The sequence below is a fragment of the Erythranthe guttata genome, chromosome 9, assembly GCF_056151865.1.
Source record: "Erythranthe guttata isolate IM_541 chromosome 9, IM_541, whole genome shotgun sequence".
Classification (NCBI taxonomy): Eukaryota; Viridiplantae; Streptophyta; class Magnoliopsida; order Lamiales; family Phrymaceae; genus Erythranthe; species Erythranthe guttata.
This window is the reverse complement of record NC_142541.1, coordinates 3,667,674-3,739,762: the sequence shown is the minus strand read 5'-3', so window position 1 is coordinate 3,739,762 and position 72,089 is coordinate 3,667,674. Positions and strand designations below refer to the sequence as shown.

Genomic DNA, 72,089 nt, shown 5'->3' with positions numbered 1-72,089 from the left:
CCTAAATAAACTATTCTAATTAATTAATAATTAAATATTAACTAAACTAATAATTAAATAATAAATTAAATAATATATCCCAACATTCGTAAGATCTATTCTTTAATATTTCTCTCTGCATAATAAAAACACTAGCACAAGACGACTATTTAAAGATAATAAACCCTAGAATCCTAATCTAACTAGAAAAGATAATATATATACTTAATATCTATCCTAAATACTAAACTCACGGCCATATATATATATATATATATATATATATATATATATATATATATATATATATATATATATATATATATATATCATAAATATACTAATCTAATTAATTAATAATAAAATACTAACTAACTAATAATTAAACGATATATTAAATAATATATCGTATCACAAACTCACCGACTGATTGCCCCAGCCACGATTTCGATTCCCACCGGCTGCATTTCTTTTGTTCCTAAAAAATTGAAGTGAAAAAGAATTAAGCTGATATCTTCATATGCGTTAATTCATTATTATTGCACGTAATTTACAATTCGAAATACCAGTACGTAATCGAGAGTCCGTGAAGCTATGACAGGATAAACGTATAAATTTGAATCTTCTAAGGACTACAAAAAGAAAGCTATCAACTTAAAATATATTACAAATTTGAAATAATTTCCTCAATTTTATTTAATATTAGTATTAGTATTAGAATTACCTTTTTAATGGTTAAAGACCTTCAAACAAAGTTGAAATGGTAGAAGGCATAATAAATAATAAAATATATAATAGAAATATATGTCCTAGTTAGGGATGAAATTAAAGTCCGGATTGAAATTTTCAATTTCTGTTGGTTTTCATCCAAAAAGTTTTAACTTTGGAACAGCTTTTTTGATTTGGAACAATTTTGTACCCCTCCGTTAATGTTCCGTCTCCATCGTTGAGGTAGAGGTTTGACTTAACCCTAATTCGATTTAAAACACCCGACTTAAAACACTAAGTCAATGATAACCCCAAATTTTTATTTAAAACCTCAAAAAATTCAAAATCCCCAAATTCAAAGTCAAAACCATCTTTCACTGCTTCCCCAAATCAAAATCAATCTTCTCCCATTAAGATACATCCTTAAACTCTACATACACATTACTACAGTTAAACCTCTATAAATTAATAGAGTTGGGACCATCAAAATTCTATTAATTTAGCGAAATATTAACTTATCGATAAATTAATAATTATTAATTTATACATTAATTAATAACTTATTAATTTATGAAATTATTTTTATTGTTATTTTCAATAATACATTTTTTTTTTTTTAAATTACGTGTATATTATTCATTGTACCATTAGTTCAATGCACTATAGAGCCCGTTTCACGAACGAAAGCTTTTAAAGCATATATGGTATTGAACAATTTTCTGTTGAGTTATGAGAAAACTATACCAGAAATTATAACCATGTTAAGAAAAGTGAGGGGCGAGATTGATGGTAATGTGAACTTCAACAAGAAACAAGTGACAATGAAATTATATTTTACTAAGCCTTCATAGATATGTAAAGTATGTATTGTGCCATGTATCTTAAGAATTATTTTTATGCATTATTAATTTATATATTATATGGGGCTTCTTAAAATTTTCGAAAGTGTATTATCTTATAAATTTAGCGAATTATTAATTTAGCACGTTGTCCCCGAGTCGGGACCGGGAAAATTTATTATTTAAGCGAGGTTATTAATTTATCGGGTATTAATTTATCGAGGTTCTACTGTACATTCAAATGTTCATTTCCTTTAATCTACTCAAACAAGTTGGGCTTCCTTCGAAATGTCGGATTACTTCAATAGGTCGGACCTTTATGAAATTCTTCAGGAATGCGATCAAATTATCGAGAAGGAACGAGAAGAGAGAGTGAAACGAGAGTTTTTTTCCCGCAATTGTAGAGAGAGAGTGATTCAGGTGATATGTTACGAGAGAGGGGCATGAATATTGGTTTTTCTCTAAGCGGAGAGAGAGAGAGAGAGAGGGAGAGAGAGAGAGAAGCTGTGTTTTTGTTTTTTAATGTTTTTCTTATTTAGTTTTTAACAAAAAATGTATCGTCGTTAATATTTTTGGCAGTTATTAACGTTGACAGAGTTACGGAGGGGTACAATATGTCCCAATTTGTAGTTCATGGGGCATTTTGGGTTGGACCCTATAGTCCAGGGGGGTTGACGATACTTACCCCTATTTTTTTTATCTTATAAGCCGTGTTAGAAAGTCAAAGTCTGTCGTTTGCTATTTCTCACCTAAAAAAATTTTAGTTTATTCCCTGGTTTCGACTTTATCATTTTGAGGGTTTATAATCGTAGGTGCCTAGTGCAAGAGTTTATCACATTAGTAGTTTTAATTTTATGATTTTATGAAAAATGAGTATTTTTTTTTGGAAATTTATGAAGGTTTCCGATTTTTTTTTACATGTTAAATTTATTTGGATTCTGAAATTTCAAAATTTTCATAATTTTTGGAATTGTGATGATTTTCTAGACTACAAAAGTTTTGGAATTAGTTTTGTACTTTCGAAAAGATTTGGAAAGTTTTCTACAAGATCAATTCCGATCATGTTTCAAACTTTCACCCTTAAGTGCTATAAGGACACCAATTTTCGATTATAGTGAATTGGTAGAGAAGGAATTATTTTCTCTGTTATCTTATACAACTTTTTCTAGAGCCAAATATATATAAGACTTGGTTGGAGAGAGAGATAAAAATATTTGAGGGGGATTTGAAGGTTTAGGGATTGATTTCTCAACGGCGGCGGAGGCGAAGAGGAATGTGACAACGAAGGCCGTGAAATGAATGAGGTGCGAGTCGTCAGCGAAGCCCATTCTAATTTTTATTTTTTCAATTCGTGCTCGCTGTCGCTGTTGATGTTGGGCTAGAATCGGATCTGTATTAACAAGATTTGGACTCGGATTAGGGGCAGAGAATTGATTATAGTTTGAAATCGCAGCCACATTGACAATGACATCGGAACTGGAGTGAACGCGGGTGAGGGCTATGGGGGGTTGCGCATTGCAGTCGACATTAAAAGGAAGAAGAGAAATGAGCATGCAATATTCATTGTTATTATAGAGGATTAGAGGTGAAAGTCGGATGGATCAGTTAGAAATTAGCCTTTTTAGAAAATTTCCCAAAAAATTCGAAAGTACAAAGTCTATTCCAATTCCAATTCCAAAACTTTTGGAATCTAAAAATTTATTCCAATTCCAAAAGGCCCGGAAATTTCGGAATTTCAAAAAAAAAACAAAAATCACATAAACTTTAAAAATTTCAAAACTTAGCTGATTTTTTCTTAATTTTTCAAGAATAAGAATATCCACATGGATAAAAGTCAAAACGATTTTTTCTATGCTACAATCCAAGTACAACTAATAACTATTAAATTTCAGTAAAACAATCCAATAAAATTTCTAACAACAATCCAATGGACTCAAAATCCTAAAACAAAATTTGAATCAAATTACTGTTTCAGAAAATAAAAAAAAACTTAAAATAAGTATTATATAATATATTATTTATAGGTGTATATTTCGGAAAAAAAAAATCGGAATCTTTCGGAATTAATGTCAGAAATTAAATCGGATCGGAAATCGGAAATTCCAAATTTATTTTATATAATTGCAATTCCAATCCAAAAAATCGGAAATCGGAATTTCGGAAGTCCGAATGAAAAAAGTTGCTCCAAATTAAAACGGAACTTTTCGGATCGGAACCGGCGATAATTGGAATTTCCCTTCCAACTTGCACCCTTATAGAGGATGTTTTTGACTTTGCATATTCAACAACACACTCCTAGCCGCACAATCCACGCGTGCAGCACACGAAAAGCTGTCAGTGATTTTATTGGGTTTGACTAACTTTCGTAGCGGTTTCATTGCTAATTTTTTTAACAAAAGGGTCTTTTCGACAATTCAAAATTATACGAGGTGGTCCTTCAAGAAAACCCTATAAAGACTCAATTTTAAAGAGTAGTTAAATATGAAAAAAAAAAAGAAAAAAAAAAAAAAAGAAGTGAAGTTTATGGTTTGTGAGGGTTTAAGAGCATCCAATTTAGATGCTCTTGTATCCGTGAACTTCCCTTGTGGACAAAGTCATGTGAGTACCTCGAAGTTGTAAATATGCCTTTACACTCCATAATTTATTTTAATGATTTTCATTCCGTTGTCATCTTTCCACTTCCCAGTTCATGTGAAAATACAAAGGGGCCTCGTTAAAATCTTACGTGCCAACTTTGATGAGAATGTAAATGGCCGGAACTTCCACTCGTATTCGCCTATTATTCCTAATTGTTCTATGCTTTTCTTACATCATATGCAACAATGGAGCGATCCCTTTAACAAGTAACTTATCCTTCGATTCTCCAAGTGTTCTTCCATGTTCAATTTTTTTTTTCTTTTTCTTTTTTTTTTTTAACTTTTTGGAATTGCAGGAAGTAGAAACCTGATGAAGGAACCTCAAAGTTATGAAGTTGCAAAAGTGGTACTTCTGTTGGTACTTGACCTAATTAATTATTGTCTTAATATCTTTGCAATAACTTGTCCTTGTCCTAAATAATTAGCTAAATGGGATAATGCAGGAAAAGATTGTGAAAAACTGGAAAACGGATAGTCGAAAATTCAGAAGAATGGAGATTGAGGTGAACGACTATCCGGGATCTGGGGCGAATAATCGGCACACACCAAGGTCACAAGCAGGAAGAAGTTGTACAATTGATTGCTAAACAATGTTAATTGATCTTTGTGTAATATTTGTTTGTTTGTTTGTTTTAAGCTTGTAAACATGGTTTTGCTTGATTAGAGTCTTTGGATTAAGTAGTTGTATGTTTAGGAAATTGGAATTGATTAATCATTAGTAGATATAGTGAACTAAGCACCGCCATTTATTGTAGCAGTCGACGAAGAAATTAAACATGTCGTGTTAATCATCGTTTTCAACGGTGGATAGGCGGCCGATGAGTGATGGAAAGAAACTTAGTGTATGTGTGAGAGTGTGTTTTGGAGTTGTTGAGATTGAGGGTTGTAAAATAAGATTCCATTTTGAATAGTGTCGAGTAGGTGGAATTATTGAGTCTGAAACCTCACATGTTGAGATTATCGTGAAATTTTCGAGACATGCATATAGTACTTCGTAGTTAGTACTGAGTACTTAGCAGGCCGGCCTTATAAACAGACATAACAGAAGCAAGAAATTTATGTAGCACGGAAACTTTTTTATGAATGTCGTTTATTGTCACCGCTGACTCGCATTGACTTTTTTTTTTTTTTTTTTGTTTTTCTCCGCAGTTGGCAGGTCAAAACCATAATATTGTTGTTGTTGACATTAATATTATTAGGCCCCGTTTGGTTGCCAAGATAAGCCATGATTAACTAAATAGTTAGACTTAATTTGATGTTTGGTATCCTCAATAAATTGTCAGGTCGACCAGCCAAAATTATATAATCATGGCTTATCTTGCCTTCTAATGAGTTTTTGTTGTTGGGCGTTTCAAGCTCCAATAAAATAATTGGGTCTCATTAGATTATTTAATCTTATCTTGGCTAATCTTATCTTGCAAACCAAACGGGGCCTTAATGTTTATTACAAACAGTAATAATACTGTCAACCACAATAATATTATTTTTTTCAGTTTTTTACTATGTTGAACGGTCAACATAATAATATTATTGTGTTGCACAATAACATTATTTTTTAACACAATAATATTGTTGTTAATATGACTGTGTTATACAGTAATATTAATATACACATATTTTAATATTATTGTATTAGAGAATAATATAGAAGTATTGTTGTATTAGACAGTAATATAGTTTATATTACTATTACACAATAATAGTATTGTTTGTACTTAGCAAAACATGTTGAAAAAAAAAAGATTGATTAAAAATAATGATAATTAGAAAAACTAATAAAAATTTTAACGCCAAAGACTAGCGGTTGCGGGAATAAAATTCGTACAAAAAAATATTGAAAAATAAAGTCAACGGCGGCAGGCTTAAATTGAGTTTAAGCTATGAAATTGGAGTTTATTAGAATCTTAGGTGATAATTTTATCTTTTATAGGACTTTGAACATTGTCTGTCATTTTATGTAAATGTTTTTTTTTATAGGACTTTGAATGAAATCATGTAACATTTTGTTTCACCTCTCCTTCATTATGGTTCAGTGAGTTTATAAATCTTTGAATACTCATTTTATTGTCAATTTTGTCATTTCCATAGCTTCATAAAAAAATGCTAATGTGAGTTTCTTATCTTGATCCATCTGTTATAGAACCTTCACAAGTGGTTTTATTACTGAACAAACTTCTTGTGTTCTGGTCCAAAATTTGTTATTCAATATGATATTTGACACATTTTCAAATTCACTCAGTCGTTTTGAAGTGTTATTATAGGTTTCCCACTCAACAGTCTACACATTATCTTCAACTCCATACAATGAACAAGACTTTCAATAGCAATAAATATTGTTGTAAATTTTGAAATTATTGGCATTAACAACTCTCTATCTTTTGGGTATAACTTCATAAGATTCACTATTTTGTCACTGTTGTAAATAAAACTTGCAATTTCCTTTGTCTTTTCTACGCATTTTTTATTTTTATTATTTTGGACATCTTACTTATATCTTTTAATATAAGATCGAAACTTCACAGTAACAACGTGTACAATATCTTGCTCCATATCTCATTAACTTTATTAATAAGAATAAAATAAACTACGTCCCTTATTTTATTAATGTAATCCATTAAAATATGATATATTCGATCAAAAGATAACATAAAATTGGTGATAGGATGCTTAGTTTTAGTACTCCACTCCAACGGTTCACACAGGATTGTACAACCATATTCTGACAATTTTGTTTTAAAGTGGATATATCGTTCGATTTCATAAAATTCTTCATCTACATAAGTTGACTGGCAAAAGGACCCTTAATTCCAGTCTCAGACTCAATAATAGTATTTATCATAGATTGATAATAAGGTCCACTATCAGCAGCATAAAACGGAATAGCATTAACTAATAACCACTCTGAAACGACCTTACCAACTTTCCCTTTTTGAGGAACGAACAAGTTTTGGAGACTTTTTTGTTTTGATGGGAACATGAAAGGATCAACATCACTTGAAGACTTCGTAGGTCTTTCTCTTACGTAGAAGCTACAGAATATTCCTCGTTATGCATTTGATGTTTGACCTCGGGATGAAGTGCCACCAGCATGCCGTACAATTAAATTATATTAATTAATTGACATATTGTATAACTATGTACTAGTATATAAAAGTTCATATACCATCATCTTTTTGCCTACTTGTCTCTTTATCCAGGCTAGCTTTTGGGTTTCTCTCTTCGCATTATGTAATTGCTTCTTCTCCATTTCTGATAAATGTTCTTTGTTTGTGTACTGGGAACCTTTTTCATCCTCATTTTTTATGCTACTTTCAGTATCAACGTCATGAATGTTCATATTTTCTTCCCGAATGGACGTTATAGATGTTTCCTTTCCTTTTTTCATTATTCCTCTAGCAGCTTTGGAATCATGGAGATGTTTTCGAAGCATTGCCAAAATTATTTTCTAAGTCTTTTTACATGCCACTATTTCTCTAGACACATGAGCGATGTGTTGTTTCAATTGTGTGCAAAAATTATTTCGTGTAATAACTACAGATGGAATCAAAAGATAGAAACAACACGTCGCTCATGTGTCTAAGGAAGTAGTGGCATGTATAAAGGCTCCGAAAATAATTTCGATTATGCTACGAAAACATCTCCATGATTCCAAAGATGCTAGAGCAATAATGAAAAAAGGAAAGGAAACATCTATAATGTCCATTCGGGAAGAAAATATGAACAGTCATGACGTTGATACTAAAAATAGCAGCGAAAATATGGATGAACAAGGTTCCCAATACACAAACAAAGAACATTTATCAGAAATGGAGAACAAGCAATTACAGAATGAGAAGAGAGAAACCCAAAATCTAGCATTGGATAAAGAGGCGCATAGGCAATATAATGATGGTATATGAACTTTTATATCCTAATACATAGTTATACTTATACAATGTGTTAATTAATTAGTAATATTTCATTGTAGGACGTGTTGGTGGTACTTCATCCCGAGGTCAAACATCAGATGCAAAACGAGGAATATTCTGTAACTTCTACTTAAGAGAAGGACCTTCGAAGTCTTCAAGTGGTGTTGATCCTTTCATGTTTCCATCAAAAAAAATAAAAAATAAACTCACAAACTTGTTCGATCCTCAAAAAATCAAAGTTGGTAAGGTTGTTTCAAAGTGATTTTAAGTTAATGCTATTATGTTTCATGTTGCTGACAGTGTACCTTATTATCAATCTATGATAAACACTATTGCTGGTTTATAGTTAATTTGCATTCGATATCAGGTTTTGGACCCATTATGCATGATTACAGGAAAAGTAAGTGCAGTTAGAACCTCACACTAAATTTGATATTGCTTAAATATGTGACTAAAACTAAGAAATTATAAACTACAAAAGTTGTAGCAACATATAGAATTATAAACCGCAAAACTATAAACATATCAAATTGTACCTTTTAAATTATAAACTACAAAAGTTGTAGCAACATATAGAATTATAAATCACAAAACTATAAACATATCAAATTGTACCTTTTCGGAAGAGAAGATCTGATAATAATGTCTATTTTTCTTCTTATTGCTCTCACTATCTATTTATTCGGTATTACAAGCTCTCATATTTATAACCAAAACAGAGTTATGGGCATTATTAATTATCTCCATAATGTATTTTGTTGTTTTCTCCATACTGCTATTAATATTTGATATACTTAATTGGGCCGACCCAATGGGCTTTAAATTATCTAATAACTAGGCCCAATATACGAAAGCCCAATCACTTACAATTGGGCCCAATACACGAAAGCCCAAGCACCTTCAAAGTAAGGCTTGGGCCCAACAGAGTAAGCCCAACCCAATCAACGACATATAAATAGATGTTTTATTCATTTGTAAAGGTACGTTTTCATAATTCACCAACAAGCTAGAGTTTAATTCTCTCTACCATTTCCGCAATCCGTATATCTGACTTGAGCGTCGGAGGGGTTTCCGCCGGATCAACCCCCGGCGTAGTTCACGTGTGTTCATTTCGCAGGGACCTCAGGATCATCAAGTTGTCAAGATACTGATCCGGTTTGCTCTCCCAGTTCATTTTCTACACTACCCTAGGTGATCTACATTTTAGCATCATCATTTTGGCGCCATCTGTGGGAACGATGCAAACCAGATCACGTAGCCAACAAGATCCTCCTGAGGAGTCTGCTCGGAGAGAAAATGACACAGCTAATAACCTCCCAGTCCGTGGAGGATCTGGCATGCCACCTCCTCCAGGTGCCGCGGAGCCACCTCCTCCACGTGCCGCGGAGCCACCTCATCCACGTGCTGCAGATCCACCTCGCGAGGTTCCGGTGATCCCTCCTCGGGACCCACCACTCGCCGATCCACCACTCCCTACTCCTCGAACGGTTCAAATGACCGAAGACGCGCTCCAACGCATGATAGCAGAAGCCTCAACTCGCGCCGCCACGGAGGCCGTAACTCAATATATCGCCACGATGGGAGCAAACGCTCCCAATGTGATACCAGCGCCAGCTCCACCTATAGTGCCACCTGTGGCCCCACCGCCAATTCAGAATCAAATAAGTGTCTCCTCCTCCACCTTGGACCCACGGTCCCGAGTGCAGCTATCTACTAATCACAGAGGGGCACAGCCCAGACAGCAGCGTCAGCGCTCACCCCCACGGGGGAATGCGTCACCATAGAGAGTCCCTCTCTTTAATGAGGGAGAAGGCGAAGTAAACAGCAGAATGTCTCGCCAAAATCTTTTCCCCCAACCAAATAATCCAATGGGTGAAAGAATGCCCGTCCAATAAGACGCAGTCCCTTCACCATAGATATCCTCAACGAGGTATTACCTCAAGGAGTAAAGATCTCGGGGTTACCTCAATTTGAAGGGACCACCGACCCACAGGAGCATATAGAGAAATTCAGCGCCATGGCGGATTTATATGGCCCAACGATGCTGCGATGTGCAAAATGTTCCGCACCACTCTCTCCAAGAGAGCAATGAATTGGTTCAACTCTGTACCCATAGCATCGATTGACACCTTCGCTCGGCTGTCAACACGGTTCACAAACCAATTCGCCATCAACAAGCAGTATGCCAAGACCCCAACCCACCATTTCTCTGTACTACAGAGAGATAACGATACGCTCCGCAACTACATCAAGTGTTTTGTAGAAGCCGTCCATAAAGTTCAAAGTGTAGGGCAAGACATGCTCTCCGGGATTATGCAACAGAACTTGAAGCGTGGTAGATTCAAAGAATCTATCGCCGGAAGGCCCCCAGGCAATCTAGAGGAGTTGCTGAATCGAGCCGAAAAATACGTCCGAATAGAGGAAGCCTCTACCCATGCTCTTCCTAAAAGGAAAAGAGAAGATGACCGTCAGGACAATAGGAGGCGGGACGATCGACGTCCACCACTTCCACCTCAAGGTCAACCATCTTCCTCCTACAATAGGTTCACTCCACTAAACACTCGCCTCACCGAAATCCTTCACGTGATAGAGCAAAAAGGTTTGGCAGAGCCTCCACGTCCTATGCAGCCAAATGCAAAGCGAGAAAAGTCGGATCGCTACTGTCGATTCCATAAGGATAGAGGACATACTACGGAGGAATGTGCACAACTCAAAGTGGCGATTGAGAGGCTGATCAAGCAAGGCCACTTAGGCGAATATATTGATAAGTCTCGAAATAAGCGCCGTGACGATCTCCCACGCCGAGATAACAATCGAGATCAACCGCAAAGACGAGAGGAGGGGGGTCATCGACGAGACCCAGATAACAATGATAACCAACCTACCCGGGGAATCATCTCCTTTATCTCCGGAGGACCGGCAGGTGGCGATTCACAAAATGCAAGACGCACCCTCGCTCGATCAGCACGTATGAATCAAGAACGTGCTTCTCCATCCGCACGTATCTATCAAATACGAAGACCTGATCATAGCATAGTCTTCAACTCCTCAGACCTTGAAGGCCCAGATGAAGATCATGTCGATGCGTTGGTAGTAACAACAACGGTAGCCAACTTCTTGGTTAAGAAGATATTAGTGGACGGTGGGAGCTCAGCTGACATTATGTATCTCCACGCCTTCAAGCAACTGGGCATAGACAATGCCAGGTTTAGTCCCATCTCCACGCCCCTGAAAGGATTCACAAGAGAGGGCATTTTGTCCATGGGAGAAGTGGAGATGCCCGTCTCTTTAGGGGAAGACCCTTGTCGAATCACCAAGCTAATCAAATTCCTCGTCGTCGACAAACCATCCCCCTACAACATCATCCTAGGGAGGCCAGCAATCCATACCTTCAAATCAGTACCTTGCTCCTACCATCAGAAGTGGAAATTACCTACTCCCTACGGAATGGGGGAAGTACTTGGAGATAGACGTCTCGCCCGAGAGTGCTATGCAAGGGCTCTACGAGAACCTTCCAAGAAGCCTAAACCGTCCGGAAGGGGAGACGACACCCAAAAATCCGACAAACGGAAGTGGGTCAACGCGATCATTGAGGATAATAAAGAAATCCTTATCAGTGTACCAGATGACAGCATCAAGCTAGCAGCCGTTGAAGAGCTTAAGCTCATAGAGCTCACTCCCGGAGATACTTCCAAGCTCATACGAATAGGATCCGATCTAGATCCAACCACGGAGCGGCAGCTAATCAACTTCCTGCGGCACAATGGAGATATGTTCGCATGGAAAGCCCAAGATTTGTCGGGCATTCCTCCTCAGGTAGCTCTGCATCGGCTCAACGTCGACAAAAGGTTGAAGCCAGTCAAACAAACGAAACGGACTTTGGTCCCGAACGCAACAAGCATATCAAAGCGGAAGTGGCAAAACTCCTTGAAGCGGGCCACATACGACCAGTTCAGTATCCTGAATGGCAGTCGAATGTAGTACTCGTTCCCAATGCGGGTGGCAAGTGGAGACTATGCATAGACTTTACTGACCTCAACAAAGCTTGTCCTAAGGACCCATTTCCTCTACCTAGAATCGATCAACTCATCGATTCGACTTCGGGGTGCGAGCTCCTCAGCTTCCTCGACGCATACCAAGGGTATAACCAGATCTTACTTGCGCCAAAAGATCAAGAGAGGGCTAGTTTCATCACTGACCAAGGCATCTACTGCTATCAAGTCATGCCCTTCGAGTTAAAAAATGCAGGAGCCACCTACCAACGTCTAGTGAACACAAGGTTCGCAGATCAGATCGGTAAAAATATGGAGGTGTACATCGATGACATGCTCGTCAAAAGTGTCAAGGTATCAGACCACTTAATCGATTTGGATCAGTGTTTCACCACCTTACGAAGATATAAGATGAAACTCAACCCCCTCAAATGTTCGTTCGGAGTTCGGGGAGGTAAATTTTTGGGATATATGATCTCACAGCGGGGAATCGAAGCTAATACTGCTAAAATCGAAGCAATCACCTCAATGGCTCCACCAACATCCATCAAGAAAGTCCAACAGCTTAATGGCTGTTTGGCATCTCTGAATAGGTTCATTTCTAGGTCAGCGGACAAGGCTCTCCCATTCTTCAAGATTTTAAGGAGAGGAAAAAAGTTCGAGTGGGATGAGGCATGTCAAAAAGCCTTCACTGAGCTAAAGTCATATCTCGCATCACCACCCTTGCTCACAAAACCTCAGCCCAGAGATACCCTTCTACTATACTTAGCTACCTCAGCTGATGCCGTCAGCGCAGTTCTCATCCGAGATGGAGAAGGGCCACCAACCCATATACTACATAAGTCGCGCCCTCCAAGGAGCCGAGCAACGCTATACCAACATGGAAAAACTCGCTCTCGCCCTTATCAACGCAGCTCCGAAGCTTCGACCTTACTTCCAGTCACATCAACTGGTGGTTCTCACATATTATCCTCTGAAGCAGATACTAAGAAGTCCCAAGACATCCGGGCGATTAGCAAAATGGGCGATAGAGCTAAGTGAATATGGGGTCGAATTCAAACCCCGCCCCGCTATCAAAGCGCAAGTATTAGCTGACTTTCTAGTCGAAATGACCTCAGTAGAAGAAAGCACCTCTCTACCTACTTGGTCTGTCAGCGTCGATGGATCTTCCACTGCCACAGGAGGTGGAGCGGGTATCGTCCTAACGAACCCTGACGGAGACGAGTTCGAATATGCTCAACGATTCGAATTCACAGCCTCAAACAACGTCGTTGAATACGAAGCACTGATAGCGGGAATCCGCCTCGCCCTAGCAGCCGGAGCGCGCAAGCTCCTAATCCAAAGCGACTCTCAGCTCGTCGTTAACCAAGTACTCGGAGTTTACGAGGCCAAAGTAGACACCATGGCCAAATACTTAGCTCTCACACACACACTCTATTATCCAGATTCGAGAGCTACGAAATTAAACAAGTGCACCGCTCCAATAACGTCCACGCTGACAAATTAGCTAGGCTTGGAAGTTCCACGGCTAGCATCGGCGGAAGGTGACGCTCCTCACCTCACCTCAGCCGGAGATAACTTCACCCACTGAAGTACAGTACACCGAGGAAGATGAACCATGCTGGTTCACTCCAATCCTGAAGTATCTCAAGAAGGGAGAACTTCCAACGAATCCCACCGAAGCACGAAAGTTAAAAATGAGAGACGCTCGCTTCATCATATTGGGAGAAGAATTGTACAAACGAGGGTTCTCATTCCCGTATCTCAAGTGCCTCGACCCGACCACAGCGAATTACGTACTTAGAGAAGTACACGAAGACATCTGCGGCAATCACTTGAGCGGGAGAACCTTAGCTCTCAAACTACTGAGGCAAGGCTACTATTGGCCAACGATGCATGAAGACGCGAAGAAATTAGTCCGGAAGTGTAAGCCCTGCCAAGAGCATGCCAATATCCCTCACCTACCAGCGGCATTAATGCAACCGATTGACAGCCCCATCTCTTTCGCCCAATGGGGAATGGATTTAGTTGGACCATTCCCGCCCGCCACAGGAGGACGCAAATACCTCATTGTAGCAGTGGACTACTTAACCAAATGGGTGGATGCTGAACCCTTAGCACGCATCCGAGAAGAAGAAGTCATCCAATTTCTATGGAAAAACATCGTGTGTCGCTTTGGAATCCCACGTTCCATTATCTCAGATACTGGAACCCAATTTTGCGGTGACAAAGTAAAAAGTTGGTGCCTCGGCTTCGACATCAAACAGTTCTTCACATCGGTAGCAAATCCACGAGCTAACGGCCAGACAGAGGTTACAAATCGCACCATCCTCCAACACCTTAAGACAAGGCTTGGAAGTGCCAAAGGAAAATGGGTGGAAGAATTTCCTAACGCCCTATGGGTTTATCGCACAACCCCACGCGCAGCAACCGGAGAGTCGCCTTTCAATCTAGCTTTCGGCACAGAGGCTAAAGCACCCGTTGAAATAGGTGAACCATCTTGGAGAATCACCAATTATGATCCAGCAGCTAATGAAGAAGCTATGCCAGGAAGCCTAGACCTTGTAGATGAGTTACGAGAGATAGCATACATCCGGCAACAGATGTACAAATCACGCATGGCCAAGGCATATAACTCAAAGGTCCGTCCTCGCTCCTTTCAAGTTGGAGATTTAGTCCTCCGGAAAGCTGAAGCCTCTCACCCCATTGGTAAACTAGATCCAAAGTGCGAAGGACCATATAAAATCACAAAAGTGGTCAACACTGGAGCATATCGCCTCGAGAACACTGACGGACACCCTATACCCAGAACATGGAATATAGGGAACCTCAAACGGTTCTACGCTTAAGGTATACATCTACCTTACTTCAGATCAGTTGAAGTCACCACCCATACCCCTTCTATATGAAAGTTACTTACAAATTGTCACCCTTGCAGGCTCCGCAACCTTCCACGTCACTTGTCTCGTAAATTCGCTTCTACATGCGTGAAAATTTTCTACTACATAACGAGGTACGTAAACATCCTACCTAAACTGGGGGGCTAGTAAATTTACTTACATCAACAATTCATAACCACATCTCACCATCTTATTATAGATTGAGAAACAATTACGAAGGGATGCATATTACTCAATCAATAGCCCAAAGAGCAAGGATACTCCACACCACATCGCCAAGGGTAGCTATACTTTCACTAAAATTCAACACACGGATGCTCTTATTTACTCTTACTAACATGAAAAAATAATTCCGCTAGCAGGCATGATCACATAGCAACTCGCAGCAACTCACGAGTTCATTTCATATCTCGAAGAGCGAGGAAGAAAAACAATCCCCGTAGTAGGGTACGTAAAAGTGTAGCACACATCACTACATCTTCAATTACTAAATATTCAATACAAGTGTTTAAACAAATTTTCCTTTTTCTCAATTATACTTGACAGACATAGAGACGCTAAAAGAATTCAATCTACCATCAACACAGTGAAACGAACGAGTACAAGGAAAACGTGGAAGAAGAATAAGTGCCACACAATCACTTAGAAGAGTTTTTATCGAGATAATTTATTTGCTTTAGCAGTAGTTAGTTACCTTCGCCTCACGTAGGCCTATCGCATTAGCTATTTATTTAAATTCGCCTCACATAGGCTTGTAACAATTCTCCTTTGCTATCATCGAATAAATCACAATTTTCGTTTTACTCTCTGTGCCTTTACATCGATACAAATTACTTCTTATCATGAGTATAATTCAATACCACCCTATAAACACTAAGAGAGATTTAGATAATCCATATAGCCTGGCCAGCTGGATTATCTAAGTCCCTTTATTTGTTTCACGAGGTGTTAATTTTAAAACGTGGCCACGGACAAATATATTTAAGACCCAAGCGATCCGAACAAAGGGCACGACCCTTAACAAAAACCTTGGGAGACTGATACCCTCCTCAAGTACGTCGCTTACAATGCTAAATGTAAATACATATAAGCAACGCATTAACTCTTGACAATGTCAAAATAAATAAATCGAAATATTAAATTTCAAAGTCAAACAAAGAAGAAATTCAAACGAAATAGTAGTGGACATACCCATCTACATCAGCGATAAAAACATAAACACATAGCAAATAATAAAAAAAAAGGGGAAATTTAACTATCCTAACAAATAAATTTAACTCCCCTACCACGAGTGGAAGACGCACCCACAGTGGGGTCATCCGCAACCATGTCATCCACGAGCTCTGTGCCCGTCCCATTAACATCTATCTCATCCTCCTCTTCATCGGATATGCCGGCTTCTATCCCACGAATCACTTTCTCGCTGATACCACCCGCATCACGAAGATATTTGATACAAGCACGCACTAATGGCTTATAAACCACAGTCAACGAATGCTCCTCAATCATAGCAGCACACTCATCACTACCTCGGAAGCTAACCTTGGTTTCCTCCACGATGGACTCCCTATAAGCCGCACCACCTGATGTCGTGAGAAACCTCTTCCCCGTCGCCTTCTCAACTTCGTATTTCTCTTTGAGCTGGTCGTAACATTCGTTCAACTTATGAACATCATCCTTATACGCCTTAGCATCACCTCCGATAACCTCGAGATCCTCTGTCCTCTGAGCAAGCTCCTCTGTCCTCCGGGCAAGCTCTTCCGACCGTTGAGCAAGATCGGACCGCACTACCTCCAACTGGCTTAGAAGTTCGTCCTCACGCGCCTGACTTCGAGCCCGCTGCTCTTCCTTCCTAGCTTCCATGTTCCTACCATGCTCCATGAGATATCTCCAAGTCGCTAGCAACTATATAAAAAATAAATAATAATAATATTTTTCGCAAGTCTAGAGGGAATAAAACATTAAATCTTGTTTTAAATAGACAAGTACTCACCCGACATATGTCCCCACCAGCTAACTCCAACATGTGAGAAGGACCCTTACCAGACATCCGAGCATGGTCATACTCCCGAACGAATCCCTCGGTACTCAACATCGGCAAATCATGGTCCGACACATCCCAATACGACTCCTTACCTTCGCGATTCACGCCATAGGTAAACAACTGTTTTCCTGCCCCACCATGAAAAGCATAGGTCTCCTCAGGGTCTACCCGTGGACGCTTAGGCATAGCCACATACTCGGTATCCACCCTCTTTCCCTTGCCACGATCTCTCGTAAGTGGACCCCCCTCCACTTCACCAGCACTGCTACGGTCATCTTCGATCACAAGAGAAATTTCTACATGGACCGCCTCATGAGGCAAACCACTCGAGGAACCCCCCAATGTAGCGGACACCTTCTTCGACGACTTCTTCGACGTCCCATTCGCTTTAGCTCGAAGTGCCGCAAAGGTGATACCCCCATCTACAAAACAAAACAACCACATAAGAGACATGAGATTTATACAAACAAAGAACTACACCAAAAATATATATATATATATATATATATATATATATATATATATATATATATATATATATATATATATATATATATATATATATATTTTAATATCAATGCACTCAAAGGATATATGGTGCTGACCCTTCGTCTTCGGTATCAAACCCCTCGGGTCAAATTCCACATCACACAACCCCGAATCTTCAATCCTTTTCGCCATATTCGCAGTTATCTTGAAACTCTCGCATGTCGGGTTCCAAACTATGGGGACGTCGAAAGTGGGAGCCTCACATAAAAAAAATGGGTCTTCCATTCCCCCACGGATAACTTCACACTCTTCACGAATTGATAGGGAACGCGAGGATGAAAACAAAAGAAAGGCAGCTTAGTAGGCCGATGTAACGTAAATAACGCCTTAAACAAACTCATAGTAACAGGCAGACCTACTCGAACCACCCTAAAGTGAAACGCCTGGAACATCAGAACAGCAGTGGGAGTTAGGTGACTATACCCTATCTTGAATTCCTCGCAAACCTTCAACAATGTTGGATGCGGTGTAATTTGAGATGTACACGTCAAGTACGCCAAAAATACCGTATGAAACCCATCGGGTGGCGAGTACAAACGGTCACCCTTCTGAGGCAACAACAACTCGACATTACTTGGCGCTCCAGATAAACGACGAATAGAGTGCAAATGTTCTTCCGTCAACACACTATCAAAATTAACTAAGTCCAAATTAATTGGCTTCTTTTTCTTTTGCCTCCTCGTATCAATCTCAACATCACCCGGTGGAATATCATCTTCCTCCTCCTCTTCATCCGTCGGCTCAACTTCACTACTACGCACCACGATCACTCGCCGAAGGTGCTTGAATCGAATCATCGCTGTCACTATCGAAATCCACGACGTGACGCCCATAACGACGTCTACTAAAACCATCTCCCACAACGGTAGAGCGAATATTAATATTAGACTCCAAATCATCACTCCAAGACTCAATGATTTCTCGCTGACCAAAACTCCTCCGATGCACATCAACTTCGTCGTCAACTACCAACTCCGAGACCCCGACCCGATAGCGCGAATCGCGTCAAAAACGGGGCCCGGACACGCTCTCACGCGCGCGAGTCGCGTCCGGAGACGCCCTACCACGCGCGCCACCCCCCCCCCCCCCCCAATTACTGCGCATTCACGCGCACTGGCCCCCACGTGTGACGCGCGCGCACGCGCGCTCTTATTGAGCAGCGCGCGCGCGTCTGCCAGCAGATCCCCCCCCATCGACGCGCGCGCACGCGCGCCCTTATTGGCCAGCGCGCGCGCGTCACCGCCCAGCCCCACACCTCCCTCCCGAGCGCGCGCGTCCACACACGCCCCAATACGACGCGCGCGTGGGAACACCGCTGACGCGCCCTGCCCACTGGCATCCCTTCACGTGTCCCTCTCCTCCCCTCGGGCTCCGTGCCAGCCGCCACCTCAGCAACTCGACTCGGCTCCCCGCGCTCCACGAGAGAATTCCTCTCACCAGGTTTGGGCCGGCTAGCGGCGCGGCTCAAGCCGACTTCCACCTCCGAGCCATCTACCACCCCCATCTGCACAGTATTTCGTGCAACGCCTACTGCGGATCCGATTTTCGCACCCGATACCACAAGTTTCTCGCGTTCCATGCTCACCGTACCAAAAGTTTTCTCGCCCCCTTCAACCGGATCTCGAAGTTTAATTCGCAAAGATTTCGACTTACCCGGATTCGACATGATAAAAAAAATTCCCCGAAGAAATAATCAAGAAACAAAAAATTTCTACTCTACCGCTACAAAATAAAAGAAGAGAGAACAGAAGAAGACATAAAGTTAAAGATACATACCCATATTTATTACGCAAGAGTTGAAGTTTAATTTTTTCCACCGCAAAAGGAGTTTATTTATCTGGCCCTGGTATATTATTTAAAACCCTTAAATATATACCTTGCTGCCAAATAAATACAATTATCCCTTATTTAAATTAAGGAGATTAATTCAACGCCAACGCAAAATCGTCAAGCCACGACACAATTAACTCTCGACACGAGCCGGATTCCCCTCAACGCAGCTCCCATCTCGACTCGAGAGTTGGGGGGCTTAATGATATACATAATTGGGCCGACCCAATGGGCTTTAAATTATCTAATAACTAGGCCCAATATACGAAAGCCCAATCACTTACAATTTGGCCCAATACACGAAAGCCCAAGCACCTTCAAAGTAAGGCTTGGGCCCAACAGAGTAAGCCCAACCCAATCAACGACATATAAATAGATGTTTTATTCATTTGTAAAGGTACGTTTTCATAATTCACCAACAAGCTAGAGTTTAATTCTCTCTACCATTTCTGCAATCCGTATATCTGACTTGAGCGTCGGAGGGTTTTCCGCCGGATCAACCCCCGGCATAGTTCACGTGTGTTCATTTCGCAGGGACCTCAGGATCATCAAGTTGTCAAGTTACTGATCCGTTTTGCTCTCCCAGTTCATTTTCTACACTACCCTAGGTGATCTACATTTTAGCATCATCAATATTGATGACAGAGAGATGTCTTCCTTTAACCAAATGCAATAATTCTTAAAATCTTTCTTTCTCGGAAGATAAGATTTAACTACACACTCCCAGCAGAAAAAAGATATTCAACAATTTCTTTTTTATTATTTTAATTTGATTATAGACTTGCATCCCCAAAAATATTATTTTTAAGCACTTTTAGTCCAAAAAAGCCCCTTTTTTTTCTTTCTAAAATGACCCCATAGTCCATCCCCAAAACAAAAGATCCATAGATAGACACTGTTATAGCTTGGTTAATAAATTAACATTGATGTCAAATTGTCATCACAGGTCCACCACCGGTCCACCAGGTTGTCCCCTTTTTTTTTTTCTTACTCAGTCCACTATGTACCATTGTACCTACACTATGTACCATTGTACCTACTGTAATCAGAAATTAAATGTTATATCTAATTATATATATTGACTGGATTTGAACTGTACATTCCCACATGCATATAAATAACACACACCCAAGGGGCGGGCCCATGTGTAGCCTTGGGGTGCTCCCGGCCCTGAATTTCTTTTTTTTTTAACAATTTTCTATTATTTTTCTTATTTTATTTTGGTATTTATCTATTAATTTATAAATTTTGCCCAAGATTTAAATTTTCTACATTTTAGCACATAAAAAATATTTTTTTCTTCTCTTAATTCACACACATATTTTCGCCCCCACCAAAAACTCCCTAGGTCTGTGGACACACCTATGTGTATGTGTGCTTAGTAGACATTTATTTAATCAAAACTATAATTCAAATCCACCTAGTGTAAATAACAAGGTGTAGTATCTAATTTCCTGTACTGTATTTAAGAATGAGGGAGTTTTAGCAGGAAAAAAAAAATTCCATAAAAATAGGTGAGTTTGTTGAAGAATATACAATTGAAATACATAGTAACACAATGAACTGTAACGTAACAATGTTTTTATAATTAGGCTCTTACTCATCAAGATAAATGCACTTTAAGAAGCTAAAATCTTATTCATAAAACACAATAAACAATTCCACCGAGTTAAAAAATTACATGTTCATAAATTAAAATCATTCCACATCTGAAAACAAATTAATAATTTTCAAATGCATCCAAGAACTCAGCATCACTTTCCATTGCCTGCATTGTCTCCGCCGCTAAGCAAACTTCGACGTCGATCCCGCCATCTTCCGCCGCCGGAAAAGTTGTCATCTTCCCGTCGAATTTCTGGCTTCTCCCACTCCTCACCGCTATCGGCGTCCCCCATCCAAAATCGTTGCCGTAGACATTGTGCCTCGGCGAACTTGTTATAGCTAAAGTACAATTACCAATACTCCCCTTTCTCACTATTGTTGGCTTTTCAATCCAATCTTCAACAAATTTGACCACTTCTTCTCTATTTTGACTAGCAACAAACTCATTGATTTTCATCCCTACATACCCTAATCCCTTGCCCAAAAGCTCGGTTTTGCTAATCGAAGTTTTCGCAATGTAGGTTCCATTCCCAAAGTAGCCATCACCTAATGGGATTCTTGCTCTTGCACCAACTACAAATAGCATGATGCAACAAACTTCTTCTTCTTGATCTTCTTGCCTAACAATTTGCGGCGTTCGACGATTGCGGTTTTTGTTACGCGCAACGCTCCGCCACAAGTGAGCCGAGACAACTTGTAAAGACGATATAATTTTGTCGCTACTGGCTTCTGAATTGGCCTTGGCTTTGAGCTTAGCAACACTTTCTCTGCTAAAATGGAAAACCCTTTGAAGCAATTTCGGCATCATCACATTATTTTTTTGCAAGAGATTATTTTGCTCCAATGGAGGAAGAAGAATAAGGCCATCATTGCAATTGCTCGGGAACCATTTTTCGAATAGTGGCATTTTCGATATTTTATCGAAACCACGGGATATCTCGGACCAAGAATTGAAGAAATGCCAGAAAGCTGTTCCGTCTATCACGGCATGATTCGCCGTGCAGCTTATAAAGAATCCATCCACAAGCTCTGTCACTTGCACACCGAACAAAGGCTTCGAAACTCCCTCGATATTCGAAACACCGTTAAGTGGGAAAAAGGACGACACTATCTCCGGTACGTAGTTTGCTTCCAAGATGTCGGAAACGCACACTTCAGCGGCGACCGCGTGAGTGAACTCGGCACCGGCATTGTTGCATTCGACGAAATAAGAAACATTGTTATCGTCGTTTCCAACGACAGCAGTGCCGAGGCGGCCGGCGAGCGGCGGAAAGAAGCTTAGTGTGTGTGAGAGTGTGTTCTTGAGGTGGTCGATAATCGTGTTCCGGAGTTGTTGCGATTCGGGCTTGTGAAACAAGATTCCCTTTTGAATAGGGTCGAGTAGGAGGAATTGAAGATCCCATGGAGTTAGATCCATTCTGGACATAGATTTATTATTATTGCCATTGTTTGCCATTTGAACAAGGCATGAAGATATGATATCAATTTTTTCCATTGATATATATTTGAAGATTATTTTGTTGGAAAAATCGAACTCAAGAAAGGAAAAATGAGTGGAGAATAAAGGCTGAAGAAATTTGTAGCTTAATTATTAGGGTGAGTAAATGGTAGCTTAAACCATTATATAACGAAAGGGAAAGGTAGATGCTACGTCTGGATATGTAACCGTAAATTTGATTAAATAACTACTCACTAAGTATACATATGAGTTTGTGTCTGATTATGTATAGAACTATGATTTGAATCCACTCAACCTAATTAAAATAATTAGGTGTAGCATTTAATTCATATAGACCACAAAGTCAATTTTCTTATCTAGAATAATGAAAGCATCTAGTTTAAATAACTTTATTGCGTTACCCGAAGTGATATAATATAATAATTGTCTGAAACCCTCACATGTTGAGATTCTGTTGTAACCATCAAGATATTGTGCTTCAATTCGTAGTAGGGCCTTGTGAGTAGACATAACATATAAGCAAGGAACATGTGTGATTTATGGCTCTAAATGAGTTGATCTGGTTCGTGAGCCTCATCATACTGCTGGACAAAAGTTCGAGTTCCAGCTCGAGCTCAACTTTTCTCGGGGTCAAGTTTGAGCTCATTTTACCTGCTCGAACTAGGCAGTTGGTTTACACACTATAATTTGGGTATGATAAACATAATTGACTCAATGGACCTTAGGTAGGAGACTTGGGGGTAAGCAAGTCGAATCCATTAACCTGTCAAACCCATTAAAAATCATCCGGTAGGACCGGACAGATAAATCAATCAATAGGATTGGGTCTTGAAATGGAGAAGATTCGCGGTTTGGATCTAAGATGGGTTCAATGTTTTCAATACTCGTAAAACTCGTCTTGCTCCACTATACAAAACCACACCGTTTTGTTTATATGATGTGGTATGATAAATTAATAATATATAATAAATAAATAAATAATCTCTTGTATATCAAATACATAAATAAACTACAGGATAATGGTGTTGGTTTTGCTTGCTGCTGACAATGCTATAGTTATTTATTTTATTTTAATTGTGTTACAAACTTTTAATTAGTCACTCTTTATAATAGATTTTATGGTTAATATTTATATTAATTTTTATTTACTCTTGATATTTACCATTATTCATGTTAATTTAGTTCGAAAATTGGGCGAATTGCATATAATCCAAAGAGGCACTTGGGTTTAGTTCAAACCAAAACCAACTTCGCAAATATACTATTATCATGTATTTTTTCCTAAAATACCCCTTAAGATATAATTTAAATTACTTTCATCCATTAAACGTTAACTTTATCTATATGGTACATTGACTCAAATTTAACAAATATATCACATTCACCCCATTTTCACAAAAGAAAAAAAAAAAGAAAGAAAAATCAAAAAATGTTTTTTTTGCCAGTCAGTCACTGGCATTCACTTTTTTTTTTCCTCAAAAAATCATATTTTAGCCGGTCTTCAGCGTTGATTTTTTTTAATGACCAATTCATTAATTTTACTATATGTACAATTATTGAGTGAAAAAGTACAATTATTGTCTGAGACAACATTATTTCAGGTTGTGACAATAATATTATTTACTCAGAAAAAAACCGTAATATTGCGGGCTGAGACAATAATATTAATATTAACGCATAATATTACTGTATGAGACACATTAATATACACATAATATGGGATAGTTTCAGTTTTGATCCTTATATTATACACCATCTTTTATTGGTCCTTTAACTTTTTTTTGTATGAAATTGGTCCTCTTAACTTTTTTTGGCACGAAATTGGTCCTCAAATAACCAGTTTTTTTTTACAATTTTCGACCACCGTTTGAAATTGCGGTTAGTGTGGACGGAAACGTCACGTGCGAGGCACGTGACCATGCACATTAACCCCTTATGTTTACATATATTATTAATGTAACCCCAATATCACTTTATACTTACATTTTTTTCCAAATTAAATTATATTCGAGAAATGTACTAAAATGTGAACTGACAAAAATACCATAGAAGGGTTTCCAGGAAATAGTACATTACATTTTATTCACAAATATTATTTATTTCTTTATTTTAATTTTTTTTTATCGAAAACACTATAACTAATTTGAGTATACCAAATTTTATTAAAGATTTTTTTTTAGTTTTATAAATATAATTTATTTCATTATTTGTAACTATTAAAATGTGAAAAAATAATTAAACATATATTGTACTTTCAGAAATAATTTTTTTAGTCATTTATACAATAAATCAATTTTGCCTAATCTTATAAATTTTATTGTATTTTTATTATTCTTTAATAAATTTTTAATAGTATTTCAATTTTCAATAAATGTGCAAAAAAAATCAATTAAATACCATTTCAATTAAAAAAAGGAACAAAAATGTACAGTTTGTGGCTCGGCGGCGGAGGTGAAAATGGCAGATGGGGCGAGGTTGGGGCATTCAGAACAAATTCTTGGGGAGTTTAATTTTTTTTGGACGAATTTATAATAATATAGTTAAACAGGGCCAGATAAAAAATATAGGTAAGACGCGAGGGTAGAAGTGGATGATCATACGCCTCGCACGTGACTTTCCGTCCAAACTAACAACAATTTCAAACGGTGGACGAAAATTATATATAAAAAAAACTAGTTATTTGAAGACCAATTTAGTGCCAGAAAAAGTTGAAGGACCAAAATTTGAAAAAGGTGTATAATATAGGGATCAAAACTATATTTATGCCCTACATAATATACTATAGTACTACTAAAAGCTCTTTTGGTTAGACATATTAGGCTCGACGGGACTAGTTGTCCCGATTAATTCATTGTTAGGTTGTCGTGTTAGATCTTCTCTTGATTATGCGGCCCTCGGATTTTATCAGGCAATTAGCTACTATTGGTCAAGCCAAAATCGGCTTGATAATTTATCATTAGTTAATCCAGTCATCTGGCCCTGTGTGTAACGAGGATAATAAAACCCTTCCAAAAATAAACTAATTACCAAATTATTATATATAAATACTTATCTTCTTCACAAAATCCTTACCGTCGAGCCCTAACCAACCAGCAGGTACGCTGTGTTGATTTCTCTATCTTAAAAGAAATTTATAATCACCTTTGTTACTGGTAGAACAAATCAATGGTTAACTAATAAAGATGCAAACTTACGCGTCAGATATTGCATATATATATATATATATATATATATATATATATATATATATATATATATATATATATATAAAAAAGGATAGATAGAATATTTCTTGGAGAATCGTAAGCATAACTATTAAGAAAACGAGTCAATTACTAGTTTTTGGTCTATATGAGGAGTTTGTGACACCTGGGCAATGCAACATGGTTGTTGAGAGGTCAACTGATTATCTCATTGATCGAGGCCTTTAAAGAATATTGCTTTCCGATCGAGACTGTGTACTCAATTTTTCTTTCACATTTTTTATGTGCCTTTGATGCTTGTGTGTGTTCTTTTTTGAGGCAAGAGTTAGTTAAAGAGGACAATAAGTGAGAATTCATGGCTATTTTTACACGGTTCAAGTTATTATGTATTTCTGGTTTTCGGCATTCATGCTTAAAATACAGTTAGTGTGATTTTTATAAAGACATGAACATTTGCAGCACTTTATCTATTACTCATTGTTTTAGAGGCCACTAATGTATGGCTGTATAGTTTTTGAGTATTGGTTCCTCATAACGAGTTGGAATATTATGTTGTCTCCATTTTTTCAGGAAAAAAAAAAAAATTGTTACTAAAAATTTAGAGATATAAAAGTTACAAACCTTATCAAATATTAACAGATCCATGTACAATAAAGTTCTTTGTAAATTGTAAATGGTTTCTTTTGCAAAAACTATCTGATATGCCTAATTGGGCCAACCCAATGGGCCTACAACTTCTTTACCTAATGGGCCACGGACCCAATATTTAAGATCACTATCACCGAGGCCCAATCACCTTCAAGTAAGGTTTGGGCCCGACAATCTCAACTAAGCTATAAATAATCGTTTGAACTCATTCCTTAAGGTAGGTCGTATTATCTGAGCAATACGGTCAACTGTATTCTCTGGATTATTTCTATTATCCGCACGTCTGACTTGAGCGTCGGAGGGGTTTCCGCCGGATCAACCCCCGGCTTAGTTCACGTGTTCTATGATCGCAGGTATCTCAAGGTCATCAAGCTCGCGAGCCACTGATCCATTATGCTCTTCCAGTTCATCCTACTTCAACACTCTAAGGTGATCTATTTCTAGCATCATCATTTTGGCGCCGTCTGTGGAAGGCAAACAAGATCACGTAGCGCGCAAGATGGCCTTGAGACTTCTGCTCAGGGGAGTGTGACACTGCTAACAACCTCCCACCTCATGGAGGCTCTAGCTTGCCACTTCCTCCTCCCCATGCTCGGGATCCACCACGAGACCCTCCTCGTGATGTTCCACTAGATCCTCAACAGGATCCACTTATTCCCGCCCCTCGATCAGTTCAGACAACCGAGGAGGCCCTTCAACGCTAGCAAGGGTTATGGACTCCCTGGGGGCTTACCTCTGCCTCCAAAATATTTCGTTCGCCAAGGGTTATCGACTCCCTTGGGGTTTAATGTTTCCCCTAAATATTTCGTTCGCCAAGGGTTATCGATTCCCTGGGGGTTTAATGTTCCCCCTAAATATTTCGTTCTCCAAGGGTTATCGACTCCCTGGGGGTTTAATGTTCCCCCTAAATATTTCATTCGCCAAGGGTTATCGACTCCCTGGGGCTTACCTCTGCCCCCAAAATATTTCGTTCGCCAAGGGTTATCGACTCCTTGGGGGTTTAATGTTCCCTCTAAACATTTCGTTCGCCAATGGTTATCGACTCCCTGGGGGTTTACATCGTCCCCAAAACATTTCGTTCGCCAAGGGTTATCGACTCCCGTGCGGCCTACCTCCGCCCGCCTCGAACGGTTTGGATAACCGAAGAGGACCTTTAGCGTACGACCGCGGAAGCTTCAACTCGTGCCACCACTGAAGCAATGGCACAACCGTGCGCATCCATTCAGACCATAGGTCTCGAATATAAAATACCATCCGAAGTTTGGGCATCTCATCCCAAGGTTTCGCGATCGCCTTATCATAAAGTTGGGAGTTATCCCATCCGAAGATTGGGCATCTCATCCCAAGGTTTCGTGATTGCCTCATCCTAAAGTTGGGGGCTATCCTATCCTATCAGAAGAGTTATACATCTCATCCTAAAAGTTGCGTATCATCTCTCTACACCAAAGATAAGAAATCCCCCAATGAGTGGATATCAACCAGCAAAAAAAAAACAAAAAAAAATAAAATAAAATAAAAAATCAGCCAAGCCGCCCAAGCCGCGCGCGCGGTGCGCCCTCCTCCTCGAGACGCGCACGCCTCAATTCCAAAAAAAAAAAAGGAAAAACGTGCAGTAAAAGAACGCGTGCGTGGTGGACACACGCCAGACATGTGGCCCTCGGTCCACGCGCGTGCAGGAAGAAAGAAAAAAAAAACTGAAAAGTGCCTGGACAGCCTGCGCGCGTGGCAGCCACGCGCTTACGCGTGACGAGCGCGTGTGGGCCACGCGCCTGCAGCATCTCTCCTTGTGAAATCGCCGTCACTTCATCTTTCTCTCTCCATAAATTAAAGGAACGCGCACGCCTCCCAATGAAACCTTGGCAGCTCTTCTCTCTCTCTACATGAATTAAATGTCGCACGACTTCCCATATATTTCTTGTCAGCTCTTCACTTTCTCTCTCCATGCATTAAATGCGTGCGCATCCCCGTGCGCGCAAATTCAACTCACATCAGCAGCCTACTGCCCCCGACCTACAAAGCGCGCACGACCCCATGCTCGCGTCATACAATGTGTGCCGCCTCTCCTCTTTTTCTTCTTCTTCTCTCAGCCGATGGCCGTCTTGTCGGCGTCCTTGGGAAGCTTCTTGCCAGCCTTCAGCTTCTTCTCCACCGCCAAAAACTTTTCTACTTTTGTATTTTTCTACTTTGGCCATAGAGAGTTAGAGAGGGGGAAAGATGACAAGAGATGAAGAAAGAGAGAGGGGATAAAAAAATGGCGGTTGTAGGTGAGTGGAAGAGAAAGAAGATTAGGGCATGTGTTAAATTGAAACTAAAAGGACAAAATAAGTACTTTAAATTGCCCAGGGGGTTTCACTAATTAAGATCAAAATTTGGATTTTTGACTAGGGCAGAAAAAAAATATTTGACCTCCTCATATATATTTTCAAAACTAGAGGTATCCATCATTCTCCCATATGTTAAATATAAGTTTTGAGAATTGTAAACATGTATATGCCATGAATTGTTTTGAAAAAAATGATTTTCAATTTTGACAAAAATAGTAGATAACGTAAATTTGTAATTACCATTACCATATTGTATTGTACCGAATTTTGATATACCGTTTTATTTTTTTGGTACGGCGATGGTAATGAAATTTATATTACCGAAACTTAGGCAATAGTAATGATTCGAGGGATTGGTATCCATACATAGATCCACAGATTTTCCTATTGAAATGCTATTCATAGAACCTTTTTTACTTGCTTGCAGTGCGATTTATTTCATTTGTAATTTTCTCCAAAAAAACCAAAATTCGTTCACTATTTCGTGGGTTATAGCACCAAATGAATTGAACAACTTCGTGTACAAATACACGAAGTATATGTGTTTATCAATATAGAAAAGAAGGACAAAATTGGGGGTTTTCAAACGTTCTTTAGTTTCGTGACAAAGAACACGAAATCATAACTTACATTTTGTGGTACTTTACACGAAATATAAGTTAAAGATTCATACAATGATGTACGAAATCACTAACTGGGTTTTTTTTTTATTTAACAGAAAAATAGTTAAATAAATACAATAAATTAACATAAAACCCAAGTAAAAATACAAATCGATCTAAAAATCAAATACAAATACAAATTGAACTAAACTTCAAATACAAATATAAATTACAATTAAAATTTTTTTTGTGAACTACTGACCTGACTTTAATTGTTCGTACAAGAGTAGTCGGAGTTTGAACATTTTGAGTAAATGCCTCAGGTTTTTAGCTCTATGATGTACCCATGCCGGATGGATAGGTGGTAGAGGACTATTCACGACCAAATTAACAAGCATGAAATGATTATTATGCAATGTCACAACAATCATACATGATAAGTGACCACTGCCAAACATAGAAAGGTAAGTCATACTCCCTACTTGGGTCAAAAGTATCACTAATGCACTGTATTTGGTAGCAATGCTCAATCCCATTTCATTCATATGTCCATCCAATAAGCTTGCGGACAAGGGCCTGAGGGCCAGTCACACTTGTGTATCACCTTAACGTATCCAGTACTGACAAACATCGCCGTGTACACATTAGCATGCTCGTATAACTCAATAAGCAACTCTCATCTCACTTGCGGCCATCTTTCTTGATCCCGTACACAGCTTGAGCAACGCACCGGATTGTAATGATACTCTTCTTCGATTTCTAATTTCACCAGCTTAGCCCACACCCCACGTCGGAATATTAGACCTTGGTCTTTATTGCCTCCCATAAATTTCGTCGCATTTACCTCAACATTTCTGTTTATATGGAATATATACAATACACATATGATACGAAACTGGAAAGACATTTGGCAGTGCTTTCAAGAGAGCCAACTCCTTGTCTGTCAGGATCGCATCAGGTTCGACACCATCTAACAACTCTCTCAAACAATTCGAAGTCCACTCGTAAGTGTTTGAATCTTCATGCGACATAAATGCAACAACAATCGTGAAATTATTCTCAACTGGAGTTATCCCAATTATTTCCAAAAGAGGCATTACATACCTACATCGATGTTTTTTTACATATTTAAACAATACAATACATTATAAAACAACAATTATAATTTAAACAAGCGTAAAAGCTTACTTACTTATTGGTTTTGTATGTGTCCATCCATATAGCATATGGGAACAGCCGTAGTAACTTAATAGACTTGGGACATGCAAACATAACATTCGTTATTGTGTTGCTCGTTTCACCATCGACACGATGCCAATATCGATACTCACCTTGTTGAAAGTTATGCGTCAGAAACTGAATAACAGTCATCCCATCTATTTCCTCAGATTTAATCTTGGCCAACTCTTTGTAAACATGCTTCATAGAGGTTTGTATCATCGGATCATCCCTCCTCAATCTATCCATGATTAACATTGGCTTCACGTGAGAATTTCTCAATTCTTTAAATCTTGCTTTATGTTGTGGAGTTATACGACTAGTCGTACCATGTCTCTGAGGAAACAAAGCCGGAGGATGAGTATGCTTGCCATCGCTGACAATCAACCGCCATAATTCATCAAACCTTGATTTTTTACCAATCAATTTGAACGGACAACCACATTTTTTTGTTCCAGTGTTTCTAGCATCTTCCACATCGATATTTGTTTGTCGGCCATGTCCGTATTTTTTACACGTCAAATACTGTGCACTCTCCCTTCTAGACTGATAAATCAAACGGTGAGAATGACTAATTGCAGTTGTTTTGGCTCACTTGATTAATTCTTCCCTACTATCGAACACAATATCAACTTGGAAGACGTGAGAGAATCTTCATATTCGTTTCACTCAAAAACTGTGGGATCAAAATACAAGTTGTCTCCATATGGCTGCTTAAAGAAAGATAAATTAATTAGATATTTGCGCACAAAAAAAAAAAAACACTAGAGATTTCGTGTATAAGTACACAAAATAAATGTGTACACTTTGTGTACAGATGCACGAAACAAACAACAAAAGGAGTTTATTGTTTGTTTTGTGCAGCGAAACACGAAATATGAGTTGCAATTTCGTAGTCTTATGTGCGAAATTATTGGTATAACAGAATATGATGTTAATTTCGTGAAGAAAATCACGAAACTCAATGCAGAATCTCGTTATCATACACGAAACCCCTAATAATCGACAATTATTAGACAAAATCATATTTTTTCACCTCATTATCGGGATCGATATTGGCCATCTTGATAATTGTTGTGTTCTAACCAGTTACAGTGAAAAAATATCACAATCTACAAAATTCGGTTTATTCAGAGGTCGAGAGAATTTGGAAAAATTTATTTGCAAATGAATTGTTTTGCACTGATAATAGTAAACCCCTTTTCCTAATTGGTCTAGTAAGTACCATTTTAAAAAAGAAAATGCTATTTACGGTTTAACTATTGCTATTTACCGTTCAAAGCAAAAAACAGTTTATCTCTCTAAAACCCCTAAAATTCGAAATTCTCTCCAAAACCACCCCATTCCAAAATTTTCAGAAAATTTTTTTTTTTTCGAAAAACATCGAATTCAACCAATTTCAGGGCTTGGGCTTCGATTTTTTCAGGTAATTTCAACACATACATGTGTTATATGCAATGGGTAACTCGATTTTGCAACCAATTTCATGTTTAAATGCCCTACAAATCGATTTGTAGGGCTTTTAAAATTTTCGGAAGTTATAGCCAAACGCCCAAACCGGGCGCTGGCTGCATGAACCGACGCCCACTTTGGGCGTCGGTTCATGCAGCCAGCGCCCGGTTTGGGCGTGAAATGAGTGCTTGGACGCCCGGTTTGGGCGTTTCCCGGGCGAACCGGCGCCCGGTCCAGGCGTCGGTTCGGCCGGGAAACGCCCAAACCGGGCGTTCGATTTAAATTTTTTTTTTTTTTTTTTTTTCTGATTTAAAAGAAATATTTTTTTTTTGAATTAAAATAAGTTAGTAAATTTAATATAATTTAGTTAATTCAATGAAATTATAATAATTTAATAATTTTATGTTTACAGGATGTCTAATTGGGCGAAAAAATTCGGACTGGGAAAAGGGAAAGGACCCCTGATTCGTCCTCCTGCAGATCCGGTGGTGGAGACTACTGCGGAACGGGAGGGAAGGACACATAATAGAAATGTTACTAGTTCTAAACGTCGTGGGGAACGCACTGGTGCTTTTGTACCCCCACGTACGATGATTGAGGAGGAGACAGAGACAGAGGCCGAGCAGGAGATGGATGCACCCATGGATGCATATATGCATCCGCAGGAGTACGAGTACGATCCACAACTACGCTTTCAGCAGAAGTATCAGTTTCCGGTGCCGGATTTTCCATCCGATGACGATTACGAGGATGTTCCGACTCCGACTCCGCCTCCTGTCCCGATGGGTGGTACTTTCGGTGGTTCTAATCCTGTCTCGAGGTCCCGCACCGCTCCGAGAAAAAAACTTCCTTCTCGACCTTGGATGTTGACCGGTGAGACACCCGGTGGACCTAAATACGCTCACTTGATTCCAAGTTTTGGAGCACATATTGCCTACGACATTTGGGAGGGAAAGGTAATACTTATTAATATTAATAAATTTTGTTTATAATATTTACACTTGCTTGTGGTATACTTATATATGAATATATCTTGAACAGGGTCGACATATGGTTAAATTACGGTCGCACGCGAAGTGTACTTGGCCGGGCCCCGACGACGATGATTGTGTCTCACTACTGGAGAGTACCGGCTTGTATCACTTGCGTGATTGTTCGCTGCCTCAGCACAATAACCCATTAATAGAGGCTTTTATTGAGAGGTGGCAGCCGGACACCAACAGTTTTCACATGCCATTCGGTGAGATGACAATTACCCTGCACGACGTGCATTTCATCATGGGTTTGCGAGTTAGTGGAACTCGCCCTAACGTTTGGATGGATAAGGCCGACGCGATCCAGCTTGGTGCGAGAGCTTTCGGAGTCGACCCCGCACTTATGGAGCATTGGTGGTATGGTGGCGGACCCCGGTTAGATGATTTGGAGGTGAAATATGGCGACAATTCTACCTTTCCTTCCGCGTATCGAGTACGAGCATATATTGCATACTTGCTCGGAAAGTTTTTGTTCGTGGATAAGAGTGGATCGAAGGTCAGAGCAGATTTTTTCCCACTGTTAGAGGAAATCAATCTGATTCGCGAGTATTCTTGGGGTTCGGCTACATTGGCCTATCTGTACCGACAGTTGGGCATGGCTACGCGAGCTGAGGCGGCGCAAATTGCTGGATGTCTGACACTATTAGAGGTATTATTATTATTATTATTATTATTATTATTATTATTATTATTATTATTATTATTATTATTATTATTATTATTATTGTTGTTGTTGTTGTTGTTGTTGTTGTTGTTGTTGTTGTTGTTGTTGTTGTTGTTGTTGTTGTTGTTGTTGTTGTTGTTGTTGTTGTTGTTGTTGTTGTTGTTGTTGTTGTTGTTGTTGTTGTTGTTGTTGTTGTTGTTGTTGTTGTTGTTGTTGTTGTTGTTGTTGTTGTTGTTGCTGTTGCTGTTGCTGTTGCTGTTGCTGTTGTTGTTGTTGCTGTTGTTGTTGTTGCTGTTGTTGTTGTTGTTGTTGTTGCTGTTGGTGATCTTGTTGTTGTTGTTACTGTTGTTGTTGTTGTTGCTGTTGTTGTTGTTGTTGCTGTTGTTGTTGTTGTTGTTATTAATTATGCCGTATTATTATTTCCCGTACTGTAGTGTTGGATATATGAGTATTTTCCGTGTTTCCGGCCTCCGATGGTTAACGCACATGTTACGGGAGAGCCGTGGTGTAAACGGTGGCAGGTGATACATCATATTCCTAAGGACGAGGATATACTTGTAGATTATCGTAGACGTCTCGATTCGATGCGTCCGTCAGATGTAAGTATCTATGTGTATTATATAATCGTAGACGTCTCGATTCGATACATCATTTTATATTAATTATGCTTATTAATATATGTGTATTATTAAATGAATGTAGGTGAATTGGACGCCATTTGGATTGGAAGTGGCATCTGAAGTTGGAAAGACGGTTCATCACGGGACTATTCGATGGATGGATACGGTCGAGCCTTATATGCCCGATAGAGTTTTGCGTCAGTTCGGGTTTCGGCAGATTAAACCGGCGGACCCAATTCGTCCGCTAAAAGGTGCTAAGAGGGAGAGAAAAATAGCATCTTACAAGGTTAACTATGAGCCCGGCGATCAGATGTGGAGTATCCCCCACACGCACATGCTTAGTCGAGATTACTATGGTCGGAAGGCGCGTCCAGCTTGGGAGTCGGATCCGGAGTATATGCCGTGGTATCTAGACCACACCCACGTCCGTGTAGATCCTAGTACCGAGCCGGTTGAGAGAGCGGAACCATCTGCAGTTCCGGCTATATATGACCTCACCCGAGTGTTGCATCCGTACTTCTACGACAACTTGCCTCCTTCTACTATTCCAGGATATCGGCGTATCCCCGATGACTTCTTCAGGACGATCCAGGACATGTGCGCCCCATTCGCTGAGTATCTTCAGTTGGACCGTGATGATGCTGACGATCGGGATGCAGGACCCTCTCAAGGGCGACATTCTCACCGCAGGCGTAGGACGAGGGATACTTAGGTGTTCAGGACCTGATTTTCGTTTTTTAAGCTAAATTTATGTTTAATAAAATATGTTGTAACCATAACCTGATTTCCGTTTATTAGTGTTCAGGACCTGATTTTCGTTTTTTAAGCTAAATTTATGTTTAATAAAATATGTTGTAACCATAATCTGATTTCCGTTTATTATTATTATTACTATTATTATTATTATTATTATTATTATTATTATTATTATTATTATTATTATTATTATTATTATTATTATTATTATTATTATTATTATTATTATTATTATTATTATTATTATTATTATTATTATTATTATATCATAACATAATAATAATAACATACAATGTCAATAGTAATACATTCATTCCAACAAAATAAACAAAACTAAATCAAACACTATTAAGAATATCCCACATTTCACGTCGACTCCGCAACGCCTCTGGTAGATATGCAACACTGTTATTGCTATACCTCGCCCACTGTCTATCAAATGGAGGAAGCGGACAATTGTCATTCATCTTCACATACACAAAGTGGCTTCCTGATTCAAGAAATAGTATAGTCATCTCGTAAGATAACTGTGAAACACCTTCGGGAGCCCAAAGTGGTAAATAAGTCTGATTGCCCAAGCTGCTAGCCGACAAGACCAACGCGTTGTAATATGTTGCCACAACCACGCCCACGTCCGTGATAGTCATCCACTTCTCATAGGGTGCTGGTGCGTTGTCCCAATAAGCGACGCTCGCCAACACCCGATACACTAAATTACCACCACCGAAATAATCCTTGAAGAACTCTTCGTGTGTTTTAATACAGTTATAAACATCCATTCTAACATCCATCCAATCATCCTCGTGGTTCTTCACTGCACACGCGACGCTTCGATAACCACAATTACCATCCCCTTGAACGTCCGTCCACGTCACAACCTCCGGAACAAGGCAGAAATGAAGGTGTCGCATCCAAGGGGGTCGGGGAATTTGACCTATTGCGGGTCCACTCACGGTCGATGAACGACCACGGCTAGATCTCTCAGAAGATGAACCACACCCTCTGTTGCCTCGTGATCGTCCTCGTCCTCGTCCAGACTCTTCACCTTCTCCCGGAAATAATGGAAACTCATGCCCTGACAAATCCCTCTGTGTAGAGTTCGTCCGCGGTCTACCTCTCGGGCAGGCTAGTACTGGTGGCTCATTCATTTCCATAGCCCCGGGATGCATTCGTTCAAAAATGACATCTGTCACGTCCGTGATCTCAATTTCTGACCGCTCACGCAAATCATTCATTTACCCTTCTAGCCTGCCAATAGCCTGTGACCTGTGGTCGGGAACAGAACCAACACTTTCATCTAGGGAATCCCCGAATCCCGAAATAAATGTCCTCCAAAAAATGTGGACATCCTCTGCATAAAACACACCACGTCGTGCATTCATCTTTGCACGAATTTCATGTCTGCATGGGAGTCCAAGACATTTCCTCATATAACAGACGCAACCGTCTATGTCTTCATCCTTCTCATCGTCCAACATCTGCAGAGCATTATGTGTTACAATTCCACTGGACAATATTTTAAATACGGGCACGTTGATCGTCTGGGCCCGAATCCTCTTTGATTTTGCAAAATCGGCTAGTATCTCGTTAAATTGATCTTTCATCATTGAGTGATACTGTGCCCAAAATGTGTCGAAGCCACCCGTCGACGATTCCAACCATCTCTTCAATGCTCTATGGTTGCTCTCCACCCTAATATGTTTAGAATATGCTATGTTTCAATAAACTACATGACAGTAAGTTAAGTATATATATTTAACCACTTATAAATAAATACCTGCTTGTCGATGTATTACCCAAATGGAAAATTAGATCCGTCCATGCTTTTACAAATTTCTCTTTGTATACGAGCCAAGTGTATTGGAGATACTCAATCAAATCTGGATAATTCGCGTACTCGTCCAACAAAGCTGTGTAATTCATGGCGAAATCTTCTTCAGACACTGATTTTACCGAAGTTTGCCACGTACCAAGTACAAAAGCCGTGCCGCGACGCCTACTATTGCCGAGACATCTTGAAGCACGACGCCCCACATTCATGTTAATGTGCCAAAGACATAAGAGATGAGGTACGGTCGGAAATACATTCTTTAGCGCCTTTATGAGCCCTAACTCTCGATCCGTCACGATGGCACTAGGTAGAGTCTGAGGGGGGAAAAGTCTCTTCAGCTTTTGCAACACCCATGTGTAATGGTCTCATTTTCATGGCGCAAAAATGCGACTGCAACAGTAAAATTTTTCCCGACAGGAGTAACACCAACAATCTCCAACAAAGGCAATTTGTACTGATTGGTTTTGTAAGTACTGTCAAGTAGTAATACGTACGGAAACTTACTTAACAATTCGACAGATTGAGGGTGAGCCCACATCAAATCAGTAACTGCATGTGTTGTTTCATCAGTACGGAACCACTTGTAATAGTTATGCTCCTCAAGCAACCCAATCAAATGTTGCATCACTGTACGGTCACCCCTAGATAGTCTTTTCAATTTCGCCTTCTCATTGTATATTTGTTTCGAATAAGCATCGAGACCCAAACCATTTTGTCTCAAGTTAGCCAAAATCTTCTTGGGCGGCACATGACTTTGTGACAGATCACTAATGATCTTCGCCTCCTCCTGAGACAATGCACTCATCCCATGCCCGGACTTGTATATCGGAACATGATTATGCTTCCCGTATATTACTCTGACCTCCCATTTATCATCCCATCGTAGCTCTCCGACAATATAAAAACCACAGCCTATCTTTTTGCTACCGGTCCTTCTCGGGCGCGCGTCTGGATTAGTTGATGGACATTCTCGTTTTTCCCCGAATAGGTCACAAGTCAAAAAAATCTTTTTTTTAGGACTGCTTCTTTTTACTATTTTCACAAAAAGACCTCTTGCAACGAACCTCACCCAAACCACTACCTCATCCTTCGAGTCAAACAACTGAGTAGTGGTAAAATAATCGGTATGATCAACTTCAAATGTAGACGTATCGTCCTGAAAAAAACGTAAAAAAATTGATTTAAAAAAAAAAAAAAAAAAAAGGGTTTAAAACCCAAAAGCCCAAGTCGGGCGCCCGGCAGTGCAGTGCACGCCCATGTTGGGCGTGCAGTTGGCCTACAAACGCCCATAATGGGCGTGTAACAGCCAACTGCACGCCCAACATGGGCGTGCACTGCACTGTCGGGCGCCCAAGTTGGGCTTTTGAATGTTTAGCCCAGTTTTTTCGATCGAAAAGACGGAATTTTTACCTCGCTGTGTTCGCTATCCCGATCTTCATTCGATAAATTCATTTATGTTCGTATATCACACCAATAAGAATGATTTGTGAAGAAATTGTCTTGAGAGCAATTTTTTTTAGAGAGAGAGAGAGAGTTTTTTTGAACGGTAAATAGCCTTTTTCAAACGGTAAAAAGCAAATCCCTTTAAAAATCATTAAACAGTATGATGAGATGATAACCCCACAGTGACACACGACGTGGCCGAACAAGAGCCACTTAAAAACATCACAAATGAGTCCCATACATCTCAACACACTCTACTAAAGTTTACTTTACTCCTTACTCCAAACGGGAAATTGACAATTGACGATACAAACAAAGCAAAAATCTTACCCCATTATCCTCAATCAATCTCCACCCTCCATTCCATCCCATCCTACGGCCCTCCTCGTCTCAAAATCCCCAAACCATATCCTACAAAAATCACTCCTAATTCACTCTTCAAATCTTCACACCACCACACTCTCCACTCTCAGCCACTGATTTTTCAAGAATCTATCAACCACCACCACCCAACCACCACCATGGCGGCTTCCATCGCCCTCAAAACCTTCGTCGGCCTCCGCCAGTCCACGCCGGAGAACAATGCTATCGTCCTCTCCAATCCCACCGCCGTCGCCACCTCGCCCCGCCGCAGGCTCCGCATAAATGCCTCGAAATCCAGCCCACGTGTCACCGGCCGCAACCTCAGGGTGGCGGTGGTGGGTGGCGGCCCGGCCGGCGGCTGCGCCGCCGAGACGCTGGCTAAAGGAGGTATCGAGACGTTCCTCATCGAGCGGAAGATGGACAACTGCAAGCCCTGCGGCGGCGCAATCCCGCTCTGCATGGTCGGAGAATTCGACCTCCCGCTCGACATCATCGACCGGAGGGTGACCAAGATGAAGATGATCTCGCCGTCGAATGTGGCCGTCGACATCGGCAGGACCCTGAAGCCGCACGAGTACATCGGGATGGTCCGCCGCGAGGTCCTCGACGCCTACCTCCGGGAGCGCGCCTCCACCGCCGGCGCCACCGTGATCAACGGCCTCTTCCTGAAGATGGACCTCCCCGTGTCGAAGAACGCGCCGTACGTCCTCCACTACAGCGACTACAACACCAAGACCGGCGCCGCCGGCGAGAAGAAGACCCTCGAAGTCGACGCCATCGTCGGCGCCGACGGCGCCAACTCCCGCGTCGCCAAGGGCATCGGCGCCGGCGACTACGAGTACGCCATCGCCTTCCAGGAGCGAATCAAGATCTCCGACGACAAGATGAAGTACTACGAGGACCTCGCCGAGATGTACGTCGGCGATGACGTGTCACCCGATTTCTACGGGTGGGTGTTCCCCAAGTGCGACCACGTGGCAGTCGGAACCGGCACGGTCACCCACAAGGGGGACATCAAGAAGTTCCAGACCGCGACCCGGCTCCGCGCCCGCGACAAGATCGAGGGCGGGAAGATCATCCGGGTCGAGGCCCACCCGATCCCGGAGCACCCGCGGCCGAGGCGGGTACTCGACAGGGTGGCACTTGTCGGGGACGCCGCCGGGTACGTCACCAAGTGCTCCGGGGAGGGGATCTACTTCGCGGCCAAGAGCGGGCGGATGTGCGCCGAGGCGATCGTCGAGGGGTCCGAAAACGGGAAGCGGATGGTGGACGAGAGCGATCTCCGGGTTTACCTCCAGAAGTGGGACAAAACGTACTGGCCGACGTACAAAGTTCTTGATATTCTGCAGAAGGTCTTCTACAGATCAGATCCCGCGAGGGAGGCATTCGTCGAGATGTGCGCCGACGAGTACGTGCAGAGGATGACGTTTGATAGCTACTTGTACAAACGGGTCGTGCCCGGCAACCCGCTGGAGGATTTGAAGCTGGCTGTGAATACGATCGGGAGCCTTGTGAGGGCGAATGCGCTGAGGAAGGAGATGGAGAAGCTTAGCGTATGATTCAACGGGTCGGGTTGGGATCGGGATCCGGTTGGAGGATGGTGTGTTGTGTGATTTTGTGCTCTTTGTTTGTGGGAGGGATTTTATTTGAATTTGTACTGAGGAAAGATTTATATATATATGTTAATTAGACCCTACCTCTATGTATAAGATATTTATTTTTTGTTGTAATTGAATGGAAGCTTTTGTAAAACACAAAGCTGTGTTAATTAGAATTAATAATGGAATTCACTTTTCTAATCTTCAAGGGGACCATTTACCGCTTTAATGCACCCTCGCTGTATTCGTTGTAAGAACGAGCCATCGTGGATTTACGTGCAGAGGTTCGATGCCGCCACCATGGAGGTTCCCATCCCCACGAAAAAGTTGCACATTATCGCCCTGCCCTGAACTCAATGTCTGAGGATGGGGGAGTTCTTCGACTCCATCTCGTAGAAAGCCTCAACTTGATTCAACGAGCTGCAGAAAAGAGTTAAAAAGTACATCGATATGGAGGAATCGGGCTCAGGATCTAGGACCCTCGGCGGATAAACGAAGAGATAATAAGCCAAAAAATAGAACTCCAAGAATGTAAACCCTGAGAAGCGCACATGCCCACAATTCGAAATGTACGCACCCCTCAACATCCATTAGTAGCTATCACGAATCATCTCTAAAGCTCAAATGGCCTCGTATTTACTCTGCAGTACGAAAGAGGCCACCAGCACAGTAGTCTATTGCCGTTTTGGTTTTCACAACGACCACAAACACTCTCTGACTAATGACAACGTCTATGTGACGAGATTGGGAGGCTAATCAGAGCAAAAAACCTACCGAAATTCGATTAGAAATGGCTGACATCAGGCCCCAAAGTGTCATAGACACATATCGATATTACCTTAGGTAGTCGTTGTTGACTAGACTCGCATGTTTTATTCATAGTCAAATTGCATATGTATGCAATAGCTTGGTTTTGAATAATATATTTATAATACACGTGAAATTGAGTTATAATTAATTTAGCAGGCTAATGATCAAAGGCTTGCATAACTGAAGTTTAATTGGGTCATAAATCAACATATAGGGGAGAGAAAAAATCCCATGTTGTTACAGATAATGTATTGGTGGCTTATGAGATTAATCACTTCATTAAAACTAACTCTCGAAAACGCTCTAATCTTATGGCTATGAAGTTATTAGTAAAGCATATGATCGCATTGAGTGGTTTTTCTTGAGAAAGATTATGTGTAGGTTCGGTTTCCCTGTTGGTTTAATTGATCTGATTATGCTATGTGTTTCGACGGTTTCTTACGCGTGTTTGTTCAATGGGTCGCAGTGTGGTTCGATAGTCCCTTCGCGGGGCTTAGGCAAGGCGACCCCCTTTCGCCATATCTTTTCATTCTTTGTACAGAGGCGCTTATAGCAATGGTGCAACGGGAGAAGGAAAGCGGGCGATTGCAAGGATTCCGAGTAGCTCCGACCGCTCCAATGGTCTCGAGTTTGTGTTTCGAGGATGATACACTGATTTTTTGCCAAGCAAACGAGGATAATGCTGGGACAATCCAACAAATTCTTCTCCAATATGCACGTGTTTCTGGCCAGATGATTAACATGGAGAAATCGACAATTAGTTTATGTCCAGCTACACCACCGGAGACCCGCTAATCTATACATGCTATCTTGGGCTTCCAGGTTGTGGTAAGTGATGAAAAATATTTAGGGCTTCCGGCGGCTTTGGGGAAAATGCGCAAGGAGGTTTTCCAATACCTGAGAGATAGGATATGGGACTGATAAAGGGATCTCTAAGGCGGGGAAAGAAATCCTAATCAAGGCGGTCCTACAGGCAATCCCATCGTATGTTATGTCTTGCTTTCTACTGCCGATTGGTTTGGTTAAGGAGATTGAAGCCATTATGCGTCGTTTTTGGTGGGGGAATGGCATGGATAAAACGACGCATTGGGTTGCATGGAAGAAACTATGCAAACCGAAGGAAGATGGGGGCATGGGGTTTCGGGATCTTCGGAGTTTTAATCTCGCTCTGCTGGCGAAACGAGGCTGGCGACTTGTTACCAAGCCGGAGCTCTTACTGTCAAAGATTATGCAAGCTAGGTACTACCATAATGAGGATTTATGGGCTGCGGTTGTGGGCCATCGCCCGTCGGCCACATGGCGAGCCATTGTTGAGGCCCGCGGCCATTTGAAAGAAGGTGTTCGGATGCGAATTGGGGATGGTACGAATACATCGGTGTGGTGCGACCCGTGGATTCTCCATGATAACTACCCTAAGATTATCACTCCAATGCCCGTGCACTCGGCTTTCCCTAATTCGGTAGCGGACCTTATTGACAGAAATACGGGTTCATGGAAGACTGAGGTTCTTGATAATATTTTCTGGCCGGTGGACAAGCAACGCATTCTTACTACTCCTATTGGAGGTGCGGGAACGGCTGATCGAATTATATGGGGTTTCTCGAATTTGGGTAATTTTACGGTTAAAAGTTGCTATCATAACATAATGAGTCGCCACAGTTTGCGAGTTGGAGATGGCTCGATCGGCTCAAATAGTGGATCGCACTCTTACAACTGGAAATAGCTTTGGAAACTCGACGTGCCACCAAAAATTCGGGTATTCTTATGGAGAGCATGCATGGAAGCTTTACCGTGTAAAGTTGAATTGTTTCGGCGGAGGATTGTCTCGGACCCGTTGTACGATATTTGTGGAATAGAATCCGATTCCTTGCCGCATATTTTCTTTCACTGTCATGGAGTTAGGCAGGTGTGGGAACATCTACCAATTTCTCTAACCACTAGCGACATGAATCCCTCGGTTTGGAGCTGGGTGAGCAGATTGGCCCGAGACCTTTCAGTAGAACAGTTTCACCTGGCTACAGTGGTTCTTTGGAGCTTTTGGGATTGCCGGAATAAGCTGTTGCATGGTGATGAATATCGGGCATTTGGGGAAATTGTGGGATGGAGCACCATGCACGTACATGGAATCATATCGTGAAGCTCGTTTGAGTCGTAGCGTCGTCGACAAGCGGTCCCAGGCCATCTTGTGGTCTCCACCACCAATAGGGGTGATTAAAGTTAACATTGACGCAACTTTTCCGCAAGGTAATGATCACTATTACACATCTGTGATTGCTAGAGATTCACAAGGTCAAAGTGTGTGGTGGCAGAATTTTCGGCACCTTGGTCGCGTGTTACCTGCCGAGGGGGAAGCTCGGGCTGTTTTGCAAGCTACTATTATGGCGTTAAGCTTCACATGGTCTGATATTATTATTGAGGGTGACTGTCTCCCACTAATCGATGCGCTTAATGGTCGAGGTTCTTCACTTACTTCATTCGGCGCTATTATTGAGGCGGTTTTAGCTCGCTCTTGTCTCTTCTTTTCTATTTCCTTTTCTTTTGTAAAGCGTTATGCCAATAAACTAGCTCACGAAATTGCTTCGCGTGATAATTAGGATTCATTGGAAGGTGTAACCCTCCGTCCGTTTCTGGCTATGAGTACCTCATATAATTGTGTTTTTCCCGTAAAAAAAAAAAAAAAAAATCCTATGCTTGTTTTTATATGATAATGTTCCTAATTTAATTTGCCTTCTTAGTTAATGTGCTTAATTTGGTCTAATTGCACGGAACCCCCTGTGTAACTTCGAATGGCTAAAAAATTCACTGTGTTAAAAAATTTAGCAAAGACTTCCCTATATTTTATTTTGCTAAGCACACAGCCCCATACTTTGCAATTGAGTGTTGACTTACATGAAAAGACATACCTACCCCTAGTTAGAATAAAGCAAACACCCCACACCCAAAAGCGTATACAGTACAAGAAAATCGAAGAAGAAGTTTGAAAAATCTTCCTTTGGTGGCGGTAGAGTTGAAGATGACTGGGGGTGTGCACGGGTCGGTACGGCTCAGTTTTTCTAATAAACCAAACACGTACCAATAATATCGGTTTTTCATATTTTTTAAACCGAATATGCCGGTTTTTTTGGGTTTGGTGTTCATCGGTTTTTTGGTTTTCGGTTAATGGTTTCGGTATCAATTCGGTTTATTTTCTGTGTCGATTTCGTCTATTTGTTCGAATGGGTTCCGCCTAAAACAGGTATATTTGGACTTTCATTATATTTATTTGAGAAAATTAACAAATAACAACCGAAAATTAACTAATAAAAAACATGTCACAATCCAAAATTAATTAATAGAAAAACATGTCACATGGAGGCTCTCGAAAGATAGAGGCACGCTAGGGTAAGTATTTATACTATATATCAAAAAGACATCATTTTGTATAAATTGGTTCGGTTCGGGAAATCGGTTTGGTAATTTTTTTATTCTCCATACACAAACCGATATTTTCGGTTCTGGAAAACAATTTACCGTATGTGCGGTTTTAAGTCGAAACGGTACATAACGGCTCGATTTTTTTGGTTTTTGGTTCGGTTTTTCGGTTTCTCGGTTTTTTTCTCACACCTAAAGATGACCACATCAAGAACTAAGAACAAAGGGAAGATAGCTTTTGTTAGTTTTGAGACAAATTTTTTAGTTCTTTAATTTCATGTGGCCTCTTTTGTATAGTGAGAAAAATGGGAAAAGGAAAAAAATAAAAAACAAAAAAAGACTGATTTTTTTATGTGGGTTTTTTAATGATTTGGAGGATGAGAAGAGGCCCCGTACTCTAATGCTGGGTCTTACTCTTTGTTCAAAGAGTTGCTACTCTCTCTCTCTCTCCCCACACATACACACAAATATACAGTTTGTAATGGAATTGCAAATTAATTTCATTTTAGCTTTGCTTGAATTTCAGTTTTCCTTTTGTTTGTTGGTTTGTATTGGATTATTTTATGGTGGGGGAAATTTTTGGTGGTTGTAGGTGTGTGGTGGAGAAGAGAAATCTGGTTTTGGGGTGAATCGGGAAGATAGCTTTTTACAGAATATTAGGGATTGAATTGAAAATTTTGAGAACTTTATTTTGGGGCTTATTAAAATTATGGGGTGAATTTAGAATTTTTAAAATTTTTGATTAAAAAGGTTATTTGAGTATTTTTGCGTCAAAAAACACATACTCATTCGCACATTTCGCGCGTGCTACACACGTTCGGCTCGCAGGGGCCTAATTTTTATAGGGGGTATTTGCTAATTTTTTAACACAAGGGGGTTTTTCAGCAATTCGAGATTACACAGGGGTGGTTTTTGCAAAAAAAAAACCCTGCTTAATTTAGATAATTTAGTAATTTAGCGTTATCAATAAATTCAATTTGATTCGACTGAATATGATCATAGTTGTGAGAATTCAGTACTTAAAATTAGATAGTTTTACTATTCTATGTCGGATCGACATCCCGACTCTTGCGAGTCCACTCTAATAATTGTTTGTGACTTCTGCACTTCCATGTGTAGAGTTTTCCAATAATGAATAGTATATTTTTTCCAATTTTAATGTAATGGTTTACACATGTCAAATTAGGCCTTAGGCCATAGTCATACACCATAAAAATACAAAGCAACTTTATTCATGGAAAATTAATACACCATAAAAATAAAAACCAAATGTTACATGTAATGTTAATAGTTGATGATAGCAAACCAAGTGATGGAATCGACGATTACAGAACTTTGGTAGAATTAGAAAAAAAAAAAAATAGTTAAAAATGATGGTAGAGCAAATAGGATCGAACAATTGAGAAAACTTGAGCCTAACAGCTCGAGATATTATTTGTTGGGAATTTTCTGAAGGAAAACAATTTAAGGTTGAAGGCGGCTCCTGCCAAAGGGAAAAATTTGAGAAGAGAAACAAAGGGAAATGAGAGGAACAAAAATGTAAAATGGTGTTAGTGAAAGAGATAGATTTCTTTTCAATATTGATATGCAAAACTTTCTCCCTTATAGATCATCTGATTACATCTCGATGCAGAGTTTATTGAAAATACCTCCCTGTGGAATATCTAATTGCCAAATACTACTGTAAAAAAAAAAAAACTCATCTATACCACGGGCTCTTTTGGTTTGGGTGCATGGGTGGGATGGGACAATGAGTCCAACTTAATATGCTGTTTGGTTTGGTTATTGAGTTGCCTCTTGATAATGGGCTCACGTTTTTTATGAACGAATTGGGAACCGCGGCCGTGACTTTCAGATCTAGTTGAATCGCGGGTGTCGGAGAGATGAAGGAGGAGCAGAGGTGGCGAAGGATGGTGGATATATGGCGGCGGAGCTGAGGAGCACAAGCGGTAGAAATGCAGATGATGGAGGTGATGGTGGATGGCGAAAATGATGTTTTCACTTGTGGCGGCAGTGGTGAGTTATGGGCGGTGGAGAAGAAGAAATTAAGTTACGAAAATTGGGAGAATCGCTGGAGTGACGATTCGTTGGAATTTCCGCTGCTATTTTGCCGCTGTAAAGAGGCAAAATCAGTGGAGTTTCCGCAAATTCCGCCCCATAATTCTCTTGAGTTGAAGTTGAGTTTGCTGGAGATACTGATTGTCGATGTAAAGAAAGAAAGACGTTGGATTTATTTTGATGATGATGAATTTTTTGTTTTCGGTTTCTTAAGATGATGACCGACAATGTGATAATTAAAAATAAAACTTAATTGTGCTTCTCTAAAAAAAAATATATAACAAAAACAAATAAAAATTAAAAAATATAGGAATTTAGCAAATTTTAGTTTATCAAAAATTGCAATTTGTGTTTCTCCATTATCTTATTCTAATGAGGGCTATACTTGTCTTTTTAATTGTGTTACGAACCTAATACAATTATTCAAATATCCAAACTGGTTGAATATTTTTTTGGACCCAAAACATATCAAGGATACGTTTCTCGTCTCTTTTGAGTGTCGGGAACATGATTGTGGAGAAAATGGTCCGTTATTATGAATAAAAAAAAAGCTATGACTACTGAAATAACCCAATTAGTTCGGGGAGTAAATCCAAAGTCAAACATGCTGGCCGATTATGGGCTATATCGTGGGTGGACGAGAGTTACCACATTTCATTTTGTTCAGCACTGTGTAAGGGACTTATTCTCATAACAAGGGCCATGCAGCCTTATCTCTTTTTCGCTTCTTCTGATAAAATCAGACTCTCTTGAAAGTGTGCTGATTGTGATACGTTATGGAAAATAGTGAAAGCGTTAAGAGTACAAGCAAGCTTGAAGGAAAATATTGTATTGCTTGAAAAATTGAAAATTATTTGATGGTTGCAAAATGATGTCCTTAGTCCTATTTATCCAACTCACCTCCTCAATGGAAGGTGGTGGTCATCTTGATCTTATAGCTATGAGTTGTTCTCCAAAACTATCCAAGAAATTTCCAACAAATATCTAAAAATTGAGGATTCTAGTAAGAGTCTAGAATCATCTAAGAATGTCCACAACTCCTGTGTACAATTGAGCCATATTGCGATTATTTCCATGCCTTAACCTCTCATAAAATGTTGCCCCAAAAGTCGCTTCCCGTAACACCATTCCCGCCAAATCCGATGAAGTCCTCCTTGCCTCGCACAAGCAGAGAAGATCTAAACGTTACCACATTCCATACATCTTTTATAGTCTTCCATGTTGCGTCAAATTCGGATAATACTTTTTATTTGACCACATATTGGGTGATTGATGGAACACCCAGACCTTGCTTTACTTGCTTGCCGAACACTTCCTTCATCTCCTTGTCATGGGGGTTGGTCATGACGGATGGTGCTTGGTATCATTCTCATATAAAACTACTTAGTTATGTCTTTTATTATGAGACAATTTAAGAAAAGTTCATAAGATTAATTATTATTGAGGTTGATTGTACTCACAATTTACAACACACAGTCTCAAATGTTATAGATCATGTGATATGCGTCTACCTTCTCCATTCTAGTTCACTCAACCGATTTAAATCAGTTGACTACGATGTAAGTCAATTGACTCAGTTGTAAGCCGGTTATCCAAAATTATTTTAAATCGGTTAACTAGAGAGCGGGAAAGATAATTGACTAAAATCAGTTGATTCAACAAAACAAAACTACGTGTAAAATACAATTTACACCTCTGTACTATGGCATGTGTCGCATTGCCCCCTCTGCAGTATACATAAGTACAAAAGAAGTCATGGAAGCGGAGGAAGTTGGGTTGGATTCTTCGTGGGCTAAGGTTAGGGAATTGGGATAGGCGGATGCGGTTTGATGTCGATTGGGGTTGGAGGTTTATTGGATGGAGAACACGAAAAAAATTATTATTCACTAACTAATAGAGCTCATTTACTTTTCTTTAGTATTTTGAATTATTTTTTGTAATAAATAAAGGGCAAATTACGAAAAATACTTTTAAGGTAAAGCCTACAAAAATTCTCCTTATGTTTGCATAGTTACGAAAATCTCAATCAGACCAATGTTTAACCATTTAAATTCACATAAAATGTATTATTTACCATTGTACCCTTCTATTATTTGAAAATCGATAAATTACGAGAAACCCCCTGACGTAAGGTCTAATTACGAAAATTCCCTTAATATTTGTTTGATTAGAAAAATGCCCCTGAGATATGTTGTCGTCTTACACCGGCCCCCTACGGTATTACTTTTGACAAAATAAAATATTATATAGACAATTACCCTAATATCCCTCAAAACTCAAAAGTAACAAGTAAAAGCGATGACTTCTATGATCGCTTTGGGTTGTAATTTTTTTATGATATATTTAATATATACTTTTTGCATTTTATTTGTTTAAATTTGATATATTATTAAAAAAATATTAAAAAATAACGAAAATATATCCTAAAATAAGAGATACGTGAATACTTTTCCAAAATATATAAAATCAATTTCATTGAATATATATATATATATATATATAATAAATAAATAAAAAACTTTTAAGGTTATAAGATATGTTTTATCCTTTTCATATATATTTCTATTTTTAATAATTATATTATAAACAAGAGTCCATTTGATATACACCCCTCATATGGAAAATATATAGGGATAGGTCCGCCACTAAAAATCTTCATTTGAGATGCCCCTCTGGAGAGACAAAAGTACTATTGTGCCCTTATTTGCAATTTTCACCCAACTGCATTCAACATTTTCACCAACTGCATTTATCATTTTAGACCTGCATTCAGTATTTTTGTACTGCATATATCATCATTTTTGATTTAATAATTTTTTTATTCTTGTATATATATATTATACATTTTTTATTATTATTGTATTTTTTTATAAAATATTTTTTAATATTTTGATTTTTTAATTTTTTGATTTTTTGATTTTTTTTTTGATTTTTTTAATTTTTTAATTTTTTAATTTTTAATTTTTAATTTTTAATTTTTTTTAATTTTTTTTATAAATTCAAATTTTGGTAATATTACAGAATTGAAAGTATACTACACATGACTACAGTGTATTACAAGTTCAAAAGTCATGTATAGTTATATGTAGTCATGTATATTGTCTTTTTACCCCAAAATTCATCTACACCGTACCAACAAATAAAATTCACAATTTATATCTTGATATTATAAATCAACTAACAAACAAAAAATGAAAAAAAAATACAATCACATGCATATATTCTTGAAACATGAACAAGTATTACTGTACATTATAACACATATAGCATACATATATTGTATGTTAGTAAAGGTGACTATAGTTATCTACAATTATCTATAGTTATATATAGTGACATAAAGTCTAGACTACTGTAGCATGAATCCAACTTCATAAGGCACTTCATCGCATCTTATTCTCTGTATGTCATAAAATTATAATAAAAGAAAAACCTGCGACAAAAAAAATACGAGTTAAATAACAAAATGGAACATGCGAGTTAGATTACACGAAAAATACAAAAGGAAATGATTTTTTTTTTTTGCTGATAAATTTACTGAACTGAAATCGACTACAAATGACTATAGTATGCTGCAAGTCCTATAGTTATGTATGGTTATATGTAGCCATGACTATACATGACTACATATGAATGTATATGACTAAGTAACCACTACTGATTAAATTTCTACTACAGACAAACAAAGCTATCACACTTGAGGCAATTCGAATCATTTTCAAATAAATACAAAAAAGAAATTACATATATTTATATTAAAAAATAGATTATTCAAAACAAAAAGATTTTAATATTAATTGTTGACAGATCTTTCAAAATTCAAAAACATAGTAGATCTGGTTTTTTGATAAATGCAGTAAATATATACAAATAAAATACCACCGGTTCCAGATCTTAAATTCACCATTAGATCTGACTACAAATTGTCGAATCACGATTTGAAATTTTCGAATTCAGTTGGTCTTCATAAAAAAAAACCATTAAAAAATGTGAAATAGTAAGAATTCAGAGCTTAAAAAAATAAATTAAAAATGAATAAACAATCATAAATTAAAAAAAAATAACTTAAAAATGTGAAGTGGATGGTTTAATACGAAGTTCAAGGCGGTGGGAGGAGCAACGACGGCCGGCACAAGGCTGTGGCGGAGCAGCGGCGCAAGGTGGTGGTGGAACAGCGACGGCGGCAACGCAATGAGGTGAGGGGAGCAGCGACGGCGGCGCAAGGAGGTGGGGAGCAGCCGCGGCGGCGGAGGGTTGTGGGCAGCCACCTAGAGACAGAGTTGGAGAGAGAGAGAGATGAAGAAAGAGAAAGAAAGACAAGAGAGAGCAAGTTAGAGAGAGATGAAGAGAGAGAAAGAAAGAGAAGAGAGAGAGTTAGAGAGAGAGAGAGATGAAGAGAAAAAAAGAGAGTGGGAAAGGGAGAAATGACGGCTGGAAAAAATGTGGGAAGGAGTGGGAGAAAAGGTTAGGGGGTTAGGGTTTTAAATTGTAACTAATAGGGCAAAATGGGTATTTTAGTTTGTTTAGGGGTCTATCAAATTAAGATTAAAATTTGAGTTTTTAACTAGGGAAGAAATATCCATAGGACATGTCCCTATATATTTTCAAAACTAGGGGATCCCACATTTCCCCTGTGAAGAAATATATTATAGTTTTAAAGTTTAAAAAAATTCGACTTTTTAAATATATTACAATTTACCCCCGATAATTAATATGCTTACAATTTCCCAGTAAGGGCAAAAAGACATTTTTCATGGGAATGTTCTATGGAATTAAAAAGATTTCGTCAGAAGTAACACTGTAGAGAGATTGTGTTAGACGACAACATACCTCAGGGGGACTTTCGTAATTACGAAAACATGAGCTGAATTTTCGTAATTAAACCTATTCTCAGGGGTTTCTCGTAACTTGCCCTAAGTATAAGATATAAGATATACATGAGTTTTGTAATATTTAATATTAAGAATTCTAGTTTAAAATGTTGATTTTTAATTATTTCTAGTATTTGAGTATTTTATATTTTAAGTAACTTCTAAAATACATTATTATTTAGTTTTTATATATGTTTTGGGAAATTGGCTAGACACCCCTAATTATGGATTTATATAAGTGGAGATCCATTTTATTAAATAAATATAGGTACAGGTCATTTGACCAATAAAATTAATATAAATTAAACTAAATTATTAAGATATAGAGACAAAAAAAAAAAAAAAAAACCCACCTCAATTGACAATTAATATTATATGAAAGTGGTTAACAAATCCTAATTATCACTATCCTTCCATCAATCACTCTCTCTCTCCTACAGCTACTCATTCTCTCTCTCTTCTCTCCCCTTCCCAATACACGCCCCTTTCTCTCTCTCCCCTATTTCTTCCTCTCCTCTCTTCCCTGTTTCTCTCTTTCAATTTATGTTTCTCTCTTTCAATTTCTTTTTTTAAGTTAACTTATATTTTTTTTTTGTATTTTTTAATTGATTTTCATTCGATAAATAACAAAGAGAAATTGAATTGCAAAATAAATTAGCAACATGAAATAGAAAACTGTAAACTGCAATTTGTAATATTACATTTTTTTTATTGTTATTGTTTACATATAGATGATGCATATCATATTGTTCCGTTTGTTGTTTGTAATTAAATATATGTACTTTGTTGTTAACAATTAAATATAGACGATGGATATAATAATTTTTAATTTATTGTTTGCAATTAGATGATTCATATCCTACACATAGCTTGTTGTTAGCAATTATATAATGCAAATTATATTTTTAGTTTGTTGTTTGCATTTGACGGATCATAGAGGCGATTGTAATTTTTTTAGAGTATCTAAATATATATATATATATATATATTTACTTACGGACTTTTTTTTTGATATATAGAGATATGTTGGGGATTTAATTTGGTTGAGAAATTTTTTAGGGGTTTGATTTTGAATTGATTAAGGGTATTTTTGTGGTAATAGATATAATTAATTTATTAAAAAATAAAAAATTTGACTTGAATTTATACACATATAATCTAATGTAGAGGGACCTATAGCAAATTGCCCCGATATTTTTTTTGCCATTTTAATGAATTTTTTTCTTAAAAAGTATATTGCTTTTCTCTTCCAATGATTTTTTTTCTTTCTAATTCATGTTTTTTTTTTACAATTTATTATCTTATATATAAAAAGACGATATTTTGAACTAAAATCTAAACTTAAACCTAGGGACAATTTTGTCAATTGATAAATTATTAATTTGAAATTTGAAATTCCTCTAATGCTCTATATTATCCTTTTATATGTTCTAATGCTCTAATTGTTCGGCTCATAGGCTTAAAAATACAATGAATTAATATTTTTCTATTTTTTTTGGATAGTGGCATAATATTCACCTCCAACTAATTCCTATAACGGGCATGCTAAATCCCACACTAAAATTTACTAAATCCCAGGCATAAGTAAAAAAAAAATCTATCTGCTCATATTCTCTCTCACTTCGCTCTAAAATGGTTTTATCCAAGTCACTAAAAAGTCATTAATTTTTTACGTGCATAATCATAAAAAATGAGTTTTTTTTTATTTAATATTTATTCAATTTCATTAAGCCTTTTTAATTATTCAAATTTAAATCAATTCGATTTTTTTCTCAAATTCCAACTTTATTTTAGTTTGAATATGTGAAGATTTTTGTTACATTCGAAATTGGAATTCTAAGGATGTTTTTAGGGTATGATTTTGTGAAAAAGTTAGGGAAAAAGAAGAAGGGTGGGGAAGGAGAAGAGAAGATTTTAGAGAGATAAATATTTTTAGTTGTGTGCATGAATTGGTGATATTAGTGTTGAATTTAGCATTTCAGTTCCTATATTCATGCAATTCAATTTTTATTACTTCTACTCACTTTTTCGTTTTTTTTTTCTTCTTGCAGTTATGTTTTTTTTTTCCTTTCGATTTTCCTTATTAACTCTAACTCCCCACTAACTAGAAGTTAGAACCCCATGATCTCAACCCATTACAAATTGTACTCTTTTTTAAACTGATGGAGAACTCCAGGGAAAAATACAATTTGTTTTTGTTCGTTTTCTACTTGCTATTTTTTTTTTTCGTCATCTTCTTCCTCATCAAGATTTTTCAACCTAAGCAATTGATTTCTACAGGTAAGCAATATAATTATTATTTAAATTTATTTTACATTTAAATTTCACAGCTCAAATAGTTGCTAACGGTGTTGGTTTTTTTTAAGACAAGCACAATTTTCGTTCACAATGACTCCCCACGTGTCAACCATATGTCTTCATTTCCTGTCATTAGCAGAAGGTGACTTTAATTGCGATGATGGTTGCTCTTCTGGGCGAGCCCCTAGAGATCGCCGCCGAATTTTGAATTTGACTAGGCGGAATTTCGGGGTTATGCAGTTTATGATCACACTGTTTTCTTCCCACCAACCCAAGTAAGATTATTTTTTTTTCCTTTTCTCATGTTTATTTGCTTGTCTTCAGAAATGGGTTGCGTCTAATCTTTCAGTTTATGCATCTAATGGCTGTATTTTTTTGCAAATTCGCTATGTTAGATTAATGGATATGTTAGTATTTCTTTACAATTGAACTGTAGTGTAATTAGGGGAACCAGTTTTCCTGACGCTATAACATGATGGATATTTGTTAGTATGAAAAAAAAAATCTTTCTTTTCTGAAAAATATTTTTTTGCGAGTATGTAATAATATGAACTCCTTTTCTTTGATGTTTTCCTCAGATTTCTTTGTTCTTAAAAATGCAGCCCGTTTTTGCAAAAAACTTCTTGGTAAATGTCATAGTACGGAAAAATAATCAGAGAAAATCTTGAAGCTCTGCGAATTTTTAATCGATTATTTTGCGTTAAACGAATTGCAGCTTTAGTTTTTTTAAAATTGTGGGTTGTTCAGAGACGTTTGTTTTTACAAGAAAATGATTTTTTTTTCACGATAATACTTAAATTGATTTTCAGTTAGTTAGCGTAAGCAATATTTTTGTTTGTGTTTTAACTAAGTGTTCAAACTTCTGTCAAGTTCGTTTTTTTACTTCATTACCTAAGATAAAAATATAGAAGTTTTGGCGAACAACTACTTTGCTCTTTTTCGAAAAAATCTTTGGCATACATGATTTTATAGTATTCTTTTACAATAAAAATATCTCTGCTCCTCAAAATTTTGTTTGATTTTGCTCTTTTCCTGAAAACCTTTAGCTGGTTTTTGGAAATATGCAAACATTTCTCCCTGCTCTGCGAAATTTTGTTCGTTGTTTGTGTTAACAAAATTGCTGCTTTAGTTCGTAAATCTGTCTCTTGCACTTCATTCGAGACCAGTGTTCTAAAAATCGGCCGAGGCGGCTGATTAATCGGTCGCCGAGTCGGAGGGGGTCCAAAACTTTTACGATTTTAGTGTAAATGTTTGAAAAATCGGTTTTTTGCCTGTGAGGCGGTTTGAGGCGGTCCGAGGCGGTCAAACTTCAAGGTGGCAAAAATCGGCATAAAGTCGGTCAAAAATCAGTTTTTTTTCTTTTTTTTTTTATAAATCAAAATAAAAGTTGGGATTTTAATAAAAAAAAATATGAATTTATGCTTTATTTTGTTTATGTTAATTATTATTGTTAAAGAACTAATAATGTATGCCAAGAATGTATGTAAATTCAAAAAAATTGCCTTTTTATTTATATTTTATAAGGATATTTATGTATTATGATCTTATTATTATTAAACTTTTATTATGTTATTAGAATATATACATGATGGAGATATAACTATGTTTAAATATTTTTTATCTATGTTTTGAGTGTTTATAAATAATATCTACAAATATATTATATTAAATTTTAAAAAACAATTTATTTCCTATTTATCACCAATTAATCACCGCCGCACCAATTAATCGTGAGTCGGTCCCTGACCGCCTCCAACCCGATTACCCCTTTTACAACCTTGCTCGAGACAATATTGTTAGCGAACAAGAATTTTATGTTTTCCTTCATACGAGGCAAAACAAAAATGGGGAGAACTTTTAATGTTTTTAAAACAACCGTGACATGTAGTAGCATTACTTTCGGCGCTTTGTGTTGCCATTTTTACGGAGTTTTTATTGAATTTTCAACTATATATCTTTGAAATTATGTCGCCTAGCTTTTAATTTTTCTTTTTCACGCATGTTTTTTACTGGACCACCAAAATAGAGAGTTTTTTCAAATTTTCCAAGGCATTGACGAACATTGACATTTTATTGAGAGGTCAATATTTTTAGAATAAGTAATTAATTTTTTTAACATTGTCTTAAAAAAAATAACCAATGGGAATATATCTCTCTCTCTCTCTAGATCTCTTTCTTTGTTGTGATCTTATTTATAGCTTTCATTAAAATCTTATGTTTACAATTAGGAAGTGATTTTACATATTGTGCATGCAGTGACAGTGACCATAATAAAATGAAGGCCAAGTATAAACTAAAGCTATTGTTAGGTTGAATTCAAGTACAATCTTATTTTCATTTTTTTTTTTTTTTTGTGTATTGTATCCAGAAATTAGAAAAATTGTACCACTTAGATTATCAGATTAGCTTCAACTTAACGTAGAGTTCGTTAGAATTAGTTTTAGATTGATTTTGTATTGTTTTATTGTTTTGTCTACAAAAAATTACTTATCAATATTAATTCTACTGTGAATTGAAATTAGAATTATAAATATTATATATTGTAATTGTTTTAAAATTCTTAGACCAATAGACAATTTGTTATAAATCTTTTAAGTTGTTTGCGGCATAAATTTTTCGAAGAAAATTTGAGGTGTCTTTTTTTTTCTTTATCATCCCAATGACGATGAAACGTAATTTGTGCTAGGGTGAGTTTCTTTTCTTCTTAAGCATTGTCTTTTTTTTTTCATTTGCCATATTTTCCAAAATTAGCTATCCGTGCTTTTGAACACACGAATCTTATATTACATACGCTTTTAAATAAAATAATTATTTTCTTCTCTTTTGTAGTGGTTCCCGTGCAACGTACGGGCATGGTTACTAGTGATATTTAAAATAAGTTATAATATTACTGAATCAAGATCTGATATTTGAAGTTCATCGCTAAGTTTTTATTAACACAATGTTTTAATGAACTTATTAACACAATGTGTCATGGTTATCGGATCGTAAATATATTTCGTATCGTTTTGCTCCACATCTCGTGTCGTATCGTAAGATATTTAAACAACTATTAAAATAGTAAAAAAATATATATATTTACATTATAAAAATATTATAAACATGTAAACTTTAATATTTAAAAGTAAAGTTACTTATTTCAAAATAGATATAAACTCAAGTTTCAACATCAAATTATAAAATAGGACAAAAATCATAATTGTTCATCAAATAACATCATCTAAGTCCTAAGAGGGTGTTTGGATAAGCTTATAAGATGTTAAAAAGAGCGTATAAGATGTTTAAGAGCTTATAAGCTCTCCCAACGTGTTAGGTAATTTTTTTTTAAATATCTCAAAAATTTTAAAAATAAGTTGTTGGAGATCGAATAAAATATTTTTTTCTTAAATTATATTTGTCCAACCTTTTTATCTAAGATCTTATAATTAGTGAAAATAGCTTGTAACATCACTATCAAACACTCGAAAAATTTAATTCTCAAATAAGAAGTAACAGCTTATCCGCTTTTAAAACAACTTTTCAAATGTAAGAATTTATCTCATGATTAAAATAAGTTTAGTCAAATGGGCTCTCATAAGTTCAACATTTTGAGATAACTCGAGCTCGAAAATCCGCCTAGGTCTATTAAATGAATGGACCAATACCAAATAAATTTACACAAAAATAATAAAGTAAATCAAAAGAACAAACAAAAGCAAGAGACAACAAAATTGTCTTTCAACTTGAGAATAACAAAGACAAATAGGTCGAATAAAATCAATTTTAGGGGCCAAAAAGGCTAAAGAGAGATTGCATTCCTCTTGAACAATCACACCAACCCACCCAATGATATTTTTCTCTTCCTTTCCATCAGAAGAACTACCAACCGCAAACTCAAACTCAATAATCTAAAGGCCAAAATCTTCTCTTAAAGAATCATTCAGCTCAAGAGGGTGTTTGACTAAGCTTATTTTAAACAATTGGTAAACTCTTACGTCTGACAAAATGTTTTAAGAGTTGATAAACTGTTACATCTGAATTTTAGGATAAATTTTTATAGTGTTTGGATAATGAACTTATCTTATATTTTTACTCATTATAAGATCTTAAAAGTAGTTTTTTTAAAAGATCTTATTTGCTCTCCAACAGCTTATTTAATTTTTTTTTTTTTTAAATTTACTAAACACTTTGAAATAACTTATACGATTTAAAACATCTTACAAGCTCATTTTAACATTTTATATACAACAAATTAATTGAGGTAGATTACACCTTCTTTTTACAGATATATCTTTGCTATTTTATTACTTAAAAATCTCTCATATTTTTAAATTCTATAGTTCAAAAGTTGACTCGTCGGTTTTCTGCATCTCAATTTCACTCAATTTAAATCAATTGTCGAATTGCAAATTAATTGGTTCGATTGTAAATTTAATAATCGTCAAAAGTGACTCGTTCGTCTTATATGGTGGTGTTTGCAAAAGTTTTTTAAAAGTGATTATGAGCTTTTTTTTTCATAATTTGTTTTCAGGTGTTTGCAAAATCAACTTTTGCTTTTGCTTCTCTTAAAATAATCTGCTTTAAACTATTTTTTTAAAAGCACCCCTAGCCCTGCTTTTTATATTTAAGTTCATTATCCGGAATATTTGCAAACACCCCCAACTTTTAGAAATAAGCACTTAAAACTGACTTAACTCACAATCACTATCTTCTGCTTTTAAATAATCATTTGCAAACACCACCTATATCTTAGTTTCACTAAATTTAAATTAACTGCCAAATTGTAAATAATTGTTTAACTTTTTCTAATTAGTAGATTAAAATGATTAAAATTGATTAACTCAACTTATTTGTAATACAAATTTGACAAAATCTAATTGAAAAAACTAATGGTGAGACATAGCTCGAACAAAGAATCTAAACATTCGAACGTTAACCAAAACAAAAAATAACGTACGTCATTAAATCTAATTCTGCAAATTAGTAAGGGACTTTTATCTAATTATTTTTATTTATTATTAAAAGAACAAAAAATTGGGTGAATTATTGCCACCCCTGAGGTAAGTTCAAATTACGAAAAAATCCCCCTTATGTTTTAGTAATTACAATCATCCATTAACTACGAATCTTCTTACACGTCCACCCTTATCATGTCAATTCAATAGAATCTTGAAGATTCTGTACAATGTTCTCTAGCTTGTATTCGTTTTGTGCAAAAAATAAACAGTTTTTTTATCACCACAATCCGATATTTACAAGCAAAGACACGCACGCATCTTATGATCATCTTGTTTCAAAATGTGGAGGTCGAATGAGATAAAACGAGCGCAAACTAAATAATATTTCATTAAATTCGGCACCGCAAAAATAGACGTAAGAAAATTCTCAGTTGAATGAGGTAATTGTAATTACCCAAACACGATGGGTTTTTCGTAATTTCGAAAAAATAATATAGTGTGCTTTCCTAAAAGAACAGTGCGACTGCTGATAATAGATGCACATGTGTTGTATGTAGAGTTGATCGAGGCCCTTCAGCGGAGAAAACTAAGATAAGCCAACAAAACAAACAAAACCCCCCATTTTCAGATATACGCACTCCAGTGTATCTGTGCGTGTAAAAAATCCCCCATTTTTAACCCAAACCCTAAATCCAATCACTGTTCACCGACGCATCATCTTTGAATTCTCTCGCCGAAAGGTAACTACATCCCTTCTTGCTTCTGTTTCATCATCCCCAATTCCCTGACAGAAATGTATTTTTGATTAAGTTTTATCGTAATTTAGCTCGTAGATCTGTTGCATTATGAATTGTTTGTGAATCAGTGGCATCAATTTTCAATTTTATTTGTTGTTTCCTTGTTATCTTGCTGAAACCCTAGTTCATCTCTCAATTTGAATGTATTGGGAATTCGTGGTATTTAATAGATTTTATTAAAATTAATTAATTTTTTTTTTTAACCCGGGATGAAAATTGTGCTTGTTTCGATCTGATTCGATGAGGATTAGATGTATTTGGTTAGTCGGATCTCTGTTGAGGCATGAATTATTCGTATTGGATAGTGACCTTCTCGATTTTTGGTTGATTTTCAAATCAGTAAAAAATCTCGAGTGCTTGTCGTATTAGTTTTTAACAGCTGAGGGGACGATTAAATTCCTGAAATTAAATGAACATTCATTTCGTCTTCGAGTTATTTGATGATATGTGAACTTATATTACACGTACAACATACTACGACGAGATTTCAAATAGTAGTTGCAGATATAGCATATATATACATGCAAAGTCGGCTACAGTTGTATTTCAATTATTCATCTCAATAGTTAATGCACTTTGTGTGTTTTCCAATGAGCTTATATTCTTTCTGCTTATATGTATAACGATAGGTACATAATATCCATGTTTTCTACTGTCTCGACCTTGGATATCTCTAATGTATCAGTTATCTTTTTCATAAATCTTATAAGGCCTCGTTTGGGGAATAAGGATGGGACTTGATTAGACAATATAATAAATGTGTAGTGTACTAGTGTGTGCCCAATATTTGGGGTTTAGGATTGAAGCCCGTGATTAAACACGAGCTTCGAATTTCATCAAGGATACGAATGAATATTGAGTCCAACCTCAACCCCTATTATTACACAATCCCATCATTGTTCTCAAACAAGGCCTAAACTTTTAAATTTCGTCGATTTCAATCTGATTTCTTTTGGACTAATCAAAATATTTATTTTTAGTTTTTCGGAATTCTTTTGAGAAATAAATAAGAATTAGTTTTTCATGGTGGTTTTTATTTCTTCTGTAAACGCGCTAATTTCATCTCCTCGATCATTAATCCGATTTTATCTTTGCAGGTTGCAAGATGGCAGCCACATCAGCAGCCACTTTTTCAGTTGCATCAGCTTCATCTCCTTGCTCGAGGGTTAGCCACCTTACGCATTCAAAGTCCTTTAGCATCAAATTCAACCCGAAAAGCCACCTCAGAAATTTCAACGGCCTCAAATCTGCCGACTCCGTAATCTGCGAATCACAATCGTCATTCTTTGGCAATGAAAGCTGCACAGCTCTCAAAGGCACCTTCAGTTCAAAAGCTCAAAAGCAAACTCAAAGATCTTACACTCACCTTCAGACAAACGCTTCCTACAAAGTAGCCATTCTTGGAGCCGCTGGCGGCATAGGCCAGCCGCTAGCCCTTCTTGTCAAAATGTCGCCGCTAGTCTCCGAACTGAATCTTTACGATATAGCAAATGTAAAGGGTGTTGCCGCCGATCTCAGCCACTGCAACACCCCCTCCAAGGTTTCCAATTTCACCGGAGCTTCCGAATTGGCCAACTGTTTAAAGGAAGTGGATGTTGTTGTCATACCCGCTGGTGTACCGAGAAAACCTGGTATGACGCGTGACGATTTATTCAACATTAATGCGAATATTGTCCGCACGCTAATCGAGTGTGTAGCGGATAATTGCCCGGATGCTTTTATTCATATTATAAGCAACCCCGTAAACTCGACTGTGCCAATTGCCGCCGAGGTTTTGAAGCAGAAAGGTGTGTACGATCCTAAGAAGCTTTTCGGAGTGACTACTCTCGATGTTGTGAGAGCGAATACTTTTCTTGCACAGAGAAAGAATCTGAAGCTAATCGATGTGGATGTTCCGGTTGTTGGTGGGCATGCGGGAATTACGATTTTGCCCCTGCTCTCGAGGGCGAAGCCTTCGGTTAGTTTGACCGATGAGGAGGTGGAGGAGTTGACTTTGAGGATACAGAATGCTGGGACTGAAGTTGTGGAGGCGAAAGCTGGGGCGGGTTCCGCCACTCTTTCGATGGCTTATGCTGCTGCGAGATTTGTTGAGTCTTCGCTTAGGGCGCTTGATGGTGATAGTGATGTGTACGAGTGCGCGTATGTAGAGTCTGATTTGACGGATTTACCCTTTTTTGCTTCGAGGATTAAGCTTGGGAGGGATGGGGTCGAATCGGTCATTTCGTCGGAGCTTCAGGGGTTGACTGAGTACGAAGAGAAGGCTTTGGAAGCCTTGAAACCGGAGCTGAAGGCGAGTATTGAGAAAGGTGTCGCTTTTGCCCAGAAGCAAACTGTGGCTGCGTAGAGAGGTCTTTTTGCTAAAGCTTTACTTCGAGGAAATAAAAAGTAGCATGGGGAACTGATATTTCATTTTTGTTTAGGCGAATTTCTGAAACTGCGTTTCCTCGTTTTTTCGTGTTCAATTGTTTAACGAGGGTGTAGTACTGTTGTAGAAGTCGCTGTTACGAGTACTTTTCAGGTTTTTTATAATAACCATTAAAAACAGAGCAGGTATTCTTGACAGAAGAAGATCATATTTACTCTCTATATCGAGCTATGCTTATTTTTCGAGTTTGTTTCTTGTCTTGTTTTAACTGGTACTTCTCGATTTATTTTTTTATTTTTTTATGGATGTTTCTATTTTCATAGATTTATCTTTTCTCGTAATTTATGTTTTCATCAATTTCACCTAATTTTCACCGACCTAATCAATGTTTTAAAGATTTGACATATTTTGATCGATTTTCTCATATTACACCAATTTAACCTTTATTTTCTGGATAATTTAACCTAAGTTAATTGTTTTGCCACCGATTTTTCATTAGCTTAATTTTTTTTAACTGATTTTTAATTTTTATTTTTGCCAAGTTTTTAATTTTATTTTTCACAAATAAGTTGCCGGCTCGATGTATTTAGAACATTATTTGTGTTTATGAGCAAGCTTCGCGTTTCGCAAGACTAGGCGTGAATCTATTATTGTCGTTTACGAGGTCCTCCAATGGAAATGACAAATACGAGGGCCTCTCTCGGATGTTACCGGGAAATCCAAATGGACAATCTTCTCGCATGCTATTCCAGCCTATGATGTAGGTTGTTTCAAGCTCCCATGTTATTTTGCCAAGGATATTGAGATTAGAACATGGCCAAATTTTGGTGGGAAGATAAAAAAAATGGACAAGGAAGCAAACAATCGTCTCGGGTTTAGAGATCTTGAGGCGTTTAATATGATGCTGCTCGCAAAATATATATAAAAATTACTTGAAATGCCTAACTATCTCATTGGTCGAATTTTCAAACCTCGGTATTACCCTGACACGACGTTGAATCTCTTGGTTTTTGAAATGCTACACCTGGTGAAATACAGCAGGTAATTATTAACCGTTAGATGTGGTAAAATAACTTTCCACTAAGTAAGACAAGGTAGTCTGCTGGTAAGCGCCTTGCACCTAAGACCATTTGGTCATGGGTTCGAGACAGCAGGAGGAGAATTGGGGAATTGGGGAACTAGGTAACTATCCTCCTTCCTTTAAAAATAAAAAAACAAATTCCTACAAAGCACACATACACATGGGTGTGCATGTGTTTGTGTGCACATCAACAGTTAAGAATCATCCGGTGTATTTCATCGGATGTACCATCAAACAAACCGAATCTCTTTAATGAAATGAATAGTTTTAATCATTTTATTCTTTTTTTATTAATAAGTTCATTATCCAAACACTCTAAATATTAATCTTGAAAATAAGATGCAACAGCTTATCAACTCTTAAAACACACTAAAAATTAATTAATTGCGCCGATTGATACGCGTTTTCCTAACGTATAAATTACCGCAAGTATACATTATCGCATTTTGCAAAACAGTGGTTCCGGATATCGATCCACAGGGACCTATAGATTCACATACTGAGTAATGTAAATATATTATCGTTATATTATCTAGCCGATCGTAAATGATAGGAATGGTGATAAACCCTAGTTTAATAACAAACAAGATCGTGAACATGCAAACATAGAATATATGTAAATAGAATAGCGACAACTCAACACGGGAGGGCTTCGATTTAAAAGGGACTTCTAGGGTCAAATCCACCTATGTATAATCAACAACGATCTGCAAATCCATTATCTAAAGTCACATTCCTATTTGTTAACCCTGATGCTAAAGTACTCTAACCCCAGTCTCCAGTGTAGTTAAAGTCTACCCACAGGTCCGACGTCTCAGTTCAGAACCTGCTATTAAGAGAGCATTTAGGTCAAGTCCTTAAGGGCTACCCGAAGTGCATCACGTCTCCGTTTCCACACCCCGAGCTATGTTTTCCTAACTTCAAACAAAAAATCCTCTCTCGAGTTCATTCCTATTTAATATCAATCCGAGAGCTGATCAAACAATCAAAAGCATTTAATACAGAAAAAGATAAACGAAATCAAAACACGACAAATAGATAACATAAATGAAGATCGAAATCAATATATACAAGGTTTCATTACCCTAGAAGAAAATGTTCTTAGTTCATAACAAACATAATGTCAAAAGAATGTACACAAGAAATGAAGAACAAAACGTAAAGAAATTGCGTAAGAAAAACCCAAGTCGAAACCCCCGTTGATGATTCCCGTGAAGAACTGTCAAAAACCGTAAAAAGTCGAAGGAGAATGAAGAATGAAAGGGCCTTTCTATTTATAGTGAAATGCAAAGCTTCCTCAATAAGCTTTACAAAATAAATATCTTTCTCAAAAGTCGTGCCCAGATCGCGATCTGGGTTGGCTGGATCACGATCTAGCAGCCTCTGGGAACTGCCCACCGTCATGCCAGATCGCGATCCGTATATGTGTATCGCGATCTGGGTCTTCAACAAATCAGCACTGTGAGACCCCCCTGATCGCGATACGGAGTGCTGGATCGCGATCTGGATCTTGAGTAAGAAGTCTTCTGTGAACACTCCTAGATCGCGATCTGGGTCTTGATACTTTTTCTTTCTGTGACAATCCCCAGACCGCGATATGCAGTTCCTGTATCGCGATCTGGGTCTTCTTGGCCCCAAAATTGGCCTGAAAATTCGGTTTCACTTTCAAATGGCTTCGACTCGGCAAAAATATGTAATAAAACCTAGAAATAAAAATAAAACAAGAAACGCAATAATATATACAAATAAAGCCGAAACTCGGACGAACGAACACCAAAACTCGAAGATTTGATAAGCAAAAATCGTGCAAAATGAACACTTATCACCGATACAATATATTTTGAATAGTTTTACCTATGTTTGTCAAATGTTTTCTAAATTTTATTGGTTCGACTTAAGAAATGACCACCGGTTGTAAACTGGCGGTTCACTAACCAGAACCGGTTATTCACGTTTGAAAAACACACGACTCTTAACCTATTATTAAGAGTAAAGGTTTGATTTTGTTTCAAAATCGCTGGTTCAAAGATGGTTAACCATCGATTTTTGTATATTTTGAAAAATCTTTCGATTTGTATGTTGGAAACCCGACTTGCTGAACTGTTTTCTGACGAGTTGGGCGATTCCACCTGCCAATTTGGTCAAACTTTCAATACTGAACAATAATTTTTTAATCAATTTTCTTTAAGGGACAAATAATCAAGGCCGTAGATTCTTTTATGGGCCAATTATATATAACCCCAAAGGGAAGGACTTAAATGCATATATGTCCCTCATGATTTAATTTAAATCACTTTCATCTATTAAACGCTAACTTCACCAATAGTGCACATTGACCGTAGATTTAACAAATATATCACATTCACCCCATATTCACAATTTTTTTTTTTAAATAAATTTTTTTTCAGATTTTTTTCCTCTCATCAGTCTCCGGCGTTGATTTTTATTTTAACAACAAACATAGTAATTTTACTATCTCAAATAATAAAATTATTGTCTGAGACTGTGATATTGCATTTGAGACAGGAAAATTACTGACTTAGACGGTAATATTGCAGGCTGAGACAGTAATATTAATATTAACACACTAATACTATTGTCTGAGACAGTGTTATTAATGTTGACACAATAATATTACTGAAAAGAGTTAAAAAGTTAGACAGTATTATTAATGTTAACACAATAATATTATTGAAAAGAGTTAAAAACAATTAAAAAAAAATCAACGTCGAAGATCGGCAGTCAATAGCGATCTGCAAGAAAAGAATATGATGGAAAGAAAAAAAAAAAAACTCAACATCGCAGACCCGCGGTCACCGACGCTGACAGTCAACGAGGTTGGCCGTCAAAATTGGATTACATGTCAAAGTTATAAGTGTTTCAGCCGCCACATACTCATCCCCACACATTTCATTCTTTCTCCATACAGATTTAAAGGTGAAGAAGGATATAGACGATTTACAAAACAAATATGGGAAAAAAAGGAAAACATACCCTAGACAATGCTCATATGTGAAGGAAGAACGAATACGTGATGTTTAGTACTGCAAAATTGGAAGTGAGAGATCGTGAGCTCAGTCTCAAGAAATCCCTAACCCTAGTCAATATATGTCGCCGCAATAGAATCCTCATCATAGTCTATGTCGCGGACTTTCAGAAGTTGTTTGTGATTTAGGCCATGGTGGTGGCGGAGTAGAGTGGAGAGAGAGTAGTGAGATCCAGATAAATGAAACATCAGATCGAGAGAGGTGAGGAAGAGAGAACATCGACAAATCTTGAGAAAGTGAGGAAGATATTAGGGTTAAGGCAAATAAGGATAATATTAGTATTATACTACTATTAAGAGGCTAAATTATTAACTAGGGGCTATTAGTGAGAACCCCTTTTATATTTTTTTTAATAAGGATGGATCTAGTCACTTTTCCTTTATTAGTGATAGATCTAGTTTTTGTTTTTTTTTTTTTTTAAATCCCAATTTTACCATTTCCTACTATTTACTACACATTACTCATTGTTTAATTTTTTGTTTTCTTTTTTTTTTTAATTTTCGTTTTCTTTATTTAAAAATAATATTTTTTTCAAAAATTTCTTTTAAAATATTTTTTAATATTATGTTTCCAGCAATTTTTTCTCTTTCTTTTCCAAAATTAATTATAAAATATTTGAAATCAACTTCAATATTTCTGAAAATCAACTACAATTTCTCATTTATTTTTTCATTTCATTGTTTTTAATCAATTTTTTTCCGATTTTTTTTCCAGCTAATTTACGATGTTGACAAATTACTACGTATTAATGAAAACAACTATATAAAAATCGACATCAACTACAAAAATTCAGAATCAAGTAGAAAAAAAAAACAAAAAATACATCAACTACAATTTCTTTTTTATTTCATTTTTTACTTCATTTTTTTTCAATTTTATTTTTCTAGCATGTCATATTATTGAAAACAAACTATAAAAATTCGAAATCAACTACCAAAAAATAAAAAAAAATCAACTAAAATTGTATCGAAAACAACTATAAACTATCGAAAACAACAAAAACAAAAATAACAGAATAACGAAACAACTACCAAAATTGCAGAATAGCAAAAACAACCATATTGCTACGTAATATACCCAACATCAAAATTGCACCAAAAATTTAAAAAAATCAAAACGATGGCGGCGGTGGGGCAGAGGTGGAAGGGGGGGGAGGAGGCGGCGGCGGCAAGGTCACCATATTCGGCGGCGGAGACAAAGGTTGGAGGTAGAGAGGGATTTATATGTTCTTGATGTCGTCTTCTACAACTAGATCTCGAGATACGGCAACAAGGATGAATTTTTTTCGATCTAGTTCAGAGGTGGTGCCGAGCGGAGATGGCGACGACGACAATATAGAGGCGTCGTCATGTGGAGGTGGAAGGGGAGGAGATGGTGGCGGCTTGTGGGGAAGGAAGAGAAAGAAGAAAAAAAGGGAGGGGAAAAAACCGTGATTAATGGTGACCGGATTAAAAAATAATTAGAGTTATGGATAATATAGATTTATCATTTATAATTATATAAAATATTTATTTAATTAAACAATTAAGGGAGATTTCACTAATAACACAAAAAGAAATTGATCCACCCATACCTAAATGATTTGGGTTCTTAGTTCTCACTAATAATCCCTATTAACTAAGGGATTTTCTTAAGTTATTTATTTAAGAGATTCTACCTCAGATGTTTTTTTTCAAATGAGGTGTCTCACTAATTATTCCTTTTATTTTTTCTTCTAAAATTTAAACAGCTTGAGGGTTTATCAATTTGGACATGAAAATTGTGTTACACACACACACACACAAAAAAGAAAAGAAAAGAAGAGAAATAAAAAAAAAAAAATAAAGCGAGATCGATAACACTTAAACAAGAAGACCATTATCTTTCTTCTGCTGCAAACATGTAAAGCAACTAAATATATGTTGCCATTGATTATCCTAATTAATCAAGAACATATACAAACTTCTCTAACTCCACCTAATAATTCCCCAAGCAATTACTAAATTGCTAACATATATAGAAAAAAGTTTAACTAATTAATCAGAAGATTATATCACTAGAACTAGACGAAAAGCAATCGGAGAAAAAATACATAAACTCGTCATCTTCATCATAATTAAAATCCCCACCATAGCCATCAGACGATTTTACACCACCGCTTCGATTATCTTCCTTCGAAGACGAAGAGTACTTAACACGACATCTTCGAGAGTTGGAATCGTTGCTAACCATTCCCATTAGCTTTCTCTTCTTGTAATTTGCCTTGAAAAACGACTGCCTTAACCTCTTCGTTTTGTCCTCTAATTGCATGTCCGGAATTTCTTCCATTAGTTTCTTCTCTTGTACTAATGTCTCTAGTGAGCCTTTCAACTTTGTAGTTTCTCCTTCCTCCCCATTTTCCTGCAAGAATATTATATCATATTCATTACAAAAGAATTATTAGTGTAATACTTAATTATATTCTCTTTAATTATATTTAAATAATTTGGCAGGTTAATTATTTATACTGATATTTCTACTAAAAGGGCAATGGTCCTCCTCAATGTACTAGTTTTAATACACACACACACACACATACACACGTGTGTGTATATATATATATAAATACATATATACATGCATATATATTGTTTTTTCAAGAAAATGCATTTTTTCATATTTTTTTATTTCACAGTTCTTTTTAATCTTGAATCAAACAAGGGTTTGTTACGAAATCAAAAATTTCTGCCAAATTTATCCTTATATGCTTCACAAACAATGCACACAGTGGCAGAGAGAGAGAGAGAGAGAGAGAGAGAGAGAGAGAGAGAGAGAGAGGTATGCCTGGACATTCTTGATTAGGGTTTGAAGGCTCATGAGTTTGCGGTGGGGCCAGCGGCGAATACCCAACTCCCTGCACCTTTTCTTCAAAAGGGTTAGTCCAACATTGAGCTCTCTTGCAGCTTGAGTTATGGGCATGTAAAAGTACTGCGAAACGGTTTCCCTCGACAACAACTTCTTCGAACTACCACTATTATTCACTTCAACTTGATCTTCTTGTTCTTCCTTTCTAGTTGTACTAATAATATTATTAGTACTACTCTGAACAAGTACTTGTTTATTATTATTAATATTCTCATGATTTTCCACCACCAATATTTCCTGATGATGAACATTATTATCAAATATAATATTCTGATCATTGTGCGGCAATTGTACTAATTGGTCAGTTGCCCCCTGAAATTCTGTCCATGCTTCATTCCAACCCCCTGCGTTGCAAAAGTAAACCTCTGCAAATATACATACATACACATAATCATTACAGAGAAAATGGAAGAGATAGAGAGAGAGATTTATAGAGAGAGAGATCGAGAGAGGAGAGAGAATTATATATATACATATACACTTAGCATGAGATAATGGTTTTCTGAAAGATCAAGGGGTGACAAAAAGGAGAGAGAGAGAGAGAGAGAGAGAGAGAGAGAGAGAGAGAGAGAGAGAGAGAGAAACCTGGGATGAGATTAAGGTTATCTGAAAGATGAAGGGGAGAAAAGAAGGGGTCGGTCTGAAGCATATCAGACAGATGAGGAACAGTATCATCAAAAAGAGAATCTTCTTGATCTTGCATGAACGCCATTCCACTACGCTGCTGGAATTCCCACCCATTCAAACCACCACCACCACCACTAAATCCACTAGTACTGCCAATACAATTTACACACACACACACACACACACACTGTGAGTTATATATATGATCAGCAGTATATATGTATACTTTTATATATAGTAGTAGTAGTTCAATAAATAAAATAATATAACCTGAAATCAAGTGAGGGAAGTTGGGAAGAAGGGAAGGAGTTATTATAAACTTCTTCTTCTTTCGTAATTACGTGACAATAACTATTTGACCATGCCTTAGTCGCTGCTTCCATTTTCACACTGAGTGTGTGTTTGTGTGTGTGTGTTTTTTTTTCTGGTTTTTTGGAGTACGAGTATCGGTAGTGGTGATAGGGTATGCAAGGGTGGTGGTGGTGGGAATGTATTTATATTTATACGGAAGAGAAGAAGACGAGGCCCCATTATTATTATTATTATCATTATTATTATTATTATTAGGTTATTAATTAATTATTAATATTTAATGTTGAATAAATGGTGTGAATGTAATTATGGTGATTTACTGCACAGAAGATCGTGCGCCGTCGCATCGATTAAAAACGTTCAAGTACACTACTCCTTCATGCATGCACATGTACTATGTATGTATGTATCATGTATGTATTTGTATCTGCGTTTTTTTTCTTTTTTCTTTTTTTGGGTATATAACTCAAATACATATATAGTGTGCATGATTTATTTTATGTATATATCTGTGTATATATATACAGCAGTCGTTGATTAACGTGGAATCTCGTGTGAGAGATGAACATGATTGTTGGAGAGAGATAATTTTGTGGATAAGTTGGAATTAATTAATTAGGGTTTCTAATAATTAGTTGGGCTATGAACTTGGAACTTGGAACTTGGAATATTCACAATACTATCATTAGATTCCTTTTATTCTCAACATTTTTCTTGAATTTTCTTCTTTTTCTCTTTTCCTTTTTTTTTTTTTTTATTTCTTTTTTTATTTTGGTATATGTTATCTAATTATGAATTGGATAACTAGTAGTAACATATTTATCTCAAATATGTATAGGGATTATATTAGGACCTTCATATGAAAATTATATATAACTAACCACTAGGGGATCGGATTATACCCCGATACAATTCCCCCTTCTTTTTTATAATAATTTTTTATGTACCTTAGATCAATTTGAAGTATTTAAAATGTCATTTTAAATCAGTTTTAAACCTTAGCCAATTCACATGGGTCTTTCTTTTCCTCTCTCAACTCCCAGATCAAAATCTCGCCCTAAGGTCTCCAACCAGCGATGTTGCTTCCGGGAGTCATAACTCTCTCTCTCCGGTAGTCGGCATTTGATGGTTAACTACCGTTGGATTTCTCTCGTCGAGCTCTTTCTTTTGGTGTTTTGGCGTTCTAGATCTGTTTCTGTAATTATTTTTCAATCAGCGGGCATTTCAACGACGGTGGGTCTTTCAGGTGGAGTAATTTGTGTTCCGACAGTCGAAGTTTGACGGGCTACCCACCATTTCGCTGCTATGGTCTCGCTCTCTCTCGATCTCTTAGTGGTTGCTGATATTGAGTGTTTTGATGTTTCTTCAATTTTTGTTGATTTGCACTAATTTTGTTTTTTTTGGTTTTGAGTTAGCAATTGCAGCGTAATGGAAGGCATTGATCCTCTCCTTGAAGGTGTCAAAAAAATTGGTTGAAGTTACATATGCTTCAAGTTACAGTGTTCTGCAGATTGTATACATTATTGTACATTATTGTACATTACTAGTTACATATAGTAACATGTAGTTTCATAAGCATAAATTTGTTTATTTTTTATTTGTATTTGTTGGTTCTGAGCTGATTTATAATTTAAATATTGAAATTGTAAATTTTTGTTGTTGGAGTTTATGAATTTCTTTTGTATAAGCCAATATTCGTGTGTGTATAAAATTGGTCGAATAAAAACTTGGGTTAAAAAGAAAGAACATAACTAGGAATGACTATAGTTTACTATAGTTACATGTAGATATTTTCAGTACAGTAAACATATTGATTTAAAAAAAATAATAAAATATATAAATAAAAAATAATAAATTAAACAAACATGTATTTAAAAAAAAATAATAATAAATCAGTAAAAATGCTAAATGCAGGCCGAAAATGTTGAATGTAATTTGGCCAAGAATTGCACGTAAGGATATTATATAGTATTTTCGCCTCTCTAGAGGGTACGCCAAAAAATGATTTTGGCTTGGATTTATCCATAGTTTATTATGCAACTAGGGATGTATATTAAATAAGCCCATATGTATATGTTATGCAATTACGAATTACTATATCAAATATGTCAAATATGAGCTTATAAGATGTTTATAAGCTTATAAGCTCTTCCAATGTGTTTAGTAAATTTTAAGAAAAGATCTTATTTTTTGTAAATAAGTTACTGGAGAGCAAATAAGTTTTTTTTTTTCGAAGTACCTCTACCTCACCTTTTATGTAAGATCTTATTATGAAAAAAAATAACTTATAAAATCATTATCCAAACACTGTAAAATTAATTCTAAAAATAAGATATAACAACTTATCAACTCTTAAAACATCTTACAGACACAAGAGCTTATCAGCTCTT

At 37.4% G+C, this 72,089-nt stretch overlaps 7 protein-coding genes and 1 long non-coding RNA gene across 8 annotated transcripts; 4 read left to right on the top strand and 4 right to left on the bottom strand.

Annotated features, from left to right (window-relative positions):
* The first annotated feature begins 4,274 nt into the window (after window positions 1-4,274).
* On the top strand, window positions 4,275-4,509 carry LOC148767900 (uncharacterized). The gene is made up of 2 exons (XR_016033550.1): window positions 4,275-4,369; window positions 4,459-4,509. It is a non-coding gene; the product is annotated as an uncharacterized LOC148767900 (long non-coding RNA).
* A 16,500-nt stretch (window positions 4,510-21,009) lies between these two features.
* Window positions 21,010-22,698, bottom strand: LOC105959764 (putative acetyltransferase At3g50280). The gene has a single exon (XM_012983910.2). The coding sequence runs from the start codon at window positions 22,480-22,482 to the stop codon at window positions 21,106-21,108; it is 1,377 nt and encodes a 458-aa protein (XP_012839364.2). The 5' UTR covers window positions 22,483-22,698; the 3' UTR covers window positions 21,010-21,105.
* Window positions 22,699-35,241: 12,543 nt separating this feature from the next.
* Window positions 35,242-36,907, bottom strand: LOC105976849 (uncharacterized). Its single transcript, XM_088823270.1, has 2 exons — window positions 36,745-36,907; window positions 35,242-36,659 (listed from the first exon to the last, which is right to left on the bottom strand). The coding sequence occupies exon 2, from the start codon at window positions 36,200-36,202 to the stop codon at window positions 35,306-35,308; it is 897 nt and encodes a 298-aa protein (XP_088679396.1). The 5' UTR covers window positions 36,203-36,659; window positions 36,745-36,907; the 3' UTR covers window positions 35,242-35,305.
* A 225-nt stretch (window positions 36,908-37,132) lies between these two features.
* On the bottom strand, window positions 37,133-38,613 carry LOC148767899 (protein FAR1-RELATED SEQUENCE 4-like). Its single transcript, XM_088822681.1, has 2 exons — window positions 38,572-38,613; window positions 37,133-37,954 (listed from the first exon to the last, which is right to left on the bottom strand). The coding sequence occupies exons 1-2, from the start codon at window positions 38,611-38,613 to the stop codon at window positions 37,133-37,135; spliced, it is 864 nt and encodes a 287-aa protein (XP_088678807.1).
* Window positions 38,419-40,403, top strand: LOC105959765 (Pyridine nucleotide-disulfide oxidoreductase family protein). The gene has a single exon (XM_012983911.2). The coding sequence runs from the start codon at window positions 38,763-38,765 to the stop codon at window positions 40,161-40,163; it is 1,401 nt and encodes a 466-aa protein (XP_012839365.2). The 5' UTR covers window positions 38,419-38,762; the 3' UTR covers window positions 40,164-40,403.
* A 2,672-nt stretch (window positions 40,404-43,075) lies between these two features.
* On the top strand, window positions 43,076-43,606 carry LOC148767898 (uncharacterized). The gene has a single exon (XM_088822680.1). The coding sequence runs from the start codon at window positions 43,076-43,078 to the stop codon at window positions 43,604-43,606; it is 531 nt and encodes a 176-aa protein (XP_088678806.1).
* A 15,502-nt stretch (window positions 43,607-59,108) lies between these two features.
* LOC105959766 (malate dehydrogenase, chloroplastic) lies at window positions 59,109-61,991 on the top strand. The gene is made up of 2 exons (XM_012983913.2): window positions 59,109-59,327; window positions 60,482-61,991. Exon 2 carries the CDS (start codon window positions 60,490-60,492, stop codon window positions 61,726-61,728), a length of 1,239 nt encoding a protein of 412 aa, XP_012839367.2. The 5' UTR covers window positions 59,109-59,327; window positions 60,482-60,489; the 3' UTR covers window positions 61,729-61,991.
* Window positions 61,992-67,837: 5,846 nt separating this feature from the next.
* LOC105959670 (uncharacterized) lies at window positions 67,838-69,472 on the bottom strand. The gene is made up of 3 exons (XM_088822679.1): window positions 69,346-69,472; window positions 68,680-69,137; window positions 67,838-68,256 (listed from the first exon to the last, which is right to left on the bottom strand). The coding sequence occupies exons 1-3, from the start codon at window positions 69,470-69,472 to the stop codon at window positions 67,897-67,899; spliced, it is 945 nt and encodes a 314-aa protein (XP_088678805.1). The 3' UTR covers window positions 67,838-67,896.
* Between the last annotated feature and the right edge of the window lie 2,617 nt (window positions 69,473-72,089).

Bases quoted from the DNA above. Each gene is read 5' to 3' on its own strand.
- LOC105959764 (XM_012983910.2), bottom strand. From the start codon at position 22,482: ATGGAAAAAATTGATATCATATCTTCATGCCTTGTTCAAATGGCAAAC.
- LOC105976849 (XM_088823270.1), bottom strand. From the start codon at position 36,202: ATGAATGATTTGCGTGAGCGGTCAGAAATTGAGATCACGGACGTGACA.
- LOC148767899 (XM_088822681.1), bottom strand. From the start codon at position 38,613: ATGGGATGGAATGGAGGGTGGAGATTGATTGAGGATAATGGG. The intron at 37,955-38,571 runs GTAAGATTTTTG...CGTTTTTTTCAG, and splicing joins GATTGATTGAGGATAATGGG to GACGATACGTCTACATTTGA.
- LOC105959765 (XM_012983911.2), top strand. From the start codon at position 38,763: ATGGCGGCTTCCATCGCCCTCAAAACCTTCGTCGGCCTCCGCCAGTCC.
- LOC148767898 (XM_088822680.1), top strand. From the start codon at position 43,076: ATGGTGATGAATATCGGGCATTTGGGGAAATTGTGGGATGGAGCACCA.
- LOC105959766 (XM_012983913.2), top strand. From the start codon at position 60,490: ATGGCAGCCACATCAGCAGCCACTTTTTCAGTTGCATCAGCTTCATCT.
- LOC105959670 (XM_088822679.1), bottom strand. From the start codon at position 69,472: ATGGCGTTCATGCAAGATCAAGAAGATTCTCTTTTTGATGATACTGTT. The intron at 69,138-69,345 runs GTTTCTCTCTCT...ATGTGTATGTAT, and splicing joins TAACCTTAATCTCATCCCAG to GTATATTTGCAGAGGTTTAC. The intron at 68,257-68,679 runs GCATACCTCTCT...ATATTCTTGCAG, and splicing joins CCCTAATCAAGAATGTCCAG to GAAAATGGGGAGGAAGGAGA.